General features: G+C 33.9%; 2 protein-coding genes across 3 annotated transcripts; both read right to left on the bottom strand.

The window, feature by feature from the left end:
- Positions 1-11874: 11874 nt before the first annotated feature.
- LOC124899561 lies at positions 11875-12702 on the bottom strand. Its single transcript, XM_047414467.1, has 2 exons — positions 12394-12702; positions 11875-12243 (listed from the first exon to the last, which is right to left on the bottom strand). Exons 1-2 carry the CDS (start codon positions 12700-12702, stop codon positions 11875-11877), a joined length of 678 nt encoding a protein of 225 aa, XP_047270423.1.
- A 28181-nt stretch (positions 12703-40883) lies between these two features.
- LOC107872989 lies at positions 40884-61935 on the bottom strand. Of its 2 annotated transcripts, XM_016719675.2 has the most exons (18): positions 61595-61935; positions 59844-59910; positions 59491-59613; positions 57707-57903; positions 57206-57373; positions 56766-57089; positions 56422-56498; positions 51222-51306; positions 50878-51081; positions 46656-46715; positions 46380-46459; positions 45234-45514; positions 45062-45153; positions 44858-44987; positions 42746-44022; positions 42376-42665; positions 41596-41760; positions 40884-41483 (listed from the first exon to the last, which is right to left on the bottom strand). In XM_016719675.2, the coding sequence occupies exons 1-18, from the start codon at positions 61835-61837 to the stop codon at positions 41366-41368; spliced, it is 3981 nt and encodes a 1326-aa protein (XP_016575161.2). In that variant the 5' UTR covers positions 61838-61935; the 3' UTR covers positions 40884-41365. The 2 variants fall into 2 exon arrangements, with proteins under 2 accessions (XP_016575161.2, XP_047269507.1); XM_047413551.1 differs by lacking the exons at positions 59844-59910; positions 61595-61935 and having other exon boundaries at positions 57707-57898; positions 59491-59610.
- Positions 61936-72089: the final 10154 nt, after the last annotated feature.

The following is a 72089-nucleotide window of genomic DNA, read 5'->3' as shown; positions in this document are numbered from 1 at the left end:
GTGCTGTTTTTTCAACAATAGATAAAACATGTAATGTGAATCCAGATGAGTAATCTGTTGTAACATATATAACTAATTTGTTGCACAGATGAGTAATCTATTGCAACATATTGACTAATTTATTGCAACATATTGACTAATCTATTGTAACAGATGAGTAATCTGTTGCAACATATATGACTAATCTGTTGGATTCGTATTATAGTGTTGTAACATGAATCCAACATATAGGTCATCTGTTGCAACAAATTAGTCATATATTGCAACAGATTACTCACTTATTGCAACAAATCACCCATATGTTGTATTCATGTTGCAGGTTCTATCCATTGTAGCAGTAACAGATATACCAAATAAAAATTCAACAAAAATTATAATTATACTTACAAAATCAACTATGAAGTAATGTCCAAGTGATATACGAACAAAATTTGACCTAAAATAATTTCAATGATTTCAACAAGGGCACAACGAATAAGTGAAACACAAGAAAAATTTCATGAAACATGTAAAGAAGACAAAAATAGTGTATCATACATCAAATGCAAAAGGATCAAGGGGACAAACGTTTGAGTTCTCCTAAAAACATTTAAATTCCCTAGTATTTTAATTGTATTCTAATGGATGACCCATCTATTATAACAGATTTTCTATCTGTTTGATAATTTCCAACAGATGAATCATCTGTTGCAACATTTTAGTCGTCTGTTGATTCAAATTAAGCAATTATTAGTAGTAACTAAATTGATTTAGCTAAAATTAAAGACAAGTCTTTAAGAAAATGGGACAAACATTTGAGTTCTCCAAAAAATATTTGAGTTCCCTAGTATTTTAATTATTTTCCAACAAATCACCTATTTATTGCAACAAGTTAGTCATCCGTTGCAATAAATGCTTATAACAGGTTAGTCATTTATTGATTCAAATTAAGTAATTATTAATAATAATTAAATTAATTTAACTAAATTGAAGACAATACCTTAGACAAGGGGGGAAACGTCTGAGTTCTCCTAAAAAACATTTGAGCTTTAGTATTTTAAATTATTTTTCAACACATATTTTGTCTATTTAGTAATTTCCAACAGATGAGTCATATGTTGCAACAACTTAGTCATCTGTTGCAACAGATGTCTATATTTGTTTGATAATTTTTAACAGATGAATTAGTTGTTGCAACAAATGAGTCAATTGTTGCAACAAATGTCTATATCTGTTTGATTATTTTGAACAAATATTTTTATTTGTTTGGTCATTTCCAACAGATTACTAATCTGTTGTAACATGTTAGTTATCTATTGATTCACATTAAGTCATTATTAGTAATAACTAAATTGGTTACTAAAATAAAATATGAATTAATAAGTTCAATTACAGTTTTAATTAATCTCATGGTAATTACACGATCAACTAAGTATGTTCGTGCTGAGTAGAGTGATCAATTGACCAATTTTATTTGAAATGATTCAAACTAAGTCATCATTAGAAATAACTATATGGAATTAACTAAAATTAAAGATGAATTAGTAAGTTCAATTACGGTTTCAATTAATCTCATAGTAATTGTATGATCAATTAAATGTTTCGTACTGAGTAGAATGATTAATTGACCAATTTTATGTGAAATAATTCAAATTAAACCATTATTAGAAATAACTATATTGATTTAACTAAAATTTAAGATGAATTAGTAAGTTCAATTACGATTTCAATCAATCTCAGTAATTACATGATTCATTAAGTGTTTCATCCTTAATAGAATAATTAATTGACCAATTTTATTTTAAATGATTCAAATTAAGTCATTATTAGTAATAATTATGTTGATTTAACTAAAATTAAACATGAATTAATGAGTTCACTTACAATTTCAATTAATCTCATCGTAATTATATGATTAGCTAAGTGTATTCGTCCCGAGTAGAGTGATTAATCGACCAATTTTATTTGAAATAATTCAAATTAAGTCATTATTAATAATAACTAAATTGATTTTACTAAAATTAAAGATAAACTTACAATTTCAATTAATCTCATAGTAATTAAATGATCAACTAAGTGTTTTTGTCATGAGTAGGGTGATTAATTGACCAATTTTATTTGAAATGAATCAAATTAAATCATTATTCGTAATAACTAAATTGATATAACTAAAATTAAAGATGAATTGATAAGTTCACTTACAATTTCAAATAATCTCATAGTAATTACATGATCAACTATGTGTATTCGTCTCGAGGAGAGTGATAAATCGACCCATTTTATTTGAAATGATTCAAATTAAGTCATTACTAGTAATAACTAAATTGATTTTGACTAAATTAAAGATGAATTGATAAGTCCACTTACAATTTTAATTAATGTATTCATCCTTAATAGAATGATCAATTGATAAATTTTATTTAAAATTATTCAAATTAAGCAATTATTGGTAATAACTAAATTGATTTAACTAAAATTAAAGACAGGACCTTAGACAAGGGGATAAACATTTGAGTTCTCTTAAAAACACCTGAGTTTTAGTATTTTAAATTATTTTTCAACATATATCCTATATGTTTGATAATTTTCAATAGATAAGTCATCTGTTGCAAGAACTTAGTCATCTGTTGCAACAGATGTCTAGATTTGTTTGATAATTTTCAATAGATGAGTCATTTATTACAACAGGTTAGTCATCTGTTACAACATATGTCTATATTTGTTTGGTCATTTCCAACAGATGTCTTTATCTGTTTAGTCATTTACAACAGATGTCTTTATCTGTTTAGTCATTTTCGACAGATTAATCATCTTTTGCAACATGTTAGTCATCTATTGATTCATATAAGCCATTATATTAGTAATAACTAAATTTATTTAACTAGAATTAAACAGGAATTAATAAGTTCAATTACAGTTTCAATTAATCTCATGGTAATTACACTACCAACTAAGTGTGTTCGTCCTGAGTTGAGTGATCAATTGACCAATTTTATTTGAAATGATTAAAAGGAAACCATAATTAGAAATAACTATATTGATTTAACTAAAATTAAAGATGAATTTGTAAGTTGACTTACAATTTCAATTAATTTTATAGTAATTACATGATCAACTAAGTGTTTCGTCTTAAGTAGAATGATCAATTAATCAATTTTATTTGAAATAATTAAAATCAAGCAATTATTAGTAATAATTAAATTAATTTAACTAAAATTAAAGATGAAGTGGTAATTTTAATTACGATTTCAATTAATCTCATAGTAATTACATGATCATCTAAGTGTATTCGTCTTGAGTAAAGTGTCATTTGACCAATTTTATTTGAAATGGTTCAAATTAAGATATTATTAGTAATAACTACATTGATTTAACTAAAATTAAAGATGAATTGATAAGTTCAATTACGATTTCAATTATTCTTATATTAATTACATGATCATCTTAGTGTGTTCGTTCTGAGTAGAGTGATCAATTGACTAATTTTATTTGAAATGATTCAAAATAAGCCATTATTAGTAATAGTTAAATTGATTTAATAATTACAATTTCAATTAATCTCATAGTAATTACATGATCATTTAAGTGTATAACCAATTGCAACAGATTTAACCTGTTGCAACAGGTGAGTTACCTGTTGAAAATTATCAAACAGATATACACATATGTTGCAATAGATTGGTTATCTGTTATAACAAATGTCTTTATCTGTTGGTCATTTCCAAAAGATGACCAATCTGTTGCAACATATGACTTTATCTGTTTGTCATTTCCAACAGATTACTAATTTATTGCGATAGATGACTAATCTATTGCAACAGATGTCTTTATCTGTCTGGTCATTTTCAACATATTACTAATTTATTGCGACAAACAATCAATCTGTTGCAATAGATGTCTTTATCTACTTGGTCATTTCCAATAGATTACCCATCTGTTGCAATAGATGGGTCATCCGTTATCAATCTATCTTTAATATTGTTGTAATAGTAAATAATCTTGTGTTGTTATTTAATTTTAGTCTATGAACTTGCTCTCAACCAAACACTTTCTTTCTTGTAATTGACTCTTTCCACTCCCGAATGCCAAAAAACCCACACCTCTCAACATCTTAAAAAAATAGGCAAAAAATAAATAAAAAATGAACTCAATCGATCAAATAAAGATTTTCTCATTCATTATATAAAAAATATTTACAACATTAGGTAGATCCGATTAAATAAATTACTAATGATAAAAAAAATATATAACCTAATTATTATTATTATTACTATTATTGTCAATCGAAAATTCATTGGGCAGCAGACCCCTTAGCCTTCGAATCCCACAAGCACCCTTGCTGTTGCAGCACCCAATTCTCACTCGAGTTCAAGAACTAGCCTTTCAAGTTCCTACACGATGTCAAGCAGAATCGCCATGTACCAAATCAGATCAGTCATATCTAGAACATGCATGAACAAATAACGTAAAACACTAAACCACATATAGTACCAACTAGTAGTTTAACAAAAAGATGTGAAACTTAACTAGAAAATAGATGCATGTTAATAATTTTCATATTAGAACAAAAAAATAAAACATACCTCAACGGATGAACAAGAAATTTATTTTTGAAAGAGAAGTGATTGAAGATATAATGACGGTTTTATGCAAGACAAGATGCAAGAGATAGAGCTGAGGAGACCTATTTATAAAAGATTGGATGAGTGAGTAGTGCAGTGTGTTAGGCGAAAAATCACGACCGTTCACCTCTTTTTTAATAATTATATCTCTTAATTAAATCAAACTTGGTGATTTTTCGATTATTTAAATTAAAAAAATAGATTCAAATACAAAAAGGGTGAAAAGTCATAACTTTTCATCTTTTTAGTATTTTAGTTATTTAAATTAAATAGCTACAAAATTGTGTTTATCATATTTTTTATATTATTTATTTACGAATTATTTTTTTAATTAAATGATCGAAAAGTCATGACCCTTGAGTTCTTCCAACAGATGATCTATTTGTTGCAACATATGGTCCATTTGTTACAATAGATGACCCTTCTGTTGCAACATATGACTCGTCTGTTGGAGTAATTGATTCATTTTTTGCAACATATGGTTCATCTGTTGCAACAGATTATTTATTTGTTGAAAAAATTAATCAATAGCAAGATTTATTCAATAGAAATAATAACAAATCATCATTTATCAATACACCATTTTTACCATGAGATTAATTGAAATCGTAATTGAACTTACTAATTCATCTTTAATTTTAGTTAAATCAATATAATTATTTCTAATGATAGATTAGTTTGAATCATTTCAAATAAAATTGGTCAATTGATCACACTACTCAGGACGAACATACTTAGTTGATCGTGTAATTACCATGAGATTAATTGAAACTGTAATTGAACTTATTAATTCATATTTTATTTTAGTTAAATTAATCAGTTATTACTAATAATGGCTTATACATGAATAACATGTTGCAATAGATGAGTAACAGTTAAAGACATTTGTTGAAAATGACCAAACAGATATAGATATCTGTTGCAACAGATGACTAACCTGTTGCAATAGCTAATTCATCTATTGAAACTTATCAAACAAATATAGACATCTGTTGCAACAAATGACTAAATTATTGCAACATATAACTCATCTATTGAAAATTATTAAATAGACAATATATATGTTGAAAAGCAATTAAAAATACTAAAGCTCAAATATTTTTAAGAGAACACAAACATTTGGTCCCTTGTCTAAGGTCTTGTATTAAAGACTTGTCTTCAATTTTAATTAAATTAATTTAGTTATTATTAATAATTGCTTAATTTGAATAAACAAATGACTAACATGTTATAAACATCTGTTGCAATAGATGACTAACTTATTGCACCAAATAGATAATTTGTTGAAAAATAATTAAAATACTAGAGAACTCAAATATTTTTAGGAGAACACAAATATTTGTCCCATTTCCGTAAAGACGTCTTTAATTTTAGCTAAATCAATTTAGTTATTACTAATAATTGCTTAATTTGAATCAACAGATGACTAACATGTTGCATCAAATGATTCATCGGTTGGAAATTATCAAACAGATAGAAAATCTGTTGTAACAGATGGGTCAACTATTAGAAAGCAATTAAAATACTAGGGAACTTAAATGTTTTTAGGAGAACTCAAACGTTTGTCCCCTTGATCCTTTTGAATTTGATGTATGGTATATTATTTTTGTCTTCTTTACCTGTTTCATAAAATTTTTCATGTATTTTACTTATTCGTTGTGCCCTTGTTGAAATTTTTGAAAAAAAAATTAGGTCAAATTTTGTTCGTATATCACTTGAACATTACTTCGTAGCTTATTTTGTAAGTAAAAGTATAATTTTTGTTGAATTTCTTATTTGGTGTATCCGCTGCTGCTATAATAGATAGAACCTGCAATATAAATCCAACATATGAGTCATCTATTACAACAAGTGAGTAATCTGTTGTAATATATGACTAATCTGTTGCAACAGATGACTCATGTATTGGATTTATGTTACAACACTATAAAATGAATCCAGTAGATGAGTAATCTGTTGCAACAGATTAGTTATATATATTGCAATAAATTACTCATTTGTTGCAATAAATTAGTCATATATGTTGCAACAAATTACTCATTTGTTGCAACAAATTAGTCATATATATTACAACAGATTAATCATATATGTTGCAACAGATTACTAATCTGCGCAACATATTAGTCATATATGTTGCAACAGATTAGTCATATATGTTGCAACAGATTACTCATCTGTTGGATTCACGTTATATTTTTTATCCATTATTAAAAAACAACAGTAGTAGATACATCTAGATGAGAAATTCAACTAAAAAATAACAAACATTACAAAAAATAACAAAAAACATAAAAAAATAACAAACACCAACAAATCAAGTTCCTCGTTTTCGTCATAACTTAAAAACCCTAATTTTTTACCTGTGAAAATGAAAAAGAAACGATGAAGAACTCGAAGGTGTTGTCGCCGGAGAATGTTGTCATGTCGACTGACGGTTGAAAGTAAAAAAGGAACGGGCAAGAACTCAAAGTTATTTGTTGCCAGAGGTTGAAGTTGCACAAGATTGAATGGAGAACTTTGGAAAGTTGTTGATTGGGAGAAGTTAGAGAGAGAAATTATCGAGAGAAAGAGAGAAGAGAGATTGATTTGCAGAGAGAGAGAAGTTTTGTGGGTGTGGGTTAATTTATATTTTTGAAAAGATTAAAAAGTTTGGAAAATATTAATCAAGTCCACAATTAACCTAATAAAGTTTTTTAATTATGTTTGACCCTTTAAGTTGATCAATGTCACTAATGCTTCATTGAAGACTTAAAAGACACCTTTCTTTTAATTTTCTCAAGATTCTTATCACTGCTCGAGAGATGAATAATTTGATTAATGATATGCTTAAATATATCAAAGAACTACTACTACTACTACTACTACTTCCTTCTTCTTCTTCTTCTTCTTCTTCTTTAATAATGTGAACTATCATCTGAAAATTAGATTCAACTATCACATTAGAATAGCTTATTATAAACAATGCACAATTTTATTCTCGTAATTAAGCTTTGCCTTAGTGTCCGTTTGGAATTGTTTTTCTTTAAAAAGTATTTTTCTTTTGAGAAAAAAGTATTTTTTTTTCTAAAAAAAATGGTGTTTGATAATCTTGCAAAAATAACTTTAAAAAGACAGCAGTTTTAGTAAAAAAAAATTTCTTTTCAAAAAAAATAGAAGCAGAAATTATTTTTATTGTGATAAAATATCTTTATCACTTATACACATTGTTTTTAAATTCTTTTTATTTGTTTTTTTTAAGTAATATATTAATTATTATAATAATATTATATAACTATTTAATATTTTTAATGTATCTATGCATGTGGGTATTGATTGAAAATTTTATGGTACATACTTTTCAATTAAATAAATATAAAAATTTTAATTAAAAATATTATAACATGTGGTAAAATTATCTTTTCGTTATTTATCTCTCAAAATCACGTCTTGAAAAATATTATCCAAGATATGAAACTGAAATTAATAATTATAATAAACTAGTCACAAATATTGTGTTGTGTCAAGCCACTGCCTTGAAAACGATTTCGGCCCGACTCCAATACAAATCTTATAGTCGGTCGCTCCCCAAGGTTCCACAGCTACTTTCAAACACGTGCAATTGTTGCTGGAAGTTTGAGGTTGCTCAAAACTATTGCCCAAAAGAGAACTTAGGAGGAATATATTTTTCTTTTACTTTATTGGTGTGTGTTTTGTTCTCAAATAGAGTGGTTTATATAGGTGAAGAATAAAAGATGTTACAAGAGTGAGTTAATGGTGAATTGAATGAATGAACTCATCAAGAATTATCTTACTAAATGAATTCATCCGTTCAAGGAATGAATTAACTCATCAAAAATTATCTCATCAAATGAATTCATCTATTCAAGGAGAATTGAAAACACACAGTTACAAAAGAATTAAGAAGTTATATTTTCTCACAATGTATCTTGTAAATGTTTTGGATAACAATGTATTTGGACTTTTCTTTTTGGATAAGCTCAAAGAAGCTTTAGATTTTGACTTTGCATTCTAACCATTTATTAAAAATACTTTCAATCCTCCACAATGCAAAGATAAAAGAATAGAATCACTTTTGGGCAAATAAAAGGAACATGTACTTAAGTGTCAATATCTTTTAATTTGAATTGACACGTAGTGATATGAGGCAACAACGAATATCCAAAAAGTGAAGTACTCTTGAATTAGATGGACATAAGTTGAGACCCCCACAACACATATCATATCCTTGATTTTAAGCAACCTCCGTGATACTACAAAGTATTTTTATGGTCATGCACAAAATCCTTGAGTCTCATGAGTGCTCTAGAAAGATAACCCAAGTCTTTCATAAAAAGGTGACCAACCTTTTACACTCACGTAGGTGATCCATCAAGTCTATCTCATAGACCACCTTAAGGCTATGGATCATTAAGAGCAAAAATAAGATCAACCTTATAATACACTATCTCACGCCATATAGATAGGATATGTAGTATTTATTGAAGGCATATATGGCTTCGTTTGACCACAAATGGGTATCTATAATATTACCTCAATCCATGGGTTTTATCCCCATCCCCCTCGACGATTCAAGGATCATTTTTCTTGTCAAACCCTTGGTCATAGAATTTGCCAAATTTCTTTCAAATATTACATATTCCAAGAAAATAACACCATGTCTGATACGAATATGTCTCTGTTTACTATTGTATAAACTATGTTTAGCAATCCCAATTGTCGCCTGTGAGTTACAATGTAAAGAGACAGATGACATTTGTCTTCCCCATAAAGGCACATCTGTCAAAAGATTTCTCAGCCACTCAGCCTCTTGCCCTATCAACTCGAGAGTAATGAATTCAGATTCTATGGTAGAATATGCTATATAAGTCTGCTTTGAAGACTTTCACGAAATAGCACCTGCACTCAAAGTAAACACATAGTCACTGGTCGAGCTAACTTCATCATTGTCAGTAACCCAGTTTGCATCACAAAAACCTTCTAAAACAATAGGATATTTATTAAAATGCAAACACCAATCCATAGTACCTCTCAAGTACCTTAACAAGCGATGAAGAGCATGCCAGTGTTCACTATTGGGATTATGAGTATATTTACTAAATCTACTAACAACATAAGCTATATCAGGCCGAGTATAGTTCATAAGAAACATTACACTCCCAATTATTTTAGCATATTCAGTTTGAGAAATACTGTAATTTTTATTCTTTTCAAGTGTATGGTAGGATCATAAGGAGTTCTCACTGAAACTACATCAAAACAACCAAATCTTTTCAACACTTTTTCAATATAATGAGACTGACACAAAGAGAAACCATTAACAGTTCTTTTAATTTTTATTCCTAAAATCACATCAGCTTCTCCAAGGTCTATCATTTCAAATTTAGAAAATAAAAATTTCTTAGTCTCATTTACAATATTCACATTAGAGCCAAATATTAACATGTCATCCACATATAAACATATAATCACACAGTCTGATTCTATCATTTTAGAATAAACACACGTATAAGATGAATTAACAACAAAGTCATTATCTATTAATGTAAAATTAAATTTTTCATACCACTGCTTAGGTGCCTACTTAAGACCATATAAGGACTTTCTTAATTTGCATACTTTATCCTCTTGTTCCGGGACCACAAAACCCTCAGGTTGAGTCATATAGATCTCTTCCTCTAAATCACCATTTAAAATTGCAGTTTTGATATTCATTTGGTGTACCACTAAACTATGAATAATGGCTAGAGCAATAAGAGTCCTAATGATCATTATTTTAGTCACAGGAGAATAAGTATCAAAATAATCTACACCTTTCTTTTGGTTAAAATTCCTAATCACAAGTCTAGCCTTATATTTATCAATTGTACCATCAGACCTCAATTTCTTCTTAAATATCCACTTGCTACTTATGGGTTTACAACCTTAGACAAATCATACAAGTCCCACGAGTGATTAGAGACTATAGAGTCTAATTCACTTTTAATAGTCTCTTTAAAAAATATTGCATCTATTGAACTCATTGTTTCATCATAAGTTTTATGGTCTTCTTCTATTAAGTAGATAGACACTAATTCATCATTTAAAGTATCAATATCAAAACCTTTAGTTAAGAAGGTGGTGATAAAATCAAGATCAAAACTAGTCTCAATTCTACATTTTTTACTCCTTCTAAGTTCATTTTCAAGCTCATTAGAAATAACATCAGAAACAGGCATAACATGAGAGCTAACAGACATGGATACAGAAGTATTATTTTGCACATCACTAGGCACATCATTTTTCAAAGGAAAAACATGCTCATAAAATTCTGCATCTCTAAATTCACAAATAGAATAATTATTTAATGACATAAATCTATATACAACACTATTTTGAGCATAACCAATAAAGACAGTTTCAAAACTCTTAGAGCCTACATTTACCCGTTTAAAATCTGGTAGACCAACGTTAGCCAAACACCTCCACACTTTTAAAAATTTTAAGTTAGGGACAAACCCTTTCCATAACTCATATGAGGATTTGTTTAACTTTTTATGAGGAATTCTATTAAGAATATAACATGCAGACAAGACAACTTTCCCTCACATATAGTCAGGTAGACCTGAGCTTAAAAGCATAGAATTCATTATTTCCTTAAGGATTCTATTCTTTCTTTCGGCTACACCATTTTGTTGGGAAGTATATAGAGCACTAAACTCGTGGATAATATCATTTTTCTCACAAAAATCTTCTAGAGTCTTAGTACTATATTCACCGCCTCTATCAAATCTAAATCTCTTGATTTTTCTGTCTAATTGATTTTCTACTTCTACTTTGAATTTTAAAAATATATTTCCAGCCTCATCTTTAGATTTAAGCAGGTATACCTTAGTGTACCTAGAAAAGTCATCAATAAAAGTAATGTAATTCTTCATTCCACCTTTGCTAACAGTGTTCTTGAAATCTGCATAGTCTGAATATACTAGTTCAAGCAATTCAGTCTTTCTGCTAGTAACATATTTAAAAGGTTTGTTAGCACACTTTGCTTCTATACATATAAGACATTTAGAAATATCATCAATATTTACTGCAGGAATTAATCTCATTTTTCTAAGTCTTTTAATAGAAGAAATATTAACATGACCTAATCTACCATGCCATAAATTAATAGACTCAACAGTATAAGCAGAATTAGAAATACTTGTATTTTTTGTAATTTCTTGATCAATGTTCAGTACAAATAAACCTCCATTAAGGTATTCCTCCCCAACAAAGTCTCTTCCATGAGAAAAAATTATTTTATCAGCTTCAAAAACATGTTTAAGCCTTCTTTGTTGAGAAGTGCTCCAGAAATTAAGTTTCTACGGAGTGAGGAAACATACAGAATATTGTTCAAGGCTAATGTTTTTCCAGAAGTTAATTTAAGTAAAAAATTTCCTTTACTCAGAACTCCAGTAGTAGTGGAGTTACCCATATAGACGCACTCACCATCGGTGAATTCCTCAAAGTCATGGAATAATTCTTTGTTAGCGCAGAAATGTCTTGAAACGCTTGTGTCCAACACCCAATCAGTCTTGTTAGCTATCAAATTTGCCTCGACGATTACTGGAGCAATTACTTCATCACCCTCTGTAAGATAAGCTTGGGCATCACCTTGTCCTCCCTATTTTGACTTTTGTCCTTTTCTTAGATAACACTGGACAGCCCTGTGATTAATTTTTCTGCAGATAAAATAAGACGTCTTTGATTTTTTAATTTGACTCTCTAGCTTGTTGAAATTATTTTTCTTTTTAACTTGTTAATTATTCTAAACATTCTTTTGTTTGACTTCGTACCTGTCTTTTGCAATAGTACCAGAAGATTCCACAAGGTTAGCTTTAGAAGAATTAAGAGAAAGAGCTTTTATCTTATCTTTGAGACGGTTTGCCTCTTCGGTCCTCATGTGACTGATAAGTTCTTGGAGAGTTAAATTCTTTTTTTTATGTTTCAATTGATTTCTGTAATCACTCTCAGATGGTGGAAACTTTTCAAGTAGAACATTAGCCTGAAAAATCTCACATATCTTCATGCTCTCATTGAGAACATCAACACTTAAATTTTTATATTCGTGGACTTGTTCCATGATTGATTTATTATCAATCATTTAAAATTTAATCCACTGTCCGACAACATATTTTTTCTTTCCTGCATCATTAGCACAATATTTCTTTTCTAAACTGTCCCATATTTTCTTAGCAGATTTGTAAGTAACAAATAAATCAAACAAATGATTAGTCCTATGGTTTAACAAATGTCCTCTAACTGTTTTGATATCTTTTCCAAATTTTTTTTTAGCAACATCATCAATCACAACATTGTTAGATCCAGTAGTAATGTTAGAATATTAGTAGGAGATTCATTAAACAAAATATAATCAACTTCTAATTGTTCGAAGAAAATAAAAAAATTTTGTGATCAACGTTTAAAATTATTTTCGTTCAATGGCTCAAGTTTTGACAAATTAGGAAAAGTTTTGTTCAAATAAAAAGTCATTTATCAATATTATATGTAACAAAAATAGCTTTCAAATTGTTGGAAAAAGAACTACAATATTGATGTGGAACTAAAATTAATAATTATAATAAAATAGAGACAAATATTGTGTCGTGGCAAGCCACTGCCTTGAAAGTGATTTCGGTCCGACTTTGGTGCAAATCCTTTTAGTTGGCCGCTCCCCAAGGTTCCACAGCTACTTCCAAACACGTGCACTCATAGCTGAAAGTTTGGAGGTTACTCAAAACTATTGCCCAAAAGAGAGAGCTTAGGAGGAAGATATTTTTCTCTTACTTTGTTGGTGTGTGTTTTGTTCTCAAATAGAGTGGTTTATATAAGTGAGGAACAAAGGATGTTGCAAGAGTGAGTTAATGGTGAATTGAACGAATTAACTCATCAAGAATTATCTCACCAAATGAATTCATCCGTTCAAAGAATGAATTAACTCATCAAGAATTATCTCATCAAACGAATTCATCCATTCAAGGAGAATTGAAAACACACAGTTACAAAAGAATTAAGAAGTTACATTTTCTCAGAATGTATCTTGTAAATATTTTCGATAACAATGTATTTGGACTTCTCTTTTTGAATAAGTTTAAAGAAGATTTAGATTTTGACTTTGCATTCTAACCATTTATTAAAAATACTTTCAACACAATCTATTTATCAAAAGCATTTTATCAAACATAAATTATTATTTTTTCAAAAATACTTTTCTGAAAAATTATTTTATAAAAGTATTTTTCAAGCAAGCAATTCTCTAATAGAAATTTCAAACGGACTCTCAGTTACATTACTACTATATATAAGCGTTAGCTAGCACCTCGAGCAGACAGTTGGCGGTTATCATGCCTGCTTCCAGCTACCTGCTTGTTTCGTGATTTTACTATAACATCTGTAATTAATTATTGTATGTCATTTACATATTAGAAAATTAATAATATTTAATAACAAATAAAATACACATTTATGACATGTCTGTTTCAGTTGCTTCAACCGTAATTTTATTATATCACCCCTAATTAATTATTATAAGTCATCTAAGTGTTAAAAAATTAATAATATTTAATTAAAAAAATATAAAATACATATAAAATAGTAGATTAATTATTAATTTTTTAAATTAATTCGGCATCTTATATGAGACTCACTTAAATTTTTTGCATATTTATTTTTTATAATAATTTTGCTATATCACTTCTAATTAGTTATTTTGTGTCATTTAAGACGTGTCTACCTCGCTACTTCAATCGTGATATTTGATTCACTCTCGAAATTATATTAGTGCCGCTTAAATTGGAATAGAAGGAAAAATATTATAAATCACAATAATTAAAAACTTAAACTATTTTTAAAATATAATTGACTATCAACGCTACAAAAGTTTCAACAAGAAGAGTATTATAGATTATAATAGCTAACAATTTAAAATATTAAATTACAATGTCAAAAAGTATTATAAATTACAATAACTAATAGCTATATATATATATATATAGAAATTGTGTAAGAAATATTATAAATTACAAAAATTAATAATTTAAATTATTTGGAGACACATAAAAAATTTTGGTTGACATTTTATCAGTGCAAGAAAAATTGAGATATATCATTTAAAAATTCATGAAAAGTAATGTAAATCACAATAATGCAACATTAATTGGGATACATTATTTAAAAATTTCATGAAAAAAATATAAATCACAATAATTATCAATCTAAAATATTTACAAGATGTAGAAAAAATTTGATTGACTTTTTAAATTCTATCGATGTCATATTATTTGTGATAGAGCGATATTACTTGAAAACTACGTAAAAAGTTGTATAAATTGTAATATAATTAACAATTTAAAATATCTAAAATTATATAACAAATTTGATTGACTTTCTCAAATATTCCATCATATCACATAAATTGGAACAAAAACATAGCATAAAGTATCCAAAATCATGTAAAAATACTATAAATCATAACTAATAACGTAAAATGTTTAAAAATATATAAAAGAAATTCATTGATTTTTAAAATTTTATCTACACCACATAAATTAAAATAAAATAATAATATATATTGAGTCCGTACTGATACAAACTTCAACATCTAGTGATTACTACAAGGGCCACACACCCATATTGTTCCTTAGTATCAGTGGCATACACAATATTTTTTTTCAAATAAAATATTATATTCACAATAAAAAAAAATTAATAAGCACTATAACATCTTACTAATCATGAACACCATAAATTATATTTTTAATTGTATAAATTAGGCAAGTAAATTAAAGATAGATGGAGGAGTACTCCATCCATTTCAATTTACTCCATCTTATTTTCTTTAATCCATTTAAAAATGACTATTTTTTTCCCAATTTGGCAACTCTATCTATTCCAACAATGCACGCAATATATTTAAAATCATAAAATTAAAATATATTTTGTCACAATATTTATATTTTTAATTTAAGTCATTAGATAAAAATTCTTTTTATTCTTTAAAATTATGTGTCAATAAAAATTAAGATAAACATATTGAAAATGGGAGTAAATAACTTAAATGGTCATCTCAACTTTGCTCGTTATTTTAAAAGACACTCAACTATTACAATTTGCCTCAAAAAGTCGCCCCACCTATTTAATTTTATTTTTCAATAAAATTTATTTATGTGATATTTTTTTAAAAAAATAAAATTCTAAAAAATAAAATTATCTCTTTAGTGATCCTTTATCCTTATTCCCTTAAATTATCCTCTTTCTTATACTTCTTCTCCTTTTTATTTGGATAATTATAATTTACTTCAATTATACACATACACACACACACACACACACACACACATATATATATATATATATATATATATATATATATATATATATATATATATATTATATGAAGATACATAAAATTGGCCAAAAACTTTTACTTGAGTAATATTTAGTGATTTTTTCATGCATAATATTATAGCTAGTACTATTATAATGTTGGCAGTTCTCCTTTATCTATTTTGCGCTGATTAGAAGAAGACAAATGATAATTAACTTATCTACGTAGTCGGAAATTATGTTGTTGATCGGCAGGTTAGCTTTTGTGTCACAAAGTGACGATTTGAGTATGAAGGGTCTAGACAGAATACTTAAATCATATACTATATTCTTTTATTTTCAAGTAATTAAATTATAATTATTCAAATGAGAAGGAAAAAAGCGAAGAGAGACTAATTCAAGGGAATAAAGATAAAATTGTCATTAAAGAGATTTTTTTTTTTTTAAATTATTTAGAAGAGAGACTAATTCAAGGGAATAAAGATAAAATTGTCATTAAAGAGATTTTTTTAAAAAAAAATTATTTTTAAATAGAAATTTCATATAAGCAAATTTTATTAAAAAATATAATTAAATAGGTTGAATGATTTTCTAAGTAAAAAAAATGATAGTCGAGTGACTTTTAAAGTAAAAAATAAAATTGAGTGACTTTTGAGATAAAAAATAATATTTGAGTGACCGTTTAAGTTATTAACTCTTAAAAATGAAGTAAGTTTATGGAAGTATAATATTTTTTTGATATTGTAAATTCTTTGTATATGTTGACATTATTGTAAATTTAGAGGGTATATATTGCTGTTGTATTAGGTTATTATTCAATCCTAATTTACAGTAGTTCATTTTATGATAGAATTGAAGGAAAATAATAAGATAGTTACATGAGTAGAAAGCAATTGATGAAGGATTAGCATGATGTTAATTAATGAGTAGTTAGAAAAGAGAGGGAGAAATAATGAAAGAGACAAAATAGTGTTCAGAAAGAGTAAATGTTGCTTCTCGTGAACTTACACTGATTTCTAGGGAGTCTGCTACAACCATTGGTTATGTTTTTGTGTAGTTCTCCCCCATGCAACCCAACTCCCTACTTTGGGAAATGGGCATTTCATGTTTCCTCTTGGGTCCCAAACCCCCATCCCCGGACTTAGTTTCATTTTAGTTAATTATTTTTTAAAAAATATTTTATTTTAATTTATTTTTTTATTTTAAAATAATTAATTTTCTTTTTAAAAATATTTAATTTAATTATTTATTTTATAAAATTAAAAAAATTATTATGTTCTTTTAATACCATTATTATCATTAAATAATTAAATAAAGTAAACAAAATGTATATATTTAAATTTATATTTTTAAATAATTAATAAGGCTAATTTAATAAAATAAATTCATAACAAATCTTTTTTTAAGAAAATGTCAAGTCAATAAAGATCAACTATTTTAAAATGAAGAAAATAACTATCAACTATTTTAAAATGGAGAAAATAACTATCACTTTTATAAAATATAAGACAATATTATTATATTCTTTCAATACTATTCTATTATTAAATGACTAAATAAAATTATATATTTAAATTTATATTTTTTAAATATAATTAATAAAATTAATTTAATAAAATAAATTAATAATATATTTTTTCTTAATGAGTCAAATTAACAAGATCAATTATTTTGAAATAAAAAGAGTAATTCTTTTTTTTTTTTTTTTTAGATTTTGAATGTCAAATGCATTTAAATTTGATTGAGAAATGAGAGAGTTTCTAATTATCTCCTCGTTTCTTGAGTTGACTCTCCTCTCCAATATGATGTCGCCTACTGCTTTATCATTCAAACACCCCTCTATTCTAAAATACTTAAATTATTGAGGTACGAAATACTTTTTAAAATATAAATTATAAATTATTTTTTATTATTATTTTTTAATTATTTTTAAATTACTCTACTAGAAGATTTGAAGTACTTAAAAATCTCATTAAATAAAAGAATAAAATTGAAAGAAATTTTTAATATCTTTTAAATAATAAATAATTTATTTATTTTGAATATTAAAAAATAACTAACAATTCATTTATTTTAGAATGGAGGAAGTATACGATACAAACACCAATTACGATTAAATTTACGGTCATACTTTTCTACAATAATATAATATATTATTATTATAACAATTATGTTTCTTCCTTAATTAGTTCATAGAATAGCATTTTGCCATAATAACAAAAAAAGATTGAAATAAATAATATTATTATAAAAAAAATTGAGGGCATTATTAGTGTACGTATGTAATTGCTGACAATGTGTACAAGGAGTAAATAGCCCGTGAGGAGTAAGTAGTACTACTTTGACCTTGCGGCGGCAATCATTAACGCTAATAGTTGGTTGTCTCGGATCGTCAATTCAATAGTGAACAATACTCCCCCGTCCACAAATACTTTGTTATTTTTAACTTATACATATCTTATGAAATATTTTCTCTCTGTCTTAAATTAATTATCCTAAATTTTTTAATTTAATATTTCATCTTACTTATCTTTTTTTATTAATCAAGAAAAGATAATTTTTTTTTTCATATTTTATCCTTTGTATTAATTACTTTTTCTTTAAATTAAAATATAAATATCATTTAATAAGAATATTATGGTAAACTAGCCATGTTATTTATTATTTTTCTTAATCAATGTGCTACCTCAATTTGAAACGAAATTGGGATGGAGAGAATAGTAATAGAGAAGATTTTACTATATTATTTTTTAAATATTATAAATTTTTATTTTAAAAAATATAATGAGTGATGTATTGTATTTAATATCAAGGGTAAAATTAATAAAATTAATAAATTATCTATTAATTCTATAAACTGAACAAGTATTGTTGTTCAATCCAAAATAGAAAAGTGGACAAATTAAATTAAAAAATATGAGTGATATATTGTATTTAATACTAATGGTAAAATGAGTATAAATAAATAAATTGATTTTATAAATTAACCAAGTATTGTTCGGATTCTAAAATAAAAAAAATGGACAATTAAAGATGATGGAGAGAATAATACTTCTAAAAGATGTTCGGAATATGGTAGTGAGAATTTAGATGCGAATTTAATATTTTTAAATAAATTATTTATGTATATTAAATAATTTTAAGTATCAAATATGAATTAAAATTATTGTATTTTGTTGAATTCATATGGACAATATCAATGGTTTTAAGAATAAATACACTATAATAAACTAAAAATGAAAAGGAAGGAGAGAAAGATGTACAAATAAAAGAATATAATTTAATTTTTCTTTTTGGTGTGTTTTTAGATGTAGTATTAAATGCCTTTTATAGGCAATAGTATGTGTAATAAGTGTAGTATGTGAATGATATCCACAAAAGAAATAACTTCTTTACATGTTACAATAGTATGTGTAGTATGTGAAGTATGTGTAGTATAGTATGTGAACATCCACAAAATAACTTATTTACAATACTCCCCCTTGGATGTTCATGTAAAAATAAATTCTAAAGGAAATACATAACTGTTTGTAATATGCATTGTTTACTGTCTCATTAAAAACCTTATCAGAAAAATTTAGTGGGATAAAACCTTATTTAAGGAAAAAAGAGTGCAGCGCGTATTTACTCCCCCTGATAAAAACATCACTTAATAACTAGGAGACGACGCATCCCAATCTTGTATCTCAATTTCTCAAAGGTTGATATTGACAATGCTTTAATGAACATATCTGCTAGATTATCGCTTGAACGAACTTGTTGAGCATCTATTTCACCCGTCTTTTGAAGATTATGAGTACAGAATAATTTTGGAGAAATGTATTTTGTTCTGTCTCCTTTGACGTATCCTCCTCTTAATTGAGCTATGCATGCGGCGTTGTCTTCATACAATATTGTTGGAATATTCTTTTTCAAAGTAAGGCCACAGGTTTCCTGAATGTGTTGAGTTATTAACCTTAACCAAACACATTCTCGACTTGATTCATGAATGGTTATTATCTCTGTATGATTTGAAGATGTAGCAATCATGATTTGTTTTGTACAAATGCCATGATATAGTTGTACTTTCACATGTAAACAAATAACATGTCTGGGATCGACCTTTATTTGGGGTCAGACAAATATTCTACATCTGCATAACCAATTAATTGAGAATCGTACTTATTTGAATAAAATAATCTTATATTAATAGTTCCTCGGAGATATCTAAGTATATGCTCAATGCCATTTCAATGTCTCCGTATTGGGGAAGAACTAAATCTTGCTAATAAATTTACAACAAAAGATATATCTGGTTGTAAATTAGCAAGATACACTAATGCCTCAATTGTACTAAGATATGATATTTCAGCACCAATAAGTTCTTCATCATTTTCATAAGGTCGAAATGAATCTTTAGTAATATCAAGTGATCTCACAACCATCGAGGTACTTAATAAATGTGCTTTATCCATATAAAATTTCTTTAAAATATTTTCAGTATATGTGGATTGATGGACAAAGATTTCATTCATAAAATATTTAATTTGTAGACCAAGACAAAAATTTATCTTTCCGAGGTCTTTCATTTCAAATTACCTTTTTAAACATTCTACTGTCTTTAGAAGCTCTTCAGGAGTTTCAATGATATTCAAGTCAGCAATATATACAGCTATTATGACAAATTCAGATCCAGACCTTTTAATAAAGATACAAGGACAGACTGGGTCATTTTTATATCCTTATTTTAATAGGTATTTGCTAAGGCGATTATACCACATGCATCCTGATTGTTTTAATCTGTATAAGAATTTCTGAAGCTTGATTGAACAATTTTCTCAAGAATTTTTATACGCATCAGGCATTTATAATCCTTCAGAAATTTTCATATAAATATCATTATCTAATGAGCCATATAAATAGGCTGTGACGACGTCCATCAAATTCATATCAAGTTTTTCATGAACTGCCAAATTAATAAGATACTTGAAGGTGATTGCATCCACCACCGAAGAATATGTCTCCATATAATCAATGCCAGGTCTTTGCAAAAATTCCTGTGCCACAATTCGTGCTTTAGATCTTACGATTTTATTTTCTCATTTTGTTTTCGCACAAAAACCCATTTGTACCCCACTGGCTTTATACCTTCAGGTGTTTGGACTATAGGTCCAAAAACTTTGTGTTTTTTAAGCGAAGCATCTTTTCATTTTGGTCAATCATTTCTCTGTCTACGTTCTTCGACAGATTTTGGTTCAAGATCCTCATCTTGTTGCATTATTTCATTTACAACATTATAAGCAAAAATATTATCACAATTATATCATTTCGATTCCATATTTTTCTTGATGAGACATAACTTACTGAGATCTCTCTATTTTCATTATTTTCATGTACCTGAACCTCTTCTGAGGTTTTATCAATTGTTATGTCTTGCTGCTCTTCTTGAGTAGCTTCCTCCATATTATAATTATTTTGATCATTTGCTCCTCTTTTTTTTCGAAAATTTTTATCTTTGGAATCGATTGGTTTACCACGTTTTAAGTGTGGTTTAGACTCATTCGCAGGAGTTAATTGTTCTACCGGAACATCAACTTGAATGGGAGCATTAGCAGCTGGAATGTGAGATTTTATAACTCTTGATAGGTCAGTGAATGCATCTGACAGTTAATTTGCAATGTTTTGCAAATGAATTATCTTTTGAACTTCTAGTTCACATTTATTTGTACGAGAATCTAAGTGAGATAATGATAATGCATTCCAGTCTATTTTCTTTTTCAACTACTTATTTTCTCCCCCCTAATGTTGGATATATTGTTTCATCAAAATGACAATCAACAAATCTTGTCATAAATAAATCTCCAGTCATAGGTTTTAAATATTTTATAATAGAAGGAGATTCATACCCAACATATATTCCCAACCTTCTTTGAGGACCCATTTGTGTGCGTTGTGGTGGAGCAATTGAAACATACACCGCACATAAAAAAACTCTTAGATGGAAAATATTTAGCTCTTGATCAAAATTCAATTGTAGTGAGGAGACTTTATGATAACTTTTGTGATACAAGTACGATCATGATTGTTGACCAATACGTAAAGACTCGAGCTCGGGTGGCTGCCCAACCAATGGAACAAGCTTTGAAGTGTAGAGAACAAGTCCCAACACTCCAAAGCCATCCAATATGCACACTCCAAGGCCGCCCCTTTGCCATGGCTCATTAAGGGCATTTTAATCATTTTGTAATAAGTTGTAACCTAGGCTATAAATAGAACATATTAGGCCATTTTCTCATAACTTTGATGATATTTTGAGAGCTCTAGAGAGAGAGTCTTCCAAGGTGAATTCCTTGTAAACAAGTGTGGATATCACTTGTGATGGTGCTAGTTTTGAAACGTTGGTTGCTTGAGAATCCCGTTCTCTTGAGGTCACCGTAGAGCTTGATGTTACTTGTATGAATTCTTGGGTCTTTGTGTTTAATATACACCTAGGTTCATAGTGTTTATACATTTTTATGTCAAGTTACCTATCTATCTATCTATTTCATTGTTGTTGTTGTTCATTCTCGGGCTTGGTGTCCCAAAATCGAGACTTTGTATTCTTCTTGTTCTTATTCTTGTGTTATTAATCTAGTTTGTTGGCTCACTGATTTTATAGGTGTTTAACACCTTAATATCTTGTTTTTATTGTGTTTTCATTGTTGTTGTAGTGAATTCGAGAGTGGTCACCAAAGGGGTCCTCGGTTCTTCCAACTTGTGGACTATTTTGGTGTTTGTTTTGTGTCTCCTTTATCGATCTTGTATCATTTGGTAGCAGAGCCATATTTGATTTTATTTTAACAAGATCAATCTTGGGCTTGAGAGTTGAAAAATCAAAAAAGAAAAAAGTGAAGTGTTCTTGAGATTGTACTTGGCCGAAAGTTGGGTCTTATTTTTGTCTTGGCCAAGACATTTTCTTTGTGACTAGATCTTGTGGTCTTTTATTTGTTTAGATTGTTTCTAATGTTGGTTTCTTTCTCACCAACACTAAAAGTGTCTAGATCTAAAGGTTTGAGCTTATGCTGTTGAACTTGTTGTAAACTTGAAGTTGTCCATGGGTTGATATTGTTGTTCTTGATCGAGTGGTACAATTGTTGTGGACTTGGAGATGAATATTGGTGGAGTTATTGTTGTTCTTGAGAAATTGTTGTTGTGATCTTGTTGTTCTTGAAATGTCTTGACTAATATAAAGTATAACATGAATCCAAAAAGGTGTAAGATAAAGTTGAAAAGTTATTGGTGAAGAGACTTGAACACATCACTTCAAAGACTTGTCAACCACTTTTTCATATTTCAAGGACCTTGATTTGTGGGAATAGTATAAGTCAAGTCTCACCTTTTTGAGTGAATTTGAAAAAGTTTCTAAGACTTGAATTTTTCCACCAAAAGACAAACTCTTCCATTCCAAATTGTATCAAGACAAAAGCTTCAAGTTGGTGATTAAAATTATGTGGGACCGTGATCAATTACATGGCTGCCACATCATCACGTTTTACTGTTCAGGCAACATAATTAAGCTCAAATTTTTTATTTCTTAGTTTCTAATCTTTGTCTCTTAGTTGCCTTTTGTTGATTCTATTACTAATTAACAAACTAGTAACTGTCCACTAGGTTGTAAGTTAGTTTTAGGTCCGTTTATTCGTGTCTACGTTTTTTTGTGTGCTTTTATCTTTTGGAAATTCGTTGTAGTTTCTTGATTCAAGTCCGTGTGTATTTTCTTTGAGTTGTTTCAAAAGTTAATCTATTCCGACCTCGAGCCCCAATTGGTACCAAACAATCTCCTTGGAGTATAAACGAGTTACCAACACTTATGAGGACAATTGAGAGACATTTCAAAGTGTGAGAGCTTGTGAGGATATTTTCTTTTCTAACATTAACTAGTTTGTTATTTTTTGTATTTTTGTTTTAGAATTTCTCGAGTTAGGTCCTATGGAATTGGAAAATGTGACCATGAATGATTTGATGGATGCCATAATGGGTATGAAACATGACCTTAGTACTCGAATGGAGAGAATGAAAAAAAATAATGGACCGAGTGGAAAGAAGAATAGAAGGGATGAAAAGCTCTCTTTTCAAGGAGTTGGATAACTTGATAGAGAATCCAAGTGTGATGCCCCAGAAAAATTTTCAGTTAAGATCTCGGACGAAAATATGTTGAATTCAATTCTTTATCGTGATTAATAATTTTTTTGTGTGGAATTTCTGGATATGCGACCCGTCATCGCGTAGAGCATCGAATAAGTTTTCCAACGACATGTGGATCATCCAAAATGGACACTCGAGCGATGAGTTATGATCATTCCTATCTAACCGTGAATAGTGGTGAACAATAAATGTGCAGGAAAAAAATACTGAGGCCAAGCGAATTTTAGGATCAAATTCAAAGGATCATAACTCCTTGTACATAATGATCTGGGTAAGCTACTATATATCAACAGAAAGCTCTAAAAGTCCTCTTTCCAATGAAATTGGTTTCATCCAATTTGGCCATCGAAGCAAAATATTATGGTCGATCTACTTCAACCTATCAAAACAGTCCACCAAAGGACGGATTTGACATTATTTGATTTTTAAGGGTATTTTGGTCATTCCCACTCCAATCTATCTGGGTAAACCATGAATTTAAGCCCATTAAGAGAATTTAATAGCTTATTTTTCTCCAAAATTTCCTAAGGCTCAAAACCCCAACCCAACTACTCCAAATTTCATCCTTCTATGTCTCTTGATTGAATCGTAGAAATTTCAAATTGATTTGGGATTCGATTTGATCATGTTAAGGGCTTCGAGAAACACCCTTTATTTTGTCAATAAAGTTTCGAAGTCAGAATTTCATATTCATCTTTCATTTTTAGGTATATGGGGCTTTGAACAAGATTATCCTTTCGATCTTGTGCTCGGTATTTTTGTTAAATTACATTGACATGAGATTTTACATGTTTTATCATGAATTGGAAATATGGTTTTATATCTTATATTATTGTCCATGAGCTATGAGATTATGTCATCTAATATGTGTATGATGTTGAGATGGAATTATGTCCAAAAAGTATTTGATTATGAGAGTATGATGATTTAATTTGTTAAGCCTTGATTTATACTATCATTTCACTATTTCCTTATTATGAATTTATAATTGATATTGGAAATTCTATATCCCTACTATGGGTTTATGTCTCAAGTACCTTTAAATGAGAGTTGGATGGCAAATGGAGAAATGTTGATATTAAAGTTGCAATGAGTCTTGGTATTTTTCGGATGGTTTTAATGAGTTAAATTGTTGAAAATATTATGTATTTAGTCTTCATATCCTTGTCCAAATGTCGAGTCGGTTATGGTTCAATGCATTGATTCCTTGTTGATGTTGAGGAAGATTAAAATGTTTTGAGCTAAAATGTGTTGAGTTAGGAATCCACAAATTGATATGATTTGATAAATGAGAAAGAGATTTGATTTGGTCTTTAATATAGACCCTTGTGATGTTGTGGTGGATTTCCTAACGCGTTCTGAGCTTGTCGGGAAGTAGTACTTAGCACCGAGAGGGAAATTTAGTATTTCCCCAAACCTATGTGCCACCGTAGGGTTATTTGATGATGATATTATTAGCCAAAGAGCCCGATTGTGATTATTGCAGTTTTAAGGTCGTACTCCCTGGCAAAGAGTATAATGCTCCCGCCAACAAGGGTTTCAAACGTTGGTATTCCACGTAGCTCACGTGGGGTTGTCGGTTATAGGAAACTCCCATGTCCATAAGAGTCATGTTTATTGAAATACTGAGTCACTCCGAGTTTTGATGTGGTAAGTCAAGTTGACTATGATGATTTATAATGATTTATGAGGTTTTTCTCCTACATTTCCTATCTAAGATGTTATGAGTTGCATGATTCAATGTCACTCAAGCTAGGTGTGTCATTATGGTCCGTATGTACGTTTTTACGAAATTTATGATATTATTTATATTTTGCATGCGCCCCTACATACTCAGTACGTATCTTGTGCTGACCCACAAATTTCTCTATGGGCTACATTCTTACCATGATGTAGGTTCAGGTACTCAGCCACAACCACAGTCGCGACAGTGATATCCGAGTACCGCATCTACGTTCCTTCAGTGGTGAGTTCTTATGGTTCGAGGACCAAGTTGCTAGTTTTGGTGTTGTTGTTTTGTGATCCCTTTAGTCTGTTGAGTCAATTAGAGGTTTGTCCCAATAGCTCGTTGATTTTGCTGTATAGAGGCTATGCCAGACTAGTGTATTGTTGGGTTGGTTTATGTATAGACATTTCATATATATATAGTCTAACGATATTTCATGCCATGTGCAATATGATATGATATGTACTTAAATATATATCCTTAGTGTAGCGTGTATGCTGTTGTGTTGGAACCCAAGGGTAGTGTTTTGGCTTAAAGGGTTTGCTTGAGGCTACGTGTAGCCTTGGACACCATGTGGCATCTCGGGATGATATTTCGGGGAGTTACAAACTTGGTATCAAAGCCTAATGTTGAGAAGAGTCCTAAAGAGTCTGACAAGCCGCATTACGTAGAGTCTTGAGCATCAGTGTGTAGCGCGCCACATCTATGATAAAGAGGCTGCAGGGCATTCTAGGAAAAGTCATTTCTTTCTTTCTACAAGAGTCTATCATGCTTACAACTGCTTTCTTCTGCTGTTAATTCATGCGTTCTTATGACAGAAAATGCCTCCACATCGAGCTCGTAGAAACAACAACCAGCCTCAACCCGTTGATCCGTTACATGAGATGATATCCCATACCGAATTTCGAGCAACTTTTCAGACGCCAGCCTAGGCAGTTACTGCCAATACTCAGGGCAACACTCTACCTCCGTAGGAAAATAATTCGGCAGCAGCATGAATTTATGACTTTATACGGATGAATCCGCCAAAATTTCATGGGTCAAGAGCAGGTGAGGACCTGCAGATGTATGCTGATGAAATGAAGAAAATTACACAGATTATGCACGTGATCGAGAAAGAAAGTGTGGAGCTGGCTTCTTATCGGTTGAAAGATGTTGCCTATGACTGGGTGCAGATGTGGAATAAGGGTAGAGAGAAAGATACCGCTTCAGTGACTTGGCAATTGTTCCAAGATACTTTCTTGGATAGATTATTTCTTCTTGAGTTACGAGAAGCTAAGATAGAGGAGTTTATGAATTTGAGACAAGGATCCATGTCGGTTAAGTAGTATTGTCTTAAGTTTAATCAGCTATCGAAGTATGTTCCCAATATGATGGCTGACTCGAGGACTAGTATGAGCAAGTTTCTAACTGGGGTGTCGAGTTATGTGGTGAAAGAATGTAGATCTGCTATGATCAATAGGGAGATTGATCTTCCTAGGTTAATGATTCACACCCAACAGATTGAGTTAGACAAGATAAATGAAAGAGAAAAAGTAAAAGGGATTAAGAGAGTCAGATCGGAGCAACAGGGGTCTGGTCAGACTAGATTCTCCGGAGGGAGTCACCCTCAGTTTCAGAGATTTCCATTTATACTCGTGCGTTCCTCAGCTAGTTCTCTCGTATATCAGGGCAGGCAGGAGCTTGGGAATAGGTCGGTACCTTTTAGGTCTCGGGATAGTGTAAGCAACCGGTCTCATCCTTCTTCGTGTTCTAAGTGTGGTAAAGACCATTTTGGGGAGTGTTATATAGGGCAGCGGGGCTGTTTTGGTTGTGGCAAGTTGGGCCACATACTTAGAGACTGCTTGTATGCCAGACAGCGGAGTCGTGATGCCCGTCCGCAGAGTTAGGCTACCAGTGCCCCGCCTTCCGCAGCCCATCCAGTTCCTCCTCAGGGTGCTTCATCTAGTACTGCTGGCGGTCAACGCCAGAATCATTTTTATGCTATACCACCTCGTCAGGAGTAGGAGGACTCTCCCGATGTTGTCACTGGTATGCTCCGTGTTTTCTATTTTAATGTCTATGTGTTGATGGACCTCGGTTTGAGTTTTTCTTATGTGACACCTCTGGTTGCTGTAAATTTTAAAATGGATCCTGAACTAATTTTTGAGCCTATCTTGGTTTCTACTCCGGTAGGAGAGTCTGTCATTTCTAAGCGGGTGTATAGGAAATGTCCCATTACTGTCTTTCATCGGGTTTTGTATACTGATTTGATTGAGCTAGATATGGTTGACTTTGACATCATTTTGGGTATGAATTGGCTTCACTCATGCTATGCGTCTATTGATTGTCGTGCCCGTGTGGTCAAGTTTCAGTTTCCTGATGAACCTATCCTCGAATGGTCCGGGAGTTCTGTGATTCCTAAGGGTCGTTTCATATCCTATTCCAAAGCTAGGAAGTTGATTTCCAAGGGTTGCATCCACCATTTAGTTTGGGTTAAAGACACTAAGTCTGAAACCCCGACCATTCAGTCAATTAATATTGTTAATGAGTTTCTTGATATCTTTTCGAAAGATCTCCCTGGAGTACCTCTTGATAGAGAGATAGAGTTTGGGATTGACCTTCTTCCCGATACTCAGCCTATTTTCATTCCTCCGTATCGCATGGCTCCCACGGAACTTAAAGAGTTGAAGGAGCAATTGAAAGATCTTTTAGACAAAAGCTTTATCAGATCTAGTGTGTCCCCGTGGGGTGCACCTGTCCTGTTTGTGCGTAAGAAAGATGGTTCTTTGTGGATGTGTATTGATTACCGACAGCTTAATAGGGTTACTATCAAGAATAAATATTCGCTTCCTTGAATTGATGATTTATTTGATCAATTGCAAGGTGCGAGCTACTTTTCGAAGATAGACCTCAGATTCGGTTATCACCAACTTAAGGTTAGGGAATGTGATATCCCCAAGACAGCCTTCTGAACCCATTACGGTTATTTTGAATTTCATGTCTTTCTGGTTAACTAATGCTCCAGCAGCTTTCATGGATTTTATGAACCATTTATTCCGGCCATATCTGGATTTATTTGTAATAGTGTTCCTTAATGATATTCTTATTTACTCCCAAAGTGAGGGTGATCATGCGGATCATCTCTGAATCGTGTTGGAAACTCTTTGAATTCATCGGTTGTATGCTAAGTTCAGTAAGTGTGAGTTCTGGCTGAACTCTGTAGCCTTCTTGGGTCATTTTGTTTCTTTCGAAGGCATTAGAGTTGATTCTCAAAAGATAGAGGCTATAAAGAGTTGTCCTAGACCTATTTCTCCTTCTGATATCCAAAGTTTCTTGGGTCTAGCTGGTTATTATCGTCATTTTGTTGAAGGGTTTTCATAAATTGCGTCTTCTATGACCCGTTTGACCTAAAAAAGTGAAGTTCCCGTGGTCCAAATCTTGCGAGAAGAGTTTTCAGGAGTTGAAGACTCGACTCACTTCAGCCCCTGTGTTGACTGTGTCTGACGGTGCTGATGGTTTTGTGGTGTATTACGATGCTTCCAGAGTCGGTTTGGGTTGTTTATTGATGCAAAAGGGCAAGGTTATAGCTTATGCTTCCGGGCAGCTAAAGCCTCACGAGAAGAATTATCCTACCCATGATCTTGAATTAGCTGTCGTGGTTTTTGCTTTGAAAATTTGGAGACATTATTTGTATGGTGTCCATGTCGACGTCTTCATGGACCATAAGAGCTTGCAGTATGTATTCACCCAAAAGGAGTTGAATCTTAGGCAGAGACGATGGTTAGAACTGTTGAAAGATTATGATATGAGCGTGCTATATCATCCGGACAAGGCCAATATAGTAGTAGATGCCCTTAGTCGGAAGTCCATGGGTAGCATAGCACATGTGGAGATTGGTAAGAAGGAGTTGGCCCATGAGGTACATCGTTTGACTAGATTGGGGGTTAGGTTATTTGGTGATGCTGAGGGTAGTATAGGAGTGCAAAGCGGTTCCAAATCCTCTTTAGTTTCGAAAGTGAAGGAGAAGCAAGACAGGGATCCTACCTTGGTCAGGTTAAAAGAGTCAGTTAAAGACCAAAAGGTGAAGGTTTTCTTCCAAGAGGGAGATGGCATTTTGAGACTTCGAGAAAGATTATGTGTTCCTGATGTTGATAACTTGAAGCAGAGGATTATGGCAGAAATGCATGGTACAGATACTCCATCCATCCCGGTGCTACCAAGATGTACCATGATTTGCAGGAAATCTATTGGTGGAATGGTATGAAAAAGAACATAGCAGAATTTGTGGTGAAGTGGTCCACGTGTCAACAGGTTAAAATAGAGCATCAAAGTCTCAGTGGCATGATGCAAGAGTTTAGCATTCCTACTTGGAAGTGGGAAGAAGTGAATATAGACTTCATAGTTGGTTTGCCTCCTTCTCGTCGTCATCATGATTCAATTTGGGTTGTCGTAGATCGGCTGACGAAATCAGCTCATTTCTTGCCTGTGCATTCATCGTATACAACTGAAGATTATGCTAGAATATATATTCGGGAACTCGTCAGACTTCATGGAATCCCTTTGGCTATTATTTATGACAGAGGTACTCAGTTTACCTCTCAGTATTAGAAATCTTTCCAGAAAGGTCTCGGTACCCAAATTCGTTTAAGTTCTGCTTTCCATCTGCAAACAGATGGTCAGGCCGAGCGGACCATTCAGACTTTAGAAGATATGTTGAGGGCTTGTGTTCTTGATTTTAAAGGTAGTTGGGATGAGCACTTAGCATTAATCGAGTTTTCTTACAATAAAAGTTTTCAAGCTACTGTTGGAATGGCCCCGTTTGAAGCTTTGTATGGTAGAAGGTGTAGATCACCCATTGGTTGGTTTAAAGTTGGTGAGGCTGCTGCGACTGGACCAAATGCGGTGTTCGAGGCCATGGAAAAGGTTAAGTTAATTCGGGAAAGGTTGAAAACCGCCCAAAGTCGTCAAAAATCATACGCAGATATAAGGAGGAAAGACCTTGAATTTGATGTTGGTGATTTAGTGTACTCGAAAGTTTCACCCATGAAAGAGGTGAAGAGATTTAGGAAGAAAGGGAAACTAAGTCCCCGTTACATTGGTCCCTATAATATTGTGGATCGCATTGGTAAGGTAGCGTATAAGGTTGAATTGCCCGCGGAGTTATCTAACGTCCATCCGGTTTTCCATGTTTCTATGCATAAGAAGTCTATTGGTGATTCTGTTGTGATTTATCCTTCCGAAAGCTCGGGTATTCAAGATAGTCTTTCATATGAAGAGATTCCGGTTGAGGTTTTTGACTTTCAAGTTTCGTAGGCTAAGAAACAAGGAAGTTCCTTTGGTTAAAGTGCTTTGGCGAAATCAATCCGTGGAGAGTGCTACTTGGGAAGCCGAAGCGGATATGCGCGCCAAATATCCCAACCTCTTTACTATGAATCCTGAGCATGTCAAAGGTATCATTCTCTTTTGATTTAATCCTTATTGCTATGTTTATCTTGGCTTGTGTGTTTTCTACGGTATCCAAAAAAATCTAGAATGGAGTATATGCTTGGGCAAGATGATTTTTCTCTATATACTCATTTTCATAGTATTCTTGACCTACCTATCAACATTCGAGGAAGAATTTTTCCAAGGGGGAGATGATGTGATGCCCCGAAAAAAAATTTCATTAAGATCTCGGACGAAAATGTGTTGAATTCTGTTCTTTATCGTGATTAATAATTTTTTTGTGTGAAATTTCTAGATATACAACCCGTCATCGCGTAGATCATCGAATAAGCTTTCCAACGATATGTGTATCATCCAAAACGGACACTCGAGCGATGAGTTATGATCATTTCGATCTAACCGTGAATAGTGGTAAACAGTAAATGTGCAAGAAAAAAATACTGAGGTCAGGCGAATTTTAGGGTCAACTTCAAACGATCATAACTCCTTGTACATAATGATCTGGGTGAGCTACTATATATCAACAGAAAGCTCTGAAAGTCCTATTTCCAATGAAATTGGATTCATCCAATTTGGCCATCGGAGCAAAAATTTATGGTCGATCTACTTCAGCCTATCAAACCAGTCCACCAAAGGACAGATTTGACATTAGTTAATTTTTAAGGATATTTTGGTCATTCCCACTCCAATCCATCCGAGTAAACCATGGATTTAAGCCCATTAAGAGCATTCAATAGCTCATTTTTCTCCAAAATTTCCTAAGGCTCAAACCCCAACCCTACTACTCCAAATTGCATCCTTCTATGTCTCTTGATTGAACCGTAGAATTTCAAATTGATTTGGGATTTGAGTTGATTATGTTAAGGGATTCGAGAAGCACCCTTTATTTTCGTGAATTAAGTTCCGGAGTCGAAAGTTCATATTCATCTTCCATTTTTAGGTATATGGGGCTTTGAACAAGATTATCCTTTCGATCTTGTGCCCGGTATTTTTGTTAAATTACATTGACATGAGATTTTACATGTTTTACCATGAATTGGAAATATGGTTTTATATCTTATATTAATGTACATGAGCTATGAGATTATGTCATCCGATATGTGTATGATATTAAGATGGAATCGTGTCCAAAAAGTATTTGATTATGAGAGTATGATGATTTAATTTGTTAAGCCTTGATTTATACTATCATTTCACTATTTCCTTATTATGAATTTATAATTGATATTGGAAATTCTATATCCCTACTATGGGTTTATGTCTCAAGTACCTTTAAATGAGAGTTGGATGGCAAATTGAGAAATGTTGATATTGAAGTTGCAATGAGTCTTGGTATTTTTTGGATGGTTTTGATGAGTTAAATTGTTGAAAATATCATGTATTAAGTCTTCATATCCTTGTCCAAATATCGTGTCGGTTATGGTTCAATGCATTGATACCTTGTTGATGTTGAGAAAGATTAAAATATTTTGAGCTAAAATGTGTTGAGTTAGGAATCCACAAAATGATATGATTTGATAAATGAGAAAGAGATTTGATTTGGTCTTTATGATAGACCCTTGTGATGTTGTGGTGGATTTCCTAACGCGTTCTGAGCTTGTCGGGAAGTAGTACTTAGCACCGAGAGGGAAATTTGGTATTTCCCCAAACCTATGTGCCACCGTAGGGTTGTTTGATGATGATATTATTGTCCAGAGAGCCCAATTGTGATTATTGCAGTTTTAAGGTCGTATTCCCTAGCAAAAAGTATGATGCTCCCGCCAATGGCGGTTTCAAACATTGGTATTCCACGTAGCTCACGTGGGGTTGTCGGTTATAGGAAACTCTCATGTCCATAAGAGTCATTTTTATTGAATACCGAGTCACTCCGAGTTTTGATGTGGTAAGTCAAGTTCCTTATGATGATCTATAATGATTTATGAGGTTTTTCTCCTACATTTCCTATCTAAGATGTTATGAGTTGCATGATTCAATGTCACTCAAGCCAGGTGTGTCATTATGGTCCGTATGTATGTTTTTATGAAATTTATGATATTATTTATATTTTGCATGCGCCCCCACATACTCAGTACGTATCTTGTGCTGACCCACATATTTCTTTATGTGCTACATTCTTACCATGATGTAGGTTCAGGTACTCAGCCGCAGCCGCGACAGTGATATCTGAGTGCCGCATCTACTTTCCTTCAGTGGTGAGTCCTCATGGTTCGAGGACCAAGTTGCTAATTTTGGTGCTGTTGTTTTGTGATCCCTTTGGTCTGTTGAGTCAATTGGGGGTTTGTCCCAATGGCTCGTTGATTTTGCTGTATAGAGGCTATGTCAGACTAGTGTATTGTTGGGTTGGTTTGTGTATAGACATTCCATATATGTACAGTCTAACGATATTTCGTACCATGTGCGATGTGATATGATATGTACTTATATATATATCCTTAGCGTAGCGTGTATGTTGTTGTATTGGAACCCAAGGGTAGTGTTTTGGCTTAAAGGGTTAGCTTGAGGCTACGTGTAGCCTTGGGCACCGTGTGGCATCTCAGGATGATATTTTGGGGCGTTACACCAAGCCTTCCTAATCAAGTTCCTGTGAGTGGACATGCTACACATGAGCTACAAGGTAATCAAACTAACTCTTGCACTCTAGTGAATGAGGCTAGTAGCCAACTAAGTGTGAATGGTAGTTTATCTTTAGATGAGCCGAATGTGCCTCCGCTTGGTGATGATAATGTACAAATTGAGATTGTGGATACACTAGTTGATCCATCTAGTGTTGAGGCCATTGTGGCAAGTAATAGTACATTGTCTTGTGGAAGTCATGAAGACTAACTTGTGTGTGAAAATGGTGATGTTGAACATGTTGGCCAATTGACTATGGATGTCCCTCTAGATGTTTTTGTTGTAGACCATGCTAGTATAGAGGGGATATATAATTGTACTAGTAATAGTATTAGAAAAAGGAAATGCATCCTAAACTCGTGTCCATGGACACACCACCCATTTGATCCCCGTGATCATTTGAAGTATGGTGATGAGGATGTCTTTTGGAATGACTTGAATGTGTATGGAATTTATGGCCTTCCTATCTCAGCTTTTAAGCCTATTTGTTATTCCAAGAAGAGTTTATGTTTTTCACTTGATAAGCAACTCTTGTTCCTTATTTCTTGTCATACTTATGTGGATAGACTAGTTGACTCTTTCTTGGGAGAGTATTTGGGTAAGAGGGATGTTTGGGTGTATGTGAAGTTTGAGCCACCTTGACAATGCTATGATTGATTACACTAATCTTAACCCTCATACCTTGAGGAACTTATGTTTGTTTGTCCTTCGTATTATTTTGCAGGGTTTAGATTCGAGGTCGAATCCTTTTTCAAGAAGGGGAGGATGATACAAGTACGATCGTAATTGTTGACCAATACATAAAGACTCAAGCTCTGGTGGCTTCCCAACCAATGGAACAAGCTTTGAAGTGTAGCGAACAAGTCCCAACACTCTAAAGCCATCTAATATGCCATGGCTCATTTAGGGCATTTTAGTTATTTTGTAATAAGTTGTAACCTAGGCTATAAATAGAACATATTATGTTAGTTTCTCATAACTTTGATGATATTTTGAGAGTTATAGAGAGAGAGTCTAGCAAGGTAGATTCCTTATAAACAAGTTTGGATATCACTTGTGTTGGTGCTAGTTTTGCAACGTTGGTTGCTTGGGAATCCCGTTCCCTTGAGGTCACCATAGAGCTTGGTGTTACTTGTATGAATTCTTGGGTATTTGTGTTTAATATACACCTAGGTTCATAGTGTTTTTACATTTGTATGTCAAGTTACCTATCTATCTATCTATCTATTTCATTATTGTTGCTGTTCATTCTCGGGCTTGGTGTCCCAAAATCGAGACTTTGTGTTCTTCTTGTTCTTATGTTTGTGTTGTTAATCTAGTTTGTTGGATCACTGATTTTAGAGGTGTTGAACACCTTAATATCTTGTTGTTATTGTGTTTTCATTATTGTTGTCGTGAATTCGAGAGTGGTCACCAAAGGGGTCCTCGGTTCTTCTAACTTGTGGACTATTTTGGTGTTTGTTTTGTGTCTCCTTTATTGATCTTGTATCATTTTGGGCCTTATCCGCACAAGAGTTGTTGCAGGCAAAATAGCATGACCCCATATTGAAATAGGAAGTCTTGTTCTCATAAGCATTGGTCTAGCGATTAATTGAAGGCGTTTAATCAATGATTCTGCTAGACCATTTTGAGTATGAGCGTGTGCAACCGGATGTTCAATTGTTATTTTAGTTGATACACAATAATCATTAAAATCCTGGGATGTAAATTCACCTGCATTATCAAGACGAATTGTCTCTATTGTATGATCTGGAAATTGTACTCTTAACTTTAATATTTGAGCAAGTAATCTCGCAAATGTCAAATTACGAGTTGATAATAAACACATATGTGACCATCTTATAGATTCATCTATTAAAACTATATAATACTTAAATGGTTCACATGGAGGGTGAATGATCCCACATATATCACCCTATATATGTTCCTGAAATGCAAGGGATTCAATTCCCACTTAAATTTTTGATGGTCTATGTAACACCCCGTATTCAAGTACGTGTATTGGCGTATTCAAGTACGTGTATTGGTCTTATTTATATGGAATTAATTTTATTTTATTTTATTTATACCGGAATTTGCCCATCGATGGTTCCATACGAAGGTTATTGAATAAGCTTTCCAACGATATAAAGATTTCCAAAAATGGATAGGTTTCGGATATAATCGAGCACGTTCGAAACTATAAAATGGTGGCCGGGATATTTGGGAATAGTAAATGTGCAGGAAAATTTCCTGCACACAAACTACTGAGGCCAGCCAATTTTTTGGGTCAACTTTGAACAATCATAACTCTCTTAGTATAATGAACTGGGAGAGCTGCGACCTGTGAAAAGAAAGATCTTTGAGTCTTCTTTCCAATGCAATTGTTTTCATCCAAATCCAACATCTGAGTAAGGAGTTATACTCGTTTTACTTCAGCCTCTCAAAACAGTTTTTTAGGGTCAACTTCAAACGATCATAACTCCTTGTACAGGACGAACTGGGTGTCCTACTTTATATGAAATGAAATCCCTTTGAATTATCTTTCCAACGATACCAATTTCACCCAAATCCAATATCGGAGCAAAGAGTTATGGTCAATCTACTTTATCTTATCAAAACAGTCCACCAAAGGACAGATTTGATATTATTTAAATTTTAAAGGCACTTTGGTCATTTCCTATGATATTATGGACGGGAATATGTGTATATATACATGTATATGAGTTCAAAAACTCATTTTCATCATCAATCATTGAGAAAGAACAAACCCTAGCCAAATTTGACCTTTAAATTACTTTTGATTCAACCGTAGAAATTCCAAAGTAATCCGATAACTGCGTTTGTCATCTCGAGAGCTTCGAACGGCACCTATTATTTGTGCAAACAGGATAGCATAATCAAGAGGTGAATTATAAGATATGAATATTGTTTGCCTCGTTCTTTTTCATATGTATATGTGTGATAGAGGATTATATGTATTGGTTGTTATTGAAAGGTGATGGAAATAGGGTTATGAACTATTTTGCATGGTTTGATTGTATTGAATTGTGGAAGGTGGATATGGTAATTGGGTTATGGAAGGTGGATATGGTAATTAAGTTATGGAAGGTGGATATGATGATATACTATTGAATTGATGATTATTTATGTCTATGGCTCAATTTGGTTTAATGGATTGGTTGGAAGGATAAATGAATCCAAACTTGATATTGGAGGATGTTGTATGAATATGCATGGCATGTGAATGTAATTGGAGTATAAGAAGGTTAAAGTGACACCCTTTATGGTGTAATTAAGGCTTACTACTTAACCACTAGTTTGGTGAATTCAAATAATTGAATTGTGACGTTTGGTCGTTAATACTAGATTGCTATATATGTTCATTGTAGATAAGTAATCCGAAAAGACGAGAAGTCCATTTGGGACTAGTATTGAAGGTTAATAGTCAGGTATGTAAAGCATACTCTATACCATATCTTTGGCATGAAAGTGAACAATTGTTCTATTAAGAAAGTTTCCAAAGTTATTCAATAACATGTGATCCATAATGGTTTTGTATGATGTCCTACGTTACCAATGAACTTGTTTTCACCCTACAAGATATCAAGACATTCCAATACAGACATTCCAATACTTACTTGTCTTCCAAATCTTACATGTTTATTGCACTAATGAATGTCAGAAGGTATCCGATTACTCAAACAAGATCCATGTGCTATTAATGACTCCAAAACGTTTCATTGATATACCAATAAGTTCCTACTTCATTGTTATGGCATTGATGACTCCAAAACACTTCATTGATGTGCCAATGAGTTATACTTCATTGTTATTGCATTGATGGTCTATTTATATCTCTTATTGATGTATCATTGTTTTAAAGTATCAAAAATGCGGTGGCGACCGAAATAACAATCTCAAAGATTAATTGAACTAAGTGATGGAAGTTCTCTCTTATCGGGTGGTATCCTAGGGGCATAAGCCTATCATGGGTCGATCCCTAGTTATGTGTTTATGGGTGCTATCCCAGGGACATAAGACTATCATGGGTCGATCCCAGTTGATATGTACTGGAGGCAGCCTAATGGTCATAGTACAGTACAGTAATGATTACAAAGATGATAAGAACGAAGGTAAAGTGATTGAATAAATTCAATGTACAGGTTGTCACAAGTTCTAGTAAGTGTGGTCCACTCCTATTACGATTTATTCACTTGTTTCTGATTTCTATTGAGCTCCTATATCATACGTGATTATCTACAGCTTTACATACTCAGTACATATTTCGTACTGACGTCCCTCATGGGGACCTGCATTTCATGCTGCAGGCACAGGTACCTCAGCTCATACACCGCACAAGTAGGAGCCAGGATACCCAGCTGCTTTTGGTGAGCTCCAGTTTGCTTCGGGGCTTTCCGTGTCATATCCAGTTACTTTTGGTATTGTATAGAAGTTACTTATATGGCGGGGTGTGTCCCGACCTTAGTTAAACTCTGTGTATTGTCTAGAGGTTTTGTAGACCTAATGTACAGTCAAGGTGGTGTTTTGTTAATAGACGTGATGGCTTCAACGGCCAAGTATTGTATATACATATATATGTGTGCTCGAACTTATACAGGTGATTATTTTCTTTTATATGCAACATGATGTTGTCCGAATTTTGGGTTGTCATAGAGGTATGCATGGGAAGTATAAGGTTATGAGCTGGTTCTCCCGGGCCTCCTCGGTTACGGGTGCCAGTCCGCCCCAATAGGATTTGAGGCGTGACAGTCTAGTAATTAATTTGCCTTGAGAACATGCAATACAAGAGAATTCTTTAAATTGAAGAATCTTCTGGTTCTTCAATGAGTGTTCATATGAATTCTCAATTATTTTATGCATCATATTAGAACTGGGATGGCTCAATCGGTCATGCTAAATAATAAAATTATTTGAATTAGTAAACTTCTGATTTACTATGGCATGTGTTTCAATAGTGCTAATACTTATGTAGTATAAGTTGAAAAAAGAGCGGGTAATTTTTCAAGTATATATTTGCTACCCGACATTATGTAGTAATATAAAGATATTCAATCTTTCCACCATTTGTAGTCTCAATATGATAGTCATTTTGGTGAATGTCTTTGAAACTTAATAAATTTTTTTAAGACTTACTACAATATAATGCTTCATCAATTATCAAATTCGTTCCTCCGAAAAGTAATAAGTTAGCTTTTTTGGAGCCTTCAATTAATCTTGTACTGTCAGATATAGTATTAACATTGGCTTCTTTCATCAACAAATAAGAGAAATATTTCTTATCTTTTAAAATAGTATTTGTGGTAGCACAATCTATAAGATATATATCATCGTAACTAATTTTGGATCCAAATGATAATTGGAGAATTTCCATATTCTTCAAAAAAAGCATACTATAAGAAATTTGAAAAACTAACATAATAAATTGCATTATAAATTTAGAAATTAGAGATACACAGTACTTTAACAGAAAAACATAATTGCAAACAAAAGAAAACAATAACTTTCTTTATAATTTATTCTCCAATAAAGTGATCAATTCTTCAATTAATAGCCTCATAGAAATCTTCAACTCTCAAATGGGTAATATCTGAGAGTCCTTTAAAGTCATCATCTTTGTAAGCAAGGTTTGTCTCATTATCATTATATGTATTTGATGGAGCTGCTTCATCATCATCATCTCGAAAGGTCAAGTGCGCTTTCACGTCATTTTCTTTTCTTTTAAGGGAAGCTTGATAAAGTTTGACAAAATGATCAGGCGTACGATAAGCACGTACCCAATGACCTTTCATACTACATCGATGACAAATATTAACTTTACCCTTTGAAGAATTATTTTGAGAATCTTTATTATTTTCTTATTTATTTTTACCATTATGACGATAATTATTTCGTCCTCTGATAATAATTTTGCATTATTTCAAACTGATCATGCGCTGCTACAACATTCGCTTCAGGGAATGGAATAGATCCAGTAGGACGAGCTTCATGTTTTTTCATTAACAAAGTATTATTCTGCTCTGCCACAAGTAGGCATGTAATCAACTCAGAATATTTCTTAAATCCCTTTACACGATATTGTTGTTATAGCAATACATTAGAAGCATGAAAGGTGAAAAAAAATTCTCTAGTAAGCCCTCATCAGTGATGGTTTCTCCACATAATCTTAATATTGAACTTACTTTATGAATAATAGAATTATACTCAACTACGGTTTTAAAATCTTGAAACCGAAGATGTATCCAGTCATATTTAGCTTTCGGTGATATCGGTCCTTCAAGTTGGTCCATAATTCAAGTGGATCTTTCACAGTTAAATATTCAGCTTTTAATCCTTCGTGGAGGTGATGACGAAGAAAAATCATAGCCGTTGTCTTATCTTGACTAGATGCGTTATTTTATTGTTTAATAGTATCCCCAAGACCTTTAACGTCAAGGTGAATTTCAGCATCAAGGACCCATGATAAATAATTCTTTCCGATAATATCTAATACCACAAACTCAAGTTTCGATAAATTTGACATAGTGAAACTATCATAAAAAGATTAATAAGTTAGATATAATGATATTTTCAAAATAAAATAACTATCTCAAATAAGTTTAAATAGATCCATATATTGTTAATGAATTATTATCAAAAGTTGATTTCCTTTAGCAATTTATATTTTTATTTTCTGTGTGTTTAGAATCTGAAAATAAATAATTACAAAAAAATACGTACCTTATAAGGGATCTTGTGCTGATAACGTGCTGAGAATAAATACACTATAATAAACTAAAATGAAAAGGAAGGAGAGAGATGTATAGATATAAGAAAATGATTTTATTTTCTTTTTTGGTGTGTTTTTACAATGTAGTATGAAATACCTTTTATAGGCAATAGTATGTATAATAAGTGTAGTATGTGAATGATATCCACAAAAGAAATAACTTCTTTACATGCTACAATAGTATGTGTAGTATAGTATGTGAACATATATACAAAATAACTTATTTACAATAAATGGAAAATTATCAAAGCAACGGGATTTTTTGATCATCAAACAATTTCAAATGTGCAAGATATTGAAATCTCAATGCTTGTCCATTCTTTTGTCCCGTCTCACTGGATTTAGTGCTTAACTTGATGTTTTTTTTTTGACAGTGGATTTGGGGAACAGAAAATTGGGAAATATAGAGACATCATCAGGAACTACGACAAGAATGTCAAACGTGTAAAAGAATGGGCTCGAACATCCATTTTGAATTTACTAACTGTAAAAAGTTGTATAGTTTTGGCAGGCACAACTAAAAATGAAGGAATAACTGAATTACATTCTGCAACTAAATTAGTGTGGCCTATTCCTAACCTTTATTCCTGTCGTCCACGCTTTCAGGCAAATTAACTACTGCCTGCCCGTGGCTATTACCATAAACAACAATTGATTGTACATTGCCTCCCTTTCCCACTTCATTTGGTAGGAGGGATCCATCTCTAGTAAATTATATGTACATTAAGCCTCTGACCCTGGTGAAACTTTCTGGTAGCAATTATATTGGCCCAGTAATGAGACATCATCTTGAGACAAAGCTAATCTACCAGAACTCAGGTAGTGTAGACCAGCTCGTCCCCTGCAATTTTCAATTTGGATAGAACATAAGCATTTAGTTGCACTGCTGCACATTTTTTAAAAGTGCTTTTGAGAAATGCACCAACTGTATTTTGGTGGGATATGAAACATACCTTCTCTGTCTTCTATCAATGCTTTCTAATAACCGGGTAGTTCCAAATCTTGAAATTTGGCTCAATGAAGACAGATATTCATGAAATGAATCACCTTTCAGTGCAATGTGTGAGCGCAACGGGACAACAGACTGAAGTAAGTTGTATGCATTTGCCTCCACTTTGCTGAGGAACAATACAAGGCAACTCAGTAATATCACAGTAATTATCAACTGAACATAATAGCTAAACTAAAAATGTAGTCCTAAAAAGAAGTCAGATCAGTTACATTGTTGAGCAATCTTGGAATCTCAGGTAAATAATAGAAATGAACAAATCCAAAGCATGGATAGGGAACAATTAGTAGTGGTATATAATCAACAATTTTAAAAACTGAAAACATCTAAACTGAAAGTAGAATCCTTCCTCACCACACTAAAAATTTCCCTCGAAAATGTCCAATCTTCGTTGAAAAAGATTTGTAGTTTAATAACATACAGAAGCAGTTTTCTCCCAGAGAAAGCAGAACTCCTTGCAAGTCTATAGTTCTCTAATTCTTGTCCTCTTTTAGTGGTTTGTACATGTTTCTTCCTGCTCTCTATTTTTAAACAGCATACAACTCTACAGTAACAGAGATTGAGCATCAAGCTGAACATGTCTAAGCAGTGACCAGCAACAGAGACACCTTAAGTTAGAGAGCCCACTCGATTTTATACGCAATTTCTTGGAAGATACCCAACTACTTAGGACAAGCAACTTATAAGCAAAAATATAAGGGAAGAGGGGCATATGGTCCTATACCTTCTAAAGGAATGACAAATTCTCGGTAGCCTTAAATGCAAACTCTCGTGTTTTTCCCTACTCTGCCCCACCATCTTTCCCAGAGCCATTGTACTGTTGGTGGATGCCAACATCTCCCGGGTCAAATCCACCTCATATACAGATGAGGTGCTTGGTCCGAGAGAAGCAATTTCTTTCGCAAAAAAGCAAACTCCATGTTGAGCAAAAACTGAAAACATCTTCAACTGGTTATCATGCCAGTTATACGAATGTGATTCTTTGATAGGGATTACTGACAGCTCCAAAGAATCCTGCATGAGCACTTAAAAAGCATCAAAAACTGTGCCTGCAGTAACACAAAGGTAACGTATGTATCTAATAAACTACTTACGTGTAGGAGGTGATTGCAGTCAGTAAGTAATAAATCAGCCACTGAAATTAGATCACTCATTTCATGAGCAACATTAAGAATCTGAGAAGATTCTTTCTGCTCTGGGGTGATATACTGTTTCAGATCCAGGTAACCTTCACGAAGTCTTCTCCATGTTTCCTGTACAGAAGTATTCAGGTTAAGCTGCGCAGTAGACTTAAAGGATGTAGAAGTTTTACTGAAGTCCATACGGCTACACTCGTCCAACACCCGATATCCACTTGGAACATTCTCCATGCATCGTCCGTTAAAATGCTCAACGAGTTCTCCAGGAATTGATTTTTTTATTCTATCAGAACAACCAACCTCACCAGGAATTGATTTTGTTATTCTATCAGAACTACCAACCTCACCAGGAATTGATTTTGTTATCCTATCAGAACTACAACCCTGCAACTCCAGATACTCGGAAGATGGAAGAACAGTTTCATCAAGTTTCTCAACCTTGAGTGGATACATACTTGGAAGGGACAGAGTGCTACAATAATTTGCCTCAACTTTGACATCAACATCATTATATGACTCCGTAGTTGAAATTAATTCTGAACCAGCAGTAAGTTGAGTCTCAGGGATGAATGATGACTCTGGCACACAGGAGACATTAACAGACTTGCTTACGACATGCATAGTAGAATAATCAGTCGTCTCCAAGTAATTTCTTTTCAACCTTTTTGCTTTGAAATGAAGATTCTCAGTTGATAAACTGCAGGAGATTTCAGTGGCTGAAAAATGGGAGGGAGAACTGCATGCTGTTTCAATCTCTTCATTTACGGTATCAGGTTGATCTAAAGACAAGGGAACTCTGCTGCATTCCTCCTCCGAATCTGAAGACATAACTCTATCAAGTTTTCTCAGCATATTTCTACGAGTGAATGCAATTGGTGATTCAGAGGCATCAGAAAATTCTGAGTTAGAACCAAATATAGTACACTCATTGTGATCCTGAAACGAGTACAGCAAGCTCAACATCGCGTTCTTTTTTCCATTAACATTGTTTGCACCCATATCGTGATTCCTTGAATTGTTCTTTTCTGGAGTATTGATTAGCTCGTCTTCCTCAGCTTTCTCAGTTATCCAGTCGCTTTCTTCTTCTACCCTTATCGACTTTGTTATCTCCTCATCCACAAGTTCTGATAGTGGAGATGGCAAATCATCCCATGGGATAATTTTTGGTAGCAGCAGATGACCAGCATCTAGATCAAACTGAAGAGGACTATATCTCAGCTGCAGGTTACCACCTGGTCATAGTAAAAAAAAAACATCATGGAATTAAATGGGTTGAATAAAAATGTTAGGGTGAAGAAAACATAGGTTATAGCTTCAGTTTCATCATAATTTCATCATCAAGTTGTGAAGAATGAGAACTGTTCAGATACAGAGAGATTGCTCCTACATACTGATTTCTTTTTACCTTCCCTTTATGTGTATTAAACCATTAGATTTTGGCAATTGGTGAATGAACATCCCTTAAGAGGATCTAAACTAACTCATCTCTTCTAGTTAACTTGTCTTCAATTTGTAGAGGTATGTTCCCTTATTGGTTGAATCCTACTTAGTTTGATAATCTAGGTTGTTCTTTGATCTTCAAGAAAAGATTTGGGTCCTACACGCCAAGTTGGTGTTTAAGATTCTTACAAAGGTCTAGATTCCCCCCTTATTCTTCGGTTCTGTTCCAAGATTTCATCTGCATCTTTCTGTCTTGTTGCCCCATTGTTTCTACATTATTTCCTTTTGTCATTTTTCATTGCATTCAAGATGTGTAAGGTTTCATTAATAATAAAAGGCTTGAAGTTTTGATTGGCCAAAACTTAGTATTAAGCAAATCCTAAACAGATCACCTGATAATTTTTATGTCAACCTGCTATATATACAAATAGTGGTTATCAATGATTTCGTCATTACCAAATGAATGCACTGGTTTTAGAAGATTCACTTTACAAAATAACATGAAGCTTCAGAATTTTTGCTTGGCAACTTCTTCAGTTACCATTTCTCTTTTGCGATGGCAAAAAGTTATTCACCCAATCAACTATCCTAAAGCATGCATTAACTTGTTGATATTTGGTGAATTACCTTGCTCCAAAGTTTGGCCTTGACACCAGAACTGGAGATACATAATAGTTTTACGAATATCTCCTTGGCAATGATCTACAAACCGCTCTACCAGCATTGGGTGAATTTTAACTTGTTCTCCAGCACAAACCTGGAAAGAATTTATTTGATTAGCCAGATAAAGATAAATAGATATCAGGGAGAAACTAGCAAAAGGAACTACACCATGTGTGCAAGTCCAAGGAGCTCCTCCAAAGATGGCATCACAAAACACAACTTTAGCCTATCCAAATTGTTTGGGAGCACCGGATTTTGACCTATCACATCAGGAATAATCCTTAAATTGTGATACATAAGCTTAACAGATTATTGTATTTCAACCAGTTAACCCCCTTACTATTGCTAGTTAATATCATGGGCCGCTTTGCAGTCTCCGCAAGTTGTTGAATGGTAGAGACAAAACCACGGTCTTCACAGAGAGCAGTATCCACATCCTCAAAAAGAATTAGAGTCTTAGTTTCACCCTGATGATTAACAGTAATCTCCTCCCTGCAGACTTGTTTTCTTTGTACTCCAGAGGCGTTTGGAGCATTTTCCTCATCAGACAAAGGTATCGGTTCAATAACTCCACCGCCAGACACTAGTTTGTCTTCTGAATACACTAGATCTTTTTGCACCCTGAAACAAGAATAGAATAGAGAAGATGGAAGTAGTGCGTGTTAACTCATATAAGATTCAATATTCACTGTAGTCATAATTTGGTGCATACATGAAGCCAAATCCCATCACAGAAAAAAAGAAACAAATAAATTGACTACTTTGCATGATTTTCACCAAATTTGTCTGAGTTAGAAATTTGGTAAGGAATATCAACATTCATGGAGCATGTCAACTAACTTTTCTTGGAACAAGCATGACATGCTGAGAAATGGTCGAAGCACATTGTAAGAGGCCACTAAAAGGCTCTTCCCTCCCCAATCAGTGACTAATGAAATGCTTTCCCTAAAGGAAGATCAATCTCAGAAGTGTGTGCCAGCATGACTTGGAGGTTTAAGAATCTATAAGAATGTTAAATTAGTCCTTTAAATATGCATAGTACAAATCTAAGAAGGCCAGAACTAAATTTTGAAAATCATACGATAAGGGAACCCAAAAGTAAAAAACACGAACCATCACAAGAGAAAAGTTTCATCTTTAAATGCAAATACTTGAACTATTACCAAACAATGTACAGTAACACCCCCCCCCCCCAACCCACCCCAAACCAACCACAAAAAAAAAAAAAAAAGACACCCAAAAAAAAAAAACAAACAACACAAAAAAAAAAAAAAAAACAAAACCCCCCCCCCCCCCCCCCCCCAAAAAAAAAAAAAAGAAGGAAAGGAGTACAGAAACCGCTCTAAATATTGAGACATTATATATTAATAAAATTTTATAAGAATAAGTCCAAAAAAAAAAAGGAACAATCATATATCTTTAAAACGTTCTATCACAAACAAGTCCAAGAAACAAAAAAAATACTAGCATCCAGATATAGACAAACCGTTGAAGCCAGTGGGATTCTACAGCCTCCCCAAATCTCTGTTTTACAAGAGCACCATTTCGCCAATCTGATGCATTAACCTAGCAGGGCAACAGACCGAAAAGATAGTTATATAGATGATTGATTATTTGAAGAAACTCTTTTTAACAGTTTGGTCAGAATATGTCTGAGATCAAATCTTTAAAATGCTCCAAGACAAATACTGTAACAACATGCATCTACATTTTGCAAAGTGCAATTTAACGTCCATAAAATAGCGAATGTTTACAGCATTACCTCAATAACTTGAAATCCCTGTTCTTTAGCACAGGCGTAAATTGCGGCTGACTTCCCGCTCTGCATAATAACAATTAAACCAATAAAAATCTACTTCACGCATACTGAAGTAGGCTTGATTAAGCCTAGTCAAGATGACATTAATGGAACTATGGCAGAAGAAACTGCAAAAGTGACGTGAGTATTATCTCAGGATAAGTATCTATTTCCTACTGAAATGACTATGAAACTAAATGATGAAAATTGTTTTTTTTTTTTGATGACCAAATGATGAAAATCGATTTAGACAGTGTAAATGAATGATTTGACCCCAACATTGTTGAAAGTACTCCAACCTCCGATAAACAGGTCTTTCATTTACCTCCACTTTAGCCTAAGGTAGCTCTAAGAACTTCTTCCCAAGAAGAAATCATAAGACCATGCCTTGACAAATCCAATCAGTGACACTTTGCTAGAGGGGAACTACTAAGATTTACATGAATTTGCTAACCTGATAACGTCTTGTCTAATCTACACATAAGCTCGAAAAACTCCCAGGTGTTGTGTGCTTTCTACAACTCCAACACTGTTTATGTCATTCTAAGAGCTAACAGGAAAATGAAATTATATTGTGAAATAACTCCATGGGTTGTTGCTTTGTGAGCATGTCGAAATGTAACCTCTCAGAAAGATAGGATACTTATGATTAAGCTATTAATCAACAAGATCAATTTCTCGCTTCAACATCAACAACATACGCAGTGTACTCCCACAAGTGGTGGTGGTTGTGTGTGGGGGTGGGGGTGGGGGTTACACAGCCTTACCTCGACAGTAAGGAGCTTGTTTCTGATAGACGTCTCCAATTGTTTACAGTAGTGGTTAGTTGCAGTAGACTAGTAATTAATTGTTGCAAACTAGTAGTTATCTCCTTGTAGTAGTTATTTACAGTTTCTACTAGTTACTTCTTAGTAGTTGTTTTCAGTTTCTCATTCCAGCAATGTTAGGATATCATACCCTAGTCTCTAGGGGTAGTTATCTTATTAGTATTGTTTTCAGTTTCTCATTCCAGCATGGTGTTTATCGACTTGGAGAAGACATACGACAAAGTCCCTAGGGAAGTTCTTTGGAGGTGAGTGGGGTCCCGGTGGCGTATATCAGAGCAATCAAGGACATGTATGATGGAGCTAAGACTCAGGTAAGGACGGCGGATGGTGATTCTAAACATTTTCCTGTCCTGACAGGGTTACATCAGGGATCTACTCTTAGCCCGTTTTTGTTTGCTTTGGTGATGGATGTTTTGACGCCGCGTATTCAAGGCGAGGTGCCCTGGTGTATGCTTTTTGCAGATGATGTGGTTTTGATTGATGAGACTCGGGGGGTATGAGTGATAAATTAGAACTGTGGAGAGAGACTCTTGAGTCTAAAGGGTTCAGGTTAAGTAGGAGCAAGACCGAGTATTTGAAATGTAAGTTTGATGGCTCGAGGGAGGGGCATGACGTGGTAGTAAGGTCGGAGTCTCAGGTGGTGTGTAAGAGGGATAGTTTCAAGTATCTTGGGTCTATGTTTCAGGGGAATGGTGAGATTGACGAGGATGTCTCTCACCGTATCGAGGTGGGATGGATGAAGTGGAAGCTCGCCTCGGGGGTGTTTTTTGATAAGAAGGTGTCGCCCAAACTTAAAGGCAAATTTTATAGGGTGACAGTCCGACCGGCCATGTTGTATGAAGCAAAGTGTTGGCCAGTCAAGAACTCTCACATTCAGAAATTAAAGGTAGCGGAAATGTGGATGTTGCGTTGGATATGTGGGCTTACTAGGGGTGATAGAGTTTGAAATGAGACTATCAGAGAAAAGGTTGGAGTGGCTTAGGTGGAGGACAAGATGCGGGAGGTTCGTTTGAGATGGTTCGGACACGTGATGAGGAGGGGCACGGAGGCACCGGTTCGTAGGTGTGAGAGGCTTGCTTTGGATGGTTTCAGACGGGGCAGGGGTAGGCCGAAGAAGTACTGGGGAGAGGTGATTAGGCGGGACACGGAGCAGTTACGGCTTACTGAGGACATGACCCTAGATAGGAAGATCTGGAGGACGCGTATTAGGATGGAAGGCTAGTGCCATTTTGGGTAGGTAGGGTAGGGCATTACTTGGTGGGTGTAGTATTCTTATTATGATTTCTTGTTGCTTGTAGTATTACGATTGTTTACTAGTCTTTGTTTACTCTTTCCCTGTATGTGGCGTCTCTATGTTTTGTCTTGTTCCAGGTTTTTTGGTATGACTTTGATTACTATTCTTTGTCTTGAGCCAGGGGTCTATCGGAAACAGCCTTGCTACTTCCCGGGGAGTAGTGGTATAGATTGCGTACATCTTACCCTCCCCAGACCTCACTATGTGGGAATACACTGGGTTTGTTGTTGTTGTTGTATTTAAACTCCAGGTTTATTCAATGAAAGAGAAGGAGTAAAGTAAGTTTTTGAGTACTTCAAACTCAAGAGATTGCAGGTTCTCTCTTAATGAACCAACACCATAGGTTGAAAAAAGAAAACATCTTTCCAGACTCCTAATTCAGTCTACATTAAATCTGAATTTGTCTTGCAATGTCCCATAACTAGATCCATATCCGGGGACCATAACAACTTGGTATCAGAGTCGGGAGTTATGGGAGATCTAATTCAACATCAACTGGCACAATTAGTGAGCCTGTTCCAGGAGGAACGTGCAGCCAATTTAGCCAGACAGGGAGCAGTAAATGCTTGCTTAGATGCACTCTAAAAGGATTTAGCAGATTCAAAGGTCGATTCTGAATCCACTGAACATACCAGTCAGGATCGAGGTTGGAAGGGTAAAATGCAATAGGAGGGTCAGGATCAGAAACAGGAGGAAGTTCCATCATTCCTCATTATACAAGGTTAGATTTCCCATGATTTGATGGCCAACAGGACCCTTTGGGATGGCTGAACAGGTGCGAGCATTTCTTTCGACACCAGCAAACACCAGAAGAAGAAAGGATTGCATTTGCTTCTTTTCATTTGGAAGGAATTGCACAACTCTGGTTTCTTCCACTAGAGAAAGATATGCCCCAACGCACTTGGGATGAGTTCAAGCGTCAACGCAATCTTCGTTTTGGACCACAAATTAGAAGTCAAAAGTTAGGAGAATTGGCTAAAGTTACGTCAAGTAGGATTTGTGGTAGATTACCAAGAAAAGTTTGAGCAATTGGCTTCACGGGCTGGTACTCTAACACAAGCGCAGAAAATTGAACTTTACATTAGTGGTCTTGCGGATTGTATAGCAATTAAGGTAGAGTTGCATAATCCTCCAGATTTGGCTGCGGCGATGAGTTTATCCCGGCTTTATGAACACAAGGAACAACCCGTTTGTTCGCAACTGTTAGATGCTTGCAGATCAAAGATAGCAGATTTCTCACCTCAACAACAAGCCAGATTTGTGAAGAAACTGACCAGATCTGAGATGGAGGAAAGGCGACTTAAGGGACTTTTTTTCAAATGTGATGAACTGTTCAACCGAGGTCATCAATGCAAGAAACTATTCTGGATTGACTTTATAGACGATGAGGAAGAATTTGTTGAAAAAGAGGAAAATACCAATACTTTCCACATTTAGCGCTTGCGGACAAGCGCGATTTGAAGGAGGGGAGTAATGTTATCAGTTATAACTCCTTAGTCTCCAATGGTTTACAGTAGTAGTTAGTTGCAGTAGACTAGTAATTACTTGTTGCAGACTAGTAGTTGTTTCAGTAGTTATCTTCTTGTAGTAGTTATTTCTTAGTAATTGTTTTCAGTTTCTCATTCCAGCAATGTTAGGATATCATATCCTAGTCTCTCAGGGTAGTTATCTTATTATTATTGTATTTAAACTCCAGGTTTATTCAATGAAAGAGAAAGAGAAGATTATTAAGTTTTTGAGTACTTCAAACTCAAGAGATTGCAGGTTCTCTCTTAAAGAACCAGCACCATAGGTTGAAAAAAGAAAACATATTTCCAGACTCCTAACTCAGTCTACATTAATTCTGATTTTGTCTTGCAACGTCCCATAACTAGATCCATATCCGGGGACTGTAACATAGACCCTTGGCTCAAGTAAAGCATAACAAAATCAATTGTGGAAAGGAAATACAGTAGTGAAAACCTATTTCTCACGTATTAACCAGAATTAGGATCATACAAATGGACAGAGAGATGAGAACTCCAAGAGAAGATTTGCAATAGAAGAGTAGAAACTAGCTACATACCCCAACTGGTCCAGATACCAGGAGGACATTCTTCAGCTGTTCTTCATTTGTAGAGTCAGCTTCACTTTCACAAAGGCTGTCAGAGAACTCTTGAGGAGTACCGCTATCACTATGAATGCATGATTTACTTGTGCGAGAAGCTTTTTCATGCCAAAGATGCAGCCAATCACTTAAAAGTTTCACTGGCTCGCTATTACCACATACCTGCAAAACAAGATGTTGGAGATCATTTATCATACTGTATATGGACAATGTCAACATATGGATGAATGATCATCTTTTAAGACTTGTCTTCACCAACAAAGATAAATATTAACAGTGGTGATGTCCAAAATGAGATTCACCTGAAAAGCTCTCTCAGGCTGATATTTGTTTGTCCATAAACAACTTTTGGGCTGACTGGGACAGTTCTGGTAGTCAAACACTATCCTGAACATGAAAAAATAGTTGAGAGTAAATCAGCATTACAAAAAAGGGCAGCACCCATAATAGTAACACAAAATTCTGACAGCAGGCAAGAAGCAACATATATTTCAAATCAACAATCAAAAAGTTTCTTTTATCCTGTATAATGAACTATGATGTGCACCCATGTATAATTTCAGAATGTGATGGAAACGACCATGAATTACACACCACATACCAGCATTGTGATATAAGAAAGTTCATTTTCTAACTCTCATAGTTTTGGCAAGGGGTAAAAGAATGGATTTAAGATACTAGAGAATATGTCATGTGAAAGTAATTGCCAAGGAGACCAAAAAGGTAGCAAGTTCAGCTCCATCAACATCACGTATGGTTTTCTTTCATTCTTTATTATGGTTTCCTATCCCACTATCCGTCGGTTAAAGTAGCAATCCCAATTTATTTATTTATTTATTGAGAAAGGTTGTTGTATTCATCAACATTAAGGATATGTTGGAGACCTGCAAAAATTGGTTCCCAACAAAACAGAAAAAAGTAGATCACAAAAATCCTAAAATTTATGTAACTTCTTCTTTCCCTTCTTCTTTACACCAAAAATAAAAAGTAGTCAAGCAGTTCCATTGACTCTCTCTGTTAGATTAGCTTTGTTTTCATATTTCAAAGCATCTGCTATTTCTCTCCATCCAAATTGACCACCAAATGCATGATGGTATTATACTCCGCCACTTTTTCTGAGCTTTGCTTCCCCTTCTTCTGATCCAGCAACTGAGTAGGTCTGCTGTATGCTCAGGCATAATCCAACTCAGTCTGTGTTGGGAGAAGAGATTCCACAGCTGTGTTGTCACTCTGCAAAGAGGGACAGATGATTGTTGGTATCCTCAGCCTCATTGCAAAGAGAAGATCAAGAGGCTATCAGGAAGCCTCTCCTTTTCAGTCTCTCATGTGTGGAAATGCTCTTCTTGGAACCAACTAAGAGAAGCATTTTATCTTGGTTGGAACCTTATTTCTCCAGATCTGTTTCCAGCGGCCAGACTTGCATCCTTGTTGCTTTTTCACTTCCTTAACATCTAGTCTGTTGACAGAAAGGATTCGATCTCTAGAGCGCTGGATTCGATCTCTAGAGCGCTTCCATACGATAAGTCCTGCTCTGTTGATAACCCTTTGCATCCAATGTTAGTCATTCAGTTTCTCACTGTGTATTTTCTTTTAAATTAAATGTTCTCACTGTGTATTGTTTGATGTATCTCACTGTTCTTGAATGTAAAGTTTTCAATAATATTAAATGGCTCTCTAGAAGGGCTTTTAGTCCTTGAAGAAGATTGAGACATTCAGAGTTGCAACAACTACAGGGGTATTAAGTTGTTAAGAAACACTATGAAGATTTGGGAGATGGTGGTCGAGCGAAGGTTGAGGAGGATCGTGTCTATTTCTGAAAACCAGTTTGGATTTATGCCTGGTCACTCGACAATGTAGGCAATTCACCTTATGCGGCGACTAGTGGAGAATATAGGGAAAGAAAGAGGGACTTACACATGGTGTTCATCGATTTGGAGGCATAAGACAAAGTCCATAGGGAGGTTCTTTGGAGATTCTTGGAGGCTAGAGGGGTCCCTGTGGCATACATCAGATCGATTAAGGACATGTATGATGAAGCGAAGACTCGAGTGAGGACGGTGGGAGGAGATTCAGAGCATTTTCCTGTCTTGACAGGGTTGCACCAGGGATTAACTCTTAGCCCGATTTTATTCGCCTTGGTGATGCATGTTTTGACTCGGCGTATTCAAGGAGAGGTGTCTTTGTGTATGCTATTTGCGGATGATGTAGTTTTGATTGATGAGACTCGGGGGTGTTAATGATAAATTGGAGGTTTGGAGACGAATCCTGGAGTCTAAAAGGTTTAGGTTGAGTAGGATCAAGACGGAGTACTTGGAATGCGAGTTTAATGACGTGAAGCATGAGGATGAGGTGGTAGTGAAGTTGGATTTCCAAGGTGGTTGTTTGTAAGAGAGATAATTATAAGTATCTAGGGTCGATGATTCAAGGGAATGGAGAGATTGACGAGGATGTCACTCACCGTATTAGGGTAGGGAGGATGAAATGGAGGCTCACACCGAGTGTTTTGTGTGATAAGAAGGTTCCCCTCAAGCTAAAAGGCAAATTCTATAGAGTGGCAATCCGTCCGGCCATGCTGTATCGAGCAGAGTGTTGGCCAGTCAAGAATTCGCACATCCAAAAGTTGAAGTAGCAAAAATGAGGATGTTTGTTGGATGTGTGGACTTACTAGGGGAGATGGGGTTAGGAATGAGACTATTCAGTAGAAGGTGAGAGTGGCTTCGATGGAGGACAAAATGCGGGTAGTTGAGATGGTTTGGGCATGTTATGAGGAGGGGCACTATTGCCCCAGTTCGTAGGTCCGAGAGATTGGCTTTGGATTGTTTCGGGTGGGGTAGAGGTAGGCTAAAGAAATACTGGAGGGGGGTGATTAGACGTGACATGGAGCAGTTACAGCTTACTGAAGACATGACCTTAGATAGGAAGGTATAGAGGATGAGAACTAGGTCAGAGGGCTAGTGCATGTGGGTGTAGCCTTGTTAGTAGTCATAGGGCTTTGTGCATAGGTTGGAGTTTCTAGCTAGGAGGGTTTGGGTGCGGTGTGTGCTTTCTGTTTGATAGTGTATAGTAATACTTTGTGGGTATTTTATTTTTGTTATTTCATCTTGTTTCATGTTTTATTATGCCTTGGTTTACTGTCTTTTTGTCCTAAGTCAGGGGCCTATCGGAAACCTCTCTATCTCTTCAGAGGTAGTGTATGGACTGCGTACATTTTACCCTCCCTAGACCCCACAATGTAGGAATACACTGGGTATGTTGTTGTTGTTGAAGAAGATTGAGACGGATCCCTTTCTCCCTTCCTATGTTTGCTAGTGATGGAAGTTTCCCATCTAATTCTAAGAAAAGCAAAACTGGGATGAATTAAAGGATTCAAAGAAGGGAATGACACTAAAATTTCGCACTAATTATATGTTGATGATACCTACGTGCTATACGATGGTGACGAGGAACAATTACTACACTCAAAGGTGAAACTACTAGCCTAAATCTGACCAAATGCAGCACTTGAAGGCAAAATGAATCTGACCAAAATCAGTATATTTTTGGCAAATGTCGACACATAAAGATGATGCCACTGGAAGAAGACTTACCCTGAGTAATAGTGTATTTGATGGGATTCCACCTACTTGATATTTTTTTGTTATCCATCCCTTCACAAGTTGAACAAAACAAGTGGTGACTTGTGGGAAGGAAAGAGAATATGTTTCATGAGATGGTCCACAATTGTTGAGGAAAAAGGGAACGGGGGCATCGGAGTCAAAATCCAGAGGTTCCAAAACAAGAAATTGTTCTTCAAAGAATTGGAGTTACAATAAGAATAGGAAGGAATAATAGAAGAGTGGAAACAATTAGATGTGGAAAAACTGATCACTGGTAAAATAAAATATTGACTACTTCGTATGGGATTACATCATTGAGGTCTAAAGTTATATAGGAGTTGCTGGATAAAACAGGCTGAGTGTGTGGAATGGAGGAAAATTATAAGGCTGTAGCCTGTAGATATATGAATATTTGGAAGATCCACATTGAAAGAGATGATGCCAATTTATATAATACTGTAACTGACAAAAAAATGCATAAACAAAGAATGATGTTCGGGAAATGGGTGGCGACTACAATTTAGGAGAAGCTTCAAGGATTGCGAAAAAAAAAGTTGATCTGTTATTGCAGAAGACGGAGACAACAATTCTGGAAAGAATCAGGAAGATTCTGTAGTATGGACAGGCTGTAAGGATGGCAGATTCACAGTTAATTCCCACTATATAATCCTGTTGAAACAGGAGAATGGGTGCAGAGACTCACTGGCAAATAGAGAATATTTGGAAGACAAGACCCCTTACAAAAGTTGCATGCTTTGGGAGAATTGCAACATGGTGCCTGTCACCTCAGCAAAACTTGGTAAGATTTGTTCCATTTTTATGAATATTTTTGAATGGGTAATGCTAGGAGATTCAAAGCGAACTCTGAACTCTCAACAGCTGGCAAGGACAGGGATCGGGAAAGAAACAAACTTGGAGCAATATGTTTTTGTGCATAATTTGGACAATAGGGTTAGAAAGCAATCTTAGGTCTCTTCTTTTTAGTATATATGGTGTCAGGGACAGCTCACATGTAACTCGACTATTCAACAAAGTACCTGTTACTTCTCACCAGCAAAAGTACCTGGTCACTTTGCTACCAAAGCTTAGACATACGGGAAGAAATCGCCTTATATTTTTTGTCTTCACTGTTATTTGAACTATGATGTACAAGGTATTTATTCACTTCATTGAACACTAGGTCACACCCTTGGATGCAATAATATTTTTTTGAACTGGTAGGTATATTATTGGAACAAACCACAAAGCACTAAGAAAGTACTCTGCAGGTACAAGTCAGAATCCTTAGATTATCATATGCTCCAAGGGTGTGGCCTAGTGGTCAATGAAGTGGGTTGAGCACCACCAGATCACAGGTTCAAATCCCATCAAAAACAAAGCACTAGGTCATTTCTTCCCATCTATTCTAGCCTTGGTAGACAAAGTTACCTGATACGAGGTGACAGGCTGACAGATATCCCGTGAAATTAGTCGCGGTGCGCACAAGATGGCCCAGACACCATTTCTATCAAAAGATGAAAAAAACAAATATATATATATATATATATATATACATATATATATTATCTAGAGTACAATCTTCATAATTTATAACTTTGGAGCAAGGGAAAACATTGTAAATGAGACGGGGAATGTTCTGGACTTGATAGTCTCGTTAGCATATAGTAGGAGCTAAGTCCAGCTTTTAATACATACATAGTATGTTAGTACCTCCTGGATACTATCTATTAACTAAAATTACATCAATTATCAAATAAAAAAGGAAGGCCTTCATCATTTACACTACTTATCCCCTCAACCATCTTTTCACCTCAGACAAAAACGGTGCACATTCAAAAAACTTAAGATATCTCATCTTAATAATATGGAAACCTGTTTGCTCCATCAAGATCATACACATCCTTACCTTTCTTGAAGAAATCTGCCTTGCTTCTTGGTATCTGAACTGTTAACGTTATGTTGGAGGGAGTCCCCTACATTTTCCTACAATTATCCAACCCACAGGTATTATGTGATGATCAGACAAAAAATATAGGAAATGTAATCTCACTTGTTGACTAGAATGTAAAGCCTTTTACTTTTTCTGTATCTCTAAAAGCAGGAATGTAGAATGATGCAACAAGTCAAATCAAAATACCGACTTAAAAATAATTACCAACTCAGAGTAATAATGCTCACTAGAAACAATTATATTTTCCACACATCAGCATAATCAATATGATTTCAAAACAAGGCTGTATCAGAGCATACCACTTCCGCATTTTTTAGCTGCTCAAAGTGGTTGACTTGTTCCTCAGCAACTATGGATAATGCTGAATGATATAATTTTGTTTCTCTACACGAATGATCAGAAAACACTTCATCTTGTGAAATAGCATGTTGGTTCTGTGCAGTATTGTTTTGATGTGACAGTGTTTTCTTTGGATGAGAGATACACGACATGTTATCAAATTGTAGAGAGCTGACGGAATCTTCGGAGAGTGAAGAGCTTCCAAATTCTAGCACAACATCAGCATCGAGAAAACAAGCTTCAGAAAAAATCCAGTCACCCCAATCAAAGGCAGTTTCATCCTCCTGCAAAGGGAAATCTTATATTCCATCCAAGATGAAGAACTGGACAATTATTAGAAGAGTAGTTTACGAGACAGCCATGTTAAAACAATGTATAATTGAGAATGAAGACACCATACCTTAACTAATTCAAATACATGAATGGGGCTGAACGTAAGGCTTTTCCCCTCTCCCTCAGAAGAGTACCAGTTACTCTCCGCATCAATCACTTCTTGGCTCTTCTTACCCATTTTCAAGGATTGAAAAAAAGGATGTATTTGTTTTCCCGCATATCTGCGGGAATTTTCCTGGTGAAAGCAAAGAAATTTACAAAGAGGCAAACAGAACTGTGGCTTCAGTTGTGTGATACTATGAAAATGAAAAGATCCATATTCTGCAAAATCTAGAAGAAAGAAACATCAAAACAGAGCAGATATCACAGAAAATCAAAGAACATTTACAAGAAGCATAACGCGATCCATCATTAAGTGCTACAGAAATGAAAATATGATCAGAATCATCATAACTCAACCACACATAACATCATGCTTTTTGTATCGCAGAAGAAATGAATAATAAGAAAGTTCTAACTTAACAAGGTACACAATTTATACGTAAACAATATATAAACTTCAACTAACCTCAGCTGTCTTTTTAGCCTCCATTCGGAGATCGGGAATAGAGTGTAACATTGATTCATCCTGCATAAGGTTACGTGGAACCAAACATGCTTCTGTCAATCCATTGATCTGCATATTTTTTCTTGCTTTATTATCCATTTGGCATTTCTCAGGTGTCGACCTAGCAAGCTTCTTCTTCGACCGAGGAGTCCTCTTATCTTCCAAACAGTATTTAGTCAGAAGCAATAAATTCCCAGCAACAGTTAAAGCATGCAATTAGTAGGCGTTCGGACAAAGATTTCAAATATATATTCACATTATTGGAATTGTTGTTGGAGTTGAAGATGAAGTTGAGTTTGGTTATACACTTTTTGCAAAGAAGAGAAGAGAACACTTTCTTTGGAATTTATGAAGATGGAGTTGGAAAACAAACACTGACTTTGAAGTAAACTAAAAATTATTCTGGAAAAAAAATTAATTCTCATGGTCAAATAGCTCTAATCTTCACATCTGAGGACAACCTCTGAAAGACAGAAAAGTTTATAGCACAAATGTCTCATAAAAAGATCTCTAGCCTACATTCAACCTGTAGAGGTAAATGATGGAAGAGAAACAGATCAAGCCCTGTTGCCTGAAATTGCATGTAAAAGAGGATTTGCCAATTCTGATATGCTTAAGGAAAAAAACATCAACCATGTTTGTCTTAATCCTATTGACCTTTTCTGGTACGTTGAGAGAATGGCGAAGGGAGAATCTTAGTGGGAACTATGTTATCTTGGAATTCAAGATCATCTTTAGTAACCATGTGAAACTAGCTAATCTTTTGAATAATCATATGTATAAATCCTTCGGTCCTCCCTGTCTTGTGCAGATGATGTTATTAGTGAATATTTGTTTGTCTTTACTATCCAGGGAAACAAAACACAAAAATGAAAAGAAAAATCAAAAAAAAAAAAGGAAAAAGAGGGGAGGAAAGAAATTCCAGATATTTGGCAGAAGTGGTAGTTCTAGGAGGACGAAGAATGAGAAAGAAAGAGGAGGCTGGGGAATCATCATCTTGTATTCTTTTGTATGAGGCATGGAAGAAGCTTGGTTACCAATGATAGGATATCAAATGATTTAAGCTTCTATAATACAGAAAACTATTAACTACACATTAGAAGTCAATGCAAAGTACTTTGTCATATCTTAACAAAAGCTGGGAGCTTGAAGAACTGTTTGCACAAGACATGAAAGATGAAAAACAATCATACTAAGCTAGCAGTTTTTTTCCATACATGAAGATAAACTTCTAGCACTCTGTAGAATGATCCTGTTGCGGACAATACAAAAGCATACTTCAAAATTCCCTTATTGCCTTTTCTTTTTGTGTCATACAATGTCTGATTATGTCTTCAGTCTTCTATATAAGATTTTAAAATGGGATTCAATGCATCTACAGTCCCTTATCATCTTTTTATCCCAAGGCAAAACCCAGTCTTTCTTTTTTTAACTTGGTAACTTTCAAAGCAAATCCCATTCTAAATTATTACATGATGTTAAATGTCCTCCTAAGAACTTCATTTCAATCTGACAGGAACAATGAAAATTGCAGCATCAAGAGTGCATGCTACTTTCTTAAGGACTTCCATTGCATAATCTATCTTGTACCTCTTTTTAAAAATTTATAGGCACAAGATTATGCTAGAGTTTCTTAACCAAACATATAATGCCGTAGTTTTATTTCTTAATCAAACATATGATGACTTAGTTGAGTGAAAGATAATTATTAACAAAATAATTGAAGGAAAACGAGAAATGCATACTTGCAATAAACTCAGGAGGTGAGCAAGTTTTTTGGATCTTTTCAGGCGATTCAGAGTATAGCTGCTCAGTTTGCTGCCTCTTTTGATTCTTTTTCTCTGAACGCTTTAGAAAGAAATCATTTTCTGCAAGAAAAGAAGTATAAATAAGTGACAAAATGTGTCATTCTTTCCGTTAATTAGCAAGAAATCTATCATTCTTTCGCCTTCAGCATTAAAGAATTCAACAGAGGAGAAGGAATTTATTCTTTCATTGTTTCTCAATATGGTATCTATAATCTTCTCTCCCCTTCCCAGCCCCACCTTTATTGTAGTATGGACAAGATATGGAACGAACTTTTAAGCAATTCACTTACTGATAATAACTGGAGAATCTCCATCAGGCATTTCCTTGCTTGAAGTTTCTCTACCATTTACAGCAACCTGAATTATAAAGCAGACAGATAAAATCAAAGACAGTGTTGTACAACCTTTTCTATGCTTTTTTCTATGCCAGATTTTACTCTTCTCTTTACTTAATTGGATAAATAAAAAATCTGATATGCAGAGAGGCGTCGATCATAGGAGACCACTATATGCACACAAAAATGGACAACAGATAGGTAAATGTGACTGAGAAGGACACAACTAATGAGGACGGTCGTTTTTTTTTCTTTTTTGTGGCCATGTTGCAGACAATGGGAAAAAAAATCCCTATGCAACCAAGAGTGTGGGGTAACAATTGATGGAGCTGGAAAGAATTCACGTGAGACAGAGTAGTAGCAGAAAAGCCAAGTAATTGCATCCTATATGCTTAGTCTTAGTTAATAGAGTTACCCTACTCCGGTATTGGTGAGAGAATGTAGGTACCTAGTGGAATACTTGATGTGTCAACAAGCTAGCCGGACACTACCATGGGTATCCAAAAAGAATACAGAATACAATGTTTTTCAATATAATAATGGTGGTGCAGTTCAATATAATAATGGTGGTGCAGAGGATTTAAAGCAGACCTTCATTAATAAGTAGTCCTCAGAACCCCATTGCATTGAACTAACCAAAAGGGCATCCCGCTAGACCAAAGCTTCCGCTATGCGCAGGGTCCAGGGAAGGGTCTGATCACAAGGATCTATTGTATGCAGCCTTACCTTGCATTTCTGCCAGAGACTGTTTCCAAAGCTTGAAACCATGACCTCCCGGTCACATGACAATTGACACCAACTTTACCAGTTACTCCAAGGCTCCCCTTCAATATAAAATAGAAATTTTAAAAGGTCCTATACGAGTCCAAAAACAAGGCCATATTTGAGCTAGAAAACTAACTTCCAAAGATAGTTCAACAACAACCAAGTATAATCCCACAACTGGACTCTGGAGAGGGTAGAGTATACCGTACCTTATAGACCCTCGGCTCAAGGAAAAGCATATGGACTTCTAATTCACTTTTCTTAAAACTTACACTATTAGTAGTACTTTCAACATTATAAAATCCTAATGCTAATTCCTTCACATTGATGTAAGCAAAAACAATCCCCCTAAAATCAGCTAAACTAGCACTCCAAGTACTAATAGCAAAAAAATCCACCTTCTTAAACCTAACACTATTATTACTTCTCACATTACTAAATCCTAACGCTAATCCATTCACATTGCTCCAATCAAAAAAAAAAATCACGTAAAATCAGCTTAACTACCACTCCAGGTTAAATAAACTAGCCAAAAAATTCACCTTCTTAATTAAACCTAGCACTATTATTACTTCTAACGTTACAAAATCCAAATGCTAATGCGTTCACATTGATCAAACAAAAACGATTTCCCTAAAAGCAGCTTAACTAGCACTCTAGGTAATAAACTAGAAACAAAATTCACCTTTTTAGAACTGGCACTATTATTATTACTTCTAACATTACAAAATCCTAACACTAATCCCTTCACATTGCTCCAATCAGAAACAAAATTATTGTAAAACCAGCTTAACTAGCATAACAAATTAGCAACAAAATTCACCTTCTTAAACCAAGCAATACTAGTACTTCTAACCGTACGAAGTCGTAATGCGAATTCGTTCACATTGGCCCAATCTAAAACCATAAAATCAGCATAACTATCACTCAACAAAATTCACCTTCTTAGAAGCTCTTGAGTTACTGTGCGGCGTTGTCGCCTTGGGATTTCTCTTCTTTCTCGGCTTTGGTTTCCCCTTATTCCCGTTCTCTTGACTCGCACACCTCTCTTCCTCCTCTGCATCCTCTTCTTCTTCTTCTTCTACTTCAGCTCCTCCTTTAACTGGAATCTGCTTCGCACTATTTGGAAACAGCGTCGACTGTACTAGCTTGTGCCTCCTACCAAATCCTTCAACCTCCTCCATCCGATCAGCTTTCCTTGGAGTTCTGGGAATTACTTTTACCCTTGATTTTGAAGAGAGGGTTCCCCTACAATTTGGATTTGGACTTGGACTTCCCTTTTTGATGCTCGATTGTGGGGCCCACTTGGTGATTTATTGAAAACAAGGGATTAGGTAACCGGTGTAGGCGGTAGCAGGTTACCTGTGGTTGCGATTTCCCGCGATTTTACCCGGAATTCCGTTCAGATTTCCCGCCCTCAGTTGAACTGCATTTAATTAATTAATTAATTAATTATTATGTTAAATATTCATCACTGATTTTAAAAAATCTGGACACGTCAACTTTTAAACCAAGCTACTTACTTTTCACCAAGAAAATTTAAATTATATTGCTTAGAAATTATGAATTCGGACGATCAAATAGAAAGTAAATATTTGCGATGATTGATCATTATTATGATTAATATTGACTAATAAAAATAAAATATTAAAATTATTAGTCATGGATTACAAGATCAAACTACAAAACAATAAAGGCGTCACACATGGTGCATTATGTTCTCCTCGTACATGGGATATGAGGAGCAAAAGATATATAATTGACTATACAAATAATACATCAAAATCCCTTAAACTTGTCTGCTTAATTCATTTTAGCACTTGAATTAAATTTTTATTTATTTACCCCATTAATATCTTTAAAGTGAGTTAATTACAACCCTAACGCTGACGTGACATTTTTTTTTAAAAGAAAAAATGCGTGAATATTTTTTACAGAAAATACTAATATTTTATATAGAGAGAAAGAGAAAAAAAAAATTCCTCCTCTTCTTCACCCATCCCCCCCCCCAACCCCCCCAAACCCCCCCCCCCCCCCCCCAACTCCTTCTTCACCAAATCCACCACCAAATTAAACCCGCCAACACTCCCACCCCATTTCTCCTCCAATTACGAAAGCTGCCACCCCTCACCTTTAATTTCTCCTCTTTCAACCCCTTAGATCAATAAAAAAGGAATGAAATTGAATTTGAAAATTAAAAAATCTACATAGCTTGGTTGTTGATTTTAGAGAATTTGGTGTTAATTTGATCGAATTTTATATCACTATTTTGTGGTATTTTTCGATGGCGGTAATTGAATTTTTCAAGTGGGTTGAGTTTTCCGACGAAAATTCGTCGTCCACCCCTGGCAGGTGTGGTTGTGTGGGGTGGACGGAGGTGGATAGGGGTGTGTTTAGGTGTGGCAGTGTAGGGTTGACGGGGCGTGTGTGCAGGTATGGGGGTACACGGGAGGAGGGGAGTATTTTTTTAATTTAAAATATTTTATAAATGGAGGGTGGGGTATTTTTTAACTTTAAAATATTTTATATATATTCTAAAATATGTATATATATATATATATATATAATATTTATATCTATATATATATAAAAATATTTAAAAAATACTTTATTTACGTGGCTCTGAGTGGCAGTGATGTGGTGCTGATGTGTCAGCAAGTGTGATGTACTCTCCCTCATAAGAGTGATATTATATATTAAGGGGTGAAATTAATTCACTTTAAAGATGTTAAGGGGGTAAATAAATAGAAGATTAGTTTAAGTGCTAAAGTAAGTTGGACAGAAAAGTTTAGGGGGGGTGGGTTGGTACATTGTCTCTTTATTATATAATGTTAAATATATAAAGAGAAAAGACATCTTTTCCCAATTGAATTTGTCCTCCAAACTCACTTCATCACTTAAACTTAACTTCTGTTTATTTACCCCTTTAACAACTTTCAAGTGAATTAATTTCACCCCCATGGCGGACGTGGCAAAAAATAAAAAATAAAAGCGAGTGATTATTTTTTTTGTAAAAAAGGCCACTTTATTATTGTTGTTATTATTATTATTATTATAGAAAATTAAAAATTAAAAAAGAAAACAAGAAACCCAACTTCATCTTCTTTCTAACACTCGTTCCCCCACCCTCACCCCGTTTCTTCATCTACTTTGAATCCCCGCCCCATTTGTTCATCTACTTCAAATCCCCACCCCATTTGTTTGTGTGTTGGTGTGTTTCTTTCTTAGTATTTTTACTTGTGGAAGATTGGTTTTTGAATTTGAACTCATTGAGGTCTTTAGTGATGATATTTCTTTGGTTGTTTTATTCTTTGGCAAATAAGAATTGGTTTTGGATAGATCTGGGGAGGATTTTTTAATTGTAGGGAAAGTGGTTTTGGTTGAATTTGAGTATTTCATGGAAGTGGAATTGAGCTTTTTCAGTTGGGATTTTAGTGCAAGTTCCTCTTCTAGGGTGGGCTTGATGAGTTTGATTTTGATTTTGGTTGAACTAAAAATTGAATCAGACAAAGAAAATTTTATTTTTGCAAGCTTGATTTGATTTTGGATTGTACCAAAACCAGAGGAAGAAGAAGAAATCTTGGTTAATTTGGTTTGATTCTTGGAAGAGCTTGTGGATTCGATGAGCTTAGTTTAATTCTTGGAACTAGAAAGTGAACTTATTTTGAATTTTTTCTTGATTGATTGTAGAGAATCATCATCATCAATGGTTGAAATGAATTTTTCTTGATTGGCTTGGAAAAATCATCATCTTCAATGGTTGAAATTAATTTCTTCTTGACTAATTTTGAAAAATCATCATCGATATCTAGCTCCAACATTCTTCTTCTAATTCTTATTGATAAAAACATTAAATTGATGTCTTTATGGTTGTTCTCTTGGTGGTGTTAATGACGAAAATGAAAAAAATGAAGAAAAAGGCATTTTCGTAACAGTGATGGAAATGAAAGGGGAGAAAGAGTGGGTGGGGTGGGGGTGGGGGGCTATGTCTGCTGAAGAAGAAGAGGAAATTGGAGTGGGATGGGGGTGGGGGCTGTGAAGAAGAAGAACGAAGGGGGGTGGGGTCTATTTTATATAAAATATATATTTATATATATATTTGAAAAAATATATATTTTTTATATATAAAAATAGTATATATATATATATATATCTTTTTTTTTTTAAGAAAATATGTAAAAAGTAAGTGTGTGGGATTATTATTTTTTAAAAATTATAATTTTCTACGTGGCAATGACACTGATGTGGCGCGTGTGTAGTGCACTCTCCGTTGTGAGAGTGGGTTTTTGATTTTGGGGGTGAAATTAATTCACTTGAAAGTTGTTAAGGGGGTAAATAAACGGAAGTTAATTTTAAGTGCTAAAGTGAATTTAGAGGACAAGTTCCGGGGGAAAGATGTTTTTTCTCATATATAAACTCAAGATATGCAACACATCAAAACAAACTTGCACTTATGCCAAAGTTGAGACAGCGGGGTAGGACGTCATTCGAATAAGGATTCAAACATAACTCCCAAGTCGAACCCCACTTATTTATCATACATGGGCTGTATTATGTAGACCAAATTTTCGTTTTGTAAGTCACAAAAACATGAAAAAGTTAATTATTTTTAAGTCTGTTAAGAAGCAGTCTATTATAGATGGCCTTTAGAGGATAAAGAAAAGTTAGGAAATTGAAGATGACAGTTAAATTAGCAGTATATTATCATGATTAAAGTCCAAATTGAAAGTCCTTTTCATTGAATTGGAATGGTAAGTAGTTATGATGTTTTGAGTCTGTGATGCAGCTGATGCCCATCTGTGAAACTTGGAAAAAAATATTTTTTGAGGCTGTGTATATCTTATATACCTATGTATGCTTTCTTCTATATCGTGTATATATTTGTATATATATGAAACAAATCTGTATTTTATATATTGATATGCATGATATACAAATGAGATATGCACTTTTGCGTTGACATCTTAGGTCGAATTTGAATTTGAATTTTCACTTCAACCCTTTTTGAATCAACTTTGATGCCTCAACTCTTGGTATATAGCCTTATCCAAGTGTTTTAAATGTAATTTGACCACACACGCTTAAAAAAATAGAGAAAAAATAAATTTTGAATAGACTAATAGAATCAATCTTGAACAGAATATGTGTCGAAGAGTTTATCAATGATCTGCCATTTTTCGTGCGGTGAAGGATTGGGAATTCGATGATGTGTTGAGAGGTTGATGAAAAAAAGAGAATTTGGTAGGTTTAGAAAAAGGGAAAATTTATAACTAACAAATTTAAACAAATAATTAAGAGTTAATAGCAATTGTTTTGTAGTAATCGCATAAAATAGCAAGTTATATTTTGTATTTTAGGTTAAGTTTACTACCGAAATATATATACAAACGAAACTTACTATACCTTTTTTCCCTCAAATCAGTTGAGTTAAATAAGGAATAATGCTTAAATTACTCAATGTATTTAAAGTTGAGGATTCCTTTTCCATGGCGACTGACATAAATTTTTAGTAAAAAAAAAAAAGACAACTATATACATATGCATATAGGTAATAAAAAATATATAATACATGCACATGCCTCGAAAATATACATATATAGAACAAGATTTGTATATATATACAAATGAGTACTAATTAGCTAATAAATACAATACAAAATAAATGCATTCAAATAGATGCATCTGTTACCCTCTGAAAAAACATAGGACAATCCAAATACAAACCCAACACTGTTCAAAAATACTTATGTAAATTTCAAACGTATGTCCAAAAATACAAATACATTCACATGTCCCAAATGTATATATATACAACAAGATTTATATGTATATATATATATATATATATATATATATATATATATATATATACCTATTAGTTAATAAATACATATACAAATAACTCTTCGTCTTTATCTTCTTCGAATCATATTCAGAGGAGTATTCAACATCAGGATTTGAAAGTTTGCTTGATTCTTCGATTTCTTTTGATTTTTCTTTTTTCTTAGATTATTATATTTTTTGGGGATTTGGAGATGAATGTTTTTTCAATTCTTTTTGTTTCATAATTTCGTATCACGATTCGATTTCTCAAGTCGTGATGGCGCCTACCTTGTCTCATCAGTAGGCAAAGCAAGCCATGACCGGGAATAATAGGTAACGGGCTAACAGGCAGGAACCAGAAAAGATCGCGTATAATGATAGCAATAGTAATAACAAGCGACAAACAGAAAAGAAACATATATCAAAACGAGAGAAGAAAAACGGACCAAATACACAAACGAATCTCTTTTAAGACTGGTTAGATCAGTACTAGAGACACTACTAAAATATACCCAAAGTATATAGACAGGATCCAAAATATATACAATACGTACAAGCAGTCTCAAGTACAAAAGACTAAACTGGAGTAGATAGAGGAGGATCGATCATGGCCGACAATAAGCTCACCCTGCTCCAAATCAGTACAAAAAGGTAGAAATCACGTCAACGCCATCAAGATATGTGTCGGGCTTGAACCAGCACCAATGGGTGGTAACAAGAGGCCTGACGCCGGACTTGAACCGAAAGTGGTGGATAATAGCAAGAGGCCACATGCCGAATTCGAACTGGAAGTATTGGGTAATAATGAGAGGCCACATATATAATATACAATGGAACTCATAATCGAATGTTGGACTCGAACCAGAACTCAGAGAAGCCACAACTACTAAAACAACCATAATCAGTACAAGAACTCTCAAATCATCATAACCAGATGCTGGACTCGAACCGAAACTCATAGTTTCATACCCTAACTGTAATATTAAAATCCAAACCATACCATAACCAATGCCAAAGTGGTACCAAAATTCACAAACAATGACAGAAATAAAGTACACGTTGAACCTATATCAAAACTAAAATACATTTAATTAATCAATCACATATTTTAATAAAAAAAGAAATAAATCTTAGGTTTCGTAACTTAATTTGACATCCTAAAGTGATAAATGCTAGATCATACTCAAAGATAAGATACCAAAAATTACTAGAACGGAGCCCTAACCGAATAAATTAAGCTTGATATATATATCAAATGATGTGCAAACTATAAGTACACTTATCCAAAACTAGCATAATAGTACACACTTACCATAAATAAGCTCAATCTAAAGGTAGGGTAAGCCTAACCTACCTGGACGTCAAAGATAAAATGTTTCTCCGAGATGTCTTTCGAATAGCGCCTCCATTAAATTCTCTCCCTAAAACCATATGCAGAATGTGTAAAGAAAAAGTTTTGCATGCGGTGTGGTCTTATTAAGACTAAATAACACCAACTCTTTCTCTTAATTATATCCAAACTCCCCCCAAAGTAATGTAAAGTCAAATAGTATAGGTGGGTATATAATTATATGGTCTTTGGCGGTGGCAGAATAAGATCCTTGGCATATATTAAGCCACCTATCAAGTATAATAGTTGCATCATGTCTCAATTTGACATTTGGTAACCTACTAGCAAGGGAGAAAAATGTTGTCCCGTCCTTCCACTTCCACGTGGAAGCGGAGGTGGCAAACCCTCCTTAATTTCACTCCATCTTCGTATGTACTCTGGTATTACATAGGTTCATAGTAAAATAAATATATATTTTTGAATATGTCATAGTAAATACAAAATTATTTCTAACAAAATCTCTATTATATAATAATAATATTTTAACATATCTAAAATTACTATCTCCGCTTAAAATATTAATAGAGTATAAAACTAGTTATACAATAATATAGATATACCATAACTAAAGAATTTTATGCACATTGAAAATATTCTAGAAGGGTAATAAATTATTTTTCTACCAAATGCCAATTTAAAAGAAATATTCTACAATATATTTAGTATCACTAGAATTCTTAACGAACCGTCCGGAACCAAACTATCAGTCCCAGCAAGTCACAAATAACTTGGGTAGTTATAGAAAATTTCTAGACATCGAAAGTGTATGAAAATAAGAGAATGACCACGAGGGTCATTACATGTCGGCCATTTTCTCTGGATTATTACGATGCTTCAACCACCTCTTCAACGCTCACTGATTTCTTCGATTGTATAAGAGTAGAAACCACTTTAACAACTTCGTTTGAGTTAATCCAATACTAAATGACGATGGATTATCAAAAACGAAATTGATGGGTGGTATACTTCTATTTAATCTTCTATGTGGTGTGTGTTTTGCCATTGGAGCCGAACTCTACAGTCATACAACAAAAAAAATCTCAAAAATAAAAAATAAATACAATAATAAAGATGAACAAAAAAACATAAACATACAAATATATAAAATTTGTGGAAGAGATAACATGGAATAACTGCAAAATAATAGTTACTTTAATTAGTGGAGCACAATCTTTATCCACAAGGTGAGAAAATCATGAGAAAATAGAGTGAAAAACTAAAAAGTAGGAGCTATTTGAGGAAAAAATAAAAGGTAAAGTAAGAAAGGAAAAAGATAAAGTTTTGGAGTGAAAATAAGAGAGGTTTCTGTAACGTCCCGAGTTTGTACCTCGGCACTACACGGTGCTTATGATCCTGAAGGACCACAAGCTAATCCATGACTGATATCTGTTGTGAGCACTGAATAATATGCTGTAATAAATGCGAAAAAATAGGCTAAAATGCAATAAGGTTCAAAATCTGTAAATACTAATAAAGTGTATCAACTGAAATAACAATTTGTAAAACTGAATACTGTCTGAAAACTAGTCTGAAAATCCTCTAACTGAAACTGTCTGAAAGTGTAGTTGATAAGACGATCCCCCAACTAACTCTATCTACTAAAATACCGAGTCTACTGAAATAATGAATAAAATAATATCCTTTATAAATGAGGACTCACTACTAAATCTGATATGCTGGCTGAATCTGAATATGTCTATGCGCGGTCATGAACCTAAGCGTCCGAACCTATGATATGAGACATCATAGCACAAAGAAAGAGTATACATCAGTACGTGGAATGTACTGGCATGCTAGACGAGGTAAGGCTGAATACAAGGGTTCATATACATAAACAATAACTGACTAAGTGATATAGAGTAACTGAACATGAGTACATGAATGATCTGAATCTGCTGTAAATACTGAGTATGCAATACTGTGTATATATACATATATACTGTAACTGAGATTTTCTAAAGCTAAGTACTGAGTTCTGATACTAAGTAACTGATAATTTGAGATTACTGATACTGGTTGACTGTATTTGACAGTCCTAATTCTGTAGAACTAAACTGAGTTCTATTCTAAAGACTGAAATTGAAATCGTGGGAGGTAATTATCTAATCGATATGCCCTAAATAAGATAAGATAACTGAGTTGGGGTCCAATCTATAACCCCAATTGGAAGGGTATCAGTACCGTGCCACGGGTAAAGACAAGTTGAAAGTTACCCTCATTTGGCAGGTACTCTAATAAGAATGGTGAAACCCTCAATTGACAGGTTAAAACACATCATCAACCTTCAAATGACAGGTTTGATGTCTCAACATACGATGGCCACGTAGTTCTGGAATGCAAGGATTGCTTCTAAGGATCACACCCTCTACTGGCAGGTGAGCCCCAATGCTTGGGTTCACTCGATGCTGAATCCTACTCCCAACTGAATAGTCACCGAACTGAACTGGACCGATATTGAGTTTACTGAGTTTTCCTGAGTTCTATAACTGGCTGAGAGTACTACTGATCGTGACATGACTGAGACTATTCCGTAACTGACACTGGCTCTAGGTAAACAACTAAATTGTCGGGTATTAAATACCCCCAGGAATTGATAGCATGAAAAGTAAAGCATAACATAATCTTGAATAACATAACATTGTTAACTTGTTCATAATTTATCCATAAAGACATTTTATCAAACACTTGGAAAGCACTTATACATGAATGGGTAATGCATGCTATCATATTATAATGACACTATTTCATTCACATAGGTATTTTATCAAACACATGGGGAGCATGCTTAGGTTATACAATAATCAACACACATAGTTATCATGGCTACATCAATCAACTTGCAATTTGAAGGGTTTATCATGAAGATCATGTAATTCAACACATATAATGATTAATTTCATGAAAGCTTATAATTTAATCATGGACTAAGACCCAACAATGACACGAACATGAATTCAATTTAATTCAAACGTAGAAATCATAAATCCGAGATCTTGTAAGTTTGAAAAGGGTTCTTGGACTTTATGGGTGAAAGGAACCCATGAATGAACACCTAACATACCTTAATTTGTTAATTCTTGAAGGTTCTTGAAGAAATTCTTGAGATTGACCTTGATTTCTTAAAGTTAGGGTTTATTTTCTTGAGAGAGAATGCTTTGTTTTTGGGGAAAAATTGAATAAGTAATGACTTAAAAACATTTTTAGGGATTAAATCTCGTAACTGGGCGTGTTAAAATCATGGAAAAAGACTAATTTAACCCTGGACGTTATTTAAAATTTTCATAAAAAATTTTTGATCTGGGCCCCTGGTGCGATGCGGTGGAATCGCGGTGCCCCTTTGATTTTAAAATTTGGACTCATCGCAATGCATTGGGTTTGCGTTGGTACACTGAAAATTGACAAATATGAAAATAAGTTGTGGCGCGATGCGTTGGTATCGCGGTACCTCACTGGAAACTGACAATTACCACTTTGACATACCCCGCGATGCGCTACTGGCCTGAATGACTGTGTTTAACGACTGAAACTTAAAATAGCCATAACTTCTTACCCGATTATTGAATTTAGACGAATTTTATATCTTTAGAAAGCCAATTCAATTTTCTACGCAATGACAGGCTCTAAAATAGAAAATACTGAGTATTTAAAAATATTATATAGGATTACTCACGTATTGAGAGTTAATTTGGGCTAGGAAAATACGGGGTATTATAATATCTCCTTCTTGGGAACATTCGTCCTCGAATGAGAATGATTAAGCTGAGAAACACTGCTAGACTGAGCTGACACACTGAACATGCATATCTGATGCCTGACTACATGACTGAACTACTGACAAGATGAGTTCTTATACTGAACATGCATATCTGATGCATGGAATACATGACTGATGCTACTGATAAGCTGAATTTTCATACTGAACATGCATATCTGATGCATGAGTACATGTCTTAACTGATTCATGAATGCATGGCTGAATATGTAATGGTAATTGGATACTAAGCTTATAATTATATCTGAATCATAAAATTGTGCAATGCTAAGAAAGACTGTTACCTTAAACTGGGTCTGGGTTTGCGGAGAAGAGGTGAGGATACTTGGTCCACATATCTGCTTCTGCTTCCCAAGTAGCTTCCTCAACGGACTGATTTCGCCAAAGAACTTTGACTAAGGGAACTTCTTTGTTCCTCAGTCTGCGAATCTGATGGTCGAGGATCTAGACT

Source organism: Capsicum annuum, chromosome 6, assembly GCF_002878395.1.
Source record: "Capsicum annuum cultivar UCD-10X-F1 chromosome 6, UCD10Xv1.1, whole genome shotgun sequence".
In the NCBI taxonomy this organism is placed as follows: Eukaryota; Viridiplantae; Streptophyta; class Magnoliopsida; order Solanales; family Solanaceae; genus Capsicum; species Capsicum annuum.
This window is presented reverse-complemented; position numbering and strand designations above follow the sequence as displayed.

Coding starts and splice junctions, on each gene's coding strand:
- LOC107872989 (XM_016719675.2), bottom strand. CDS start 61,837: ATGGAGGAGGTTGAAGGATTTGGTAGGAGGCACAAGCTAGTACAGTCG. Junction 57,374..57,706: donor AGGCTAAAAAGACAGCTGAG/GTTAGTTGAAGT, acceptor TGCTTTCACCAG/GAAAATTCCCGCAGATATGC. Junction 51,082..51,221: donor AGCCTGAGAGAGCTTTTCAG/GTGAATCTCATT, acceptor CTTGTTTTGCAG/GTATGTGGTAATAGCGAGCC.
- LOC124899561 (XM_047414467.1), bottom strand. CDS start 12,702: ATGGAACAAGTCCACGAATATAAAAATTTAAGTGTTGATGTTCTCAAT. Junction 12,244..12,393: donor ACGAAGTCAAACAAAAGAAT/GTTTAGAATAAT, acceptor AAGTCAAAATAG/GGAGGACAAGGTGATGCCCA.